The sequence below is a fragment of the Geotrypetes seraphini genome, chromosome 12, assembly GCF_902459505.1.
Source record: "Geotrypetes seraphini chromosome 12, aGeoSer1.1, whole genome shotgun sequence".
Classification (NCBI taxonomy): Eukaryota; Metazoa; Chordata; class Amphibia; order Gymnophiona; family Dermophiidae; genus Geotrypetes; species Geotrypetes seraphini.
This window is the reverse complement of record NC_047095.1, coordinates 118,710,617-118,771,564: the sequence shown is the minus strand read 5'-3', so window position 1 is coordinate 118,771,564 and position 60,948 is coordinate 118,710,617. Positions and strand designations below refer to the sequence as shown.

The 60,948-nt window shown below is 44.7% G+C and overlaps 2 protein-coding genes across 2 annotated transcripts in view; one reads left to right on the top strand and one right to left on the bottom strand.

Moving 5' to 3' along the window:
• Positions 1-2,522: 2,522 nt before the first annotated feature.
• On the top strand, positions 2,523-26,694 carry LOC117346935 (tumor necrosis factor ligand superfamily member 6-like). The gene is made up of 5 exons (XM_033917219.1): positions 2,523-2,781; positions 20,570-20,621; positions 20,835-20,903; positions 22,992-23,036; positions 25,197-26,694. The coding sequence occupies exons 1-5, from the start codon at positions 2,605-2,607 to the stop codon at positions 25,607-25,609; spliced, it is 756 nt and encodes a 251-aa protein (XP_033773110.1). The 5' UTR covers positions 2,523-2,604; the 3' UTR covers positions 25,610-26,694.
• A 32,088-nt stretch (positions 26,695-58,782) lies between these two features.
• The window catches only part of LOC117346693 (lymphotoxin-alpha-like), a 6,048-nt gene continuing 3,882 nt past the window's right edge, over positions 58,783-60,948 (bottom strand). Inside the window, exon 4 of the mRNA XM_033916675.1 lies at positions 58,783-60,728. Within this exon, the coding sequence (XP_033772566.1) occupies positions 60,316-60,728 (413 nt within the window). The 3' untranslated portion in view covers positions 58,783-60,315. The remainder of the gene's footprint in view (positions 60,729-60,948) is intronic.

The window sequence follows — 60,948 nt, the reverse complement described above, 5'->3', positions numbered from 1 at the left end:
GCTCCTTATACGAAGGTGGGCCGAGCGTTTTAGCGAACGCACCAGATTAGCGCACGCTAGCCACAAACCTACCGCCTGCTCAAAAGGAGGCAGTAGCGGCTAGTGTGCACAATTCCACGCATTAAGGCCCTAAACGCGCCTTCGTAAAAGCAGCCCTTAGGGATTTCGTTTCATCCCACATAAATGTTTTTAGCGCTGCATCTACATTTATTTACTGGTGACTCTCTATACTGCCTTTAACTATGTCCATAGAGCGAGGTGGTGCACACTCTGGCCCTGCTCTTTTACGAAGGCGCGGTAACCGATTTAGCGCCTACAAACTGTGGACGCGTTAGCAGTTAACTCGCGCTAACCGTTAGCACGCCTTAGTAAAAGGACCCCTAAATGTGAGAAAAAGGACCTTCGAGTTGATTCTATTAACTGGTGGAGTGGTTAGAACTACCGTCTCAGCACCCTGAGGTTGTGGGTTCAAATCCCGCCCTGTGACCTTAGGCAAGTCACTAAATTCCCCATTGCCCCAGGCACATTTGATAGAGTGTGAGCCCGCCAGGACAGATAGGGAAAATGCTTGAAGTACCTGTAGGTACACTAGAGCAGTGTTTTTCAACCACCGGTCCATGGACCAGTGCCGGTTCACAGAAATTTCCTGCCGGTCCACGGGGCCAGCACGTGTATCAGGCCCAAAACAGTGTTCTTCAACCGCCGGTCCACGGTGCGATCGATGCGGCATTATCTTTCCTCTTCCTCACTGATTCAGTGCACAAAGCCACGGGCAGTGGCTCCTACGGGCATCCTGCGCCTGAACCGGAAGCCTTCTCTGACATTGCAACATCAGAGGGAAGGCTTCCAGATGAGGCATAGGACGTGCAAGGTGCAATTAGTACTATTATGGGGGCGGGGTCTGGGGTGGAGATTGGGTAGAGATGGGCGGGGTCTGGCCCACGACTTAGCCTAGTGTTCTTCAATCACCAGTCCACGGACCGATGCCGGTCCACAGAATAATTCTTTTATTTCTGACGGTCCATAGGTGTAAAAAGGTTGAAAAACACTGCACTAGAGAATGACACGGTGACAAAATTCATCACCGTTCCCGTCCCCGCAGATAACCGCGGGAAATAATCCCATGTCATTTTTTTAGCGTCTATTTCAACCTCCAGCATTCTTCAAAGCAAAGCCTGAGGGTCAGTGGTTGAGGCCATTCATATTCTGATTCTTATTTGAGCCAAGTATAGGATAATGAAGCCATTGTGACATCACTGATGTGATTGGCTCTTAGGCACTGGTGGAATGAGGCATTATGACATCACAATATCTGCTCTGGATTCCAGAGACTGTCATTCTTCAGTGTCTATTTCAACCTCAGTCCTTCTACACCAGCATTCTTCAAAGCAAAGCTTGCGGGTCAGTGGTTGTGGCCATTCATACTCTGATTCTTCCCTCTCTCCTTAAAGAATGACATGAAGATGGTTTACCGCGTTTATCCGCGGGGACGGGAACTGTGATGAGTTTTGTCACCGTGCCATTCTCTAATGTACACTACTTTGTGTGTGTTTGTGTAGCTACAAAAAAGGCAGTATACAAGTCCCAGTCCCTTAACACTGTATCTACACAGTTATTTATTTATTCAGTTCTCTATACTGCTCTCCCTAGGGAACTCAGAACAGTTGACATAAATTTATTAATGTTTTTATGTATAACATATGGATCTGGAATGGCCAAGTTATCATCCCCTCACACCCCCCTCCAACCCATCACCAACCCCCTGATTACAAAACACCCCTCGCTGTACTCACGAACTTATATCCTCAGCAATAATGTCAACCGTAAATAAAACAGAGACACTTTATTGATGGTAAAAATCAGGCCGCAGCTTTGTTTATTGGGACAACCAAGAAGCAACGAACAATAGCTTCACCCCGAGTTACAAGACATTGCAATTTACAAAACTCATAATTGTATTCCCCTGACCCTGCCATATCAGCAAGGGCCTAGGGGTGACATGGATCTCCATGCCCCTATTCCGTGCCACGGGCCTCAAGACATATTCGCTCACTTAAGCTCCCTTCCCTTTAACTGCTCCTCCCCTGATGAGCCTAGGGGTGTAGGCATGGTCCGTCATGCCCCCCCTCCCCCTTTACAGGGTCACCTGACCCGCGATATCACCACTCCACTGAGCTGACTGCCAAATACCCGCTCTTCTTCCGATGAGCCAAAACTTTGTAGCTTGGGTTACCGCTGCTGCGACAACCCTAAACCCCGCAAATCACCGGAGCGAACCCTATTTCCACTGGGGATTAGGAGGAAGACACAGGAAGAGCGAGTGAGTTTGGAGAATGTTGAAATGTGTGTGTATGTCGGTGAGTGAAACACACATCTGGAACACCACATCACAAGCCATAGAAAACCCCTCCAAGCCCACGGACACTCTGACCTCCTCTCACTTATCATACGGTTTGTCCTTGGTGTGTATATATAGATGGCCTCAGAGCAGAGATTTTCCCCTTAGGGAAAAAACCTACAGCAGATGTGATAATGTGCTCGACTGAGGCAGAAAGCATGGGAGACTGTCTGTAGAGAGTCAGAGGCTGCCACTGCTGCATCCCCATGGAGGTGATCTCCCTTCCTCCCCGGTACTCCCTCTCCCCGGAAACACCTCAGGCAACGACACCCACGAAGCGTCCCCGGCTTCTGTACGTGCTGCTGTTTTGGTGTGCCACCCTGACGATATCTCTCATGGGGATGGCCGGATACATCATTACCAGGAGCAGAGAACAGCACCAGGTAAGGGACAAGATTTCATTCTTCTCTTTCTGCTTTGGGGGGGGGGGGGGTGGGACTCCAGACCTTCTCTTTTCGCTTTGGGGTGGGTGGTGGGCCTCCAGACATTTTCTGCAGAAACCAGAGAGAACGGGCAGAGTGTAAAGACAGCAGTAGCCTCTTAAAGTTGTCTAATTCTAAGGTTTCGACTCTTCTAATCATTGTGTCTTGTATAATTTTAAGGGCTAAGGGACCTGCAGTGAAGTTAAGAGCTATATAGTAGCCTCTGCAGTATACCTTCATCTCATTGCAGGGGAATATTGGGAGCAAGAATTTTAGATTCACCAAAGGGGAGGAAGGAATGGGGGTGGGTGGGAGGGGAAATGCTTCAGCTGAGGAAGAGTCAGTGACGGAATGAGGTGCGGTTTTTGAAAGAGCAAGAACAGTTTCAACAGGTGACCGCGGTGCTTCCCCCAGTGACTTGTGGCTGAGTGAGAGAGGAATTGGGAAAGAAACTGCAGAGAATATCATTTACACGAACAAGGGCTCATAAAAAAAGGGAGAATAGCCGCAAAGATACCCGATATTCTAGGTGAAACTTCAGTCTTGAGTCTCTCCCTGTGGGGTGGATTAAGGCCCTTGCCTCCCCTCCCCCTCCATAGTCCAGCATCTCCCCTTTTCTTTTCTACCCCACTAACTGAGGTGTCCTGCAACTTCTCTTTCCTTTCATACCCCACTGTCTACGATCACCAACATGTCCCCTTCCTCCCTTGCAGTCTTGACTCTACCTCCTACCTCTGTCCTCACCTTTTGCCCAAGTTGACTCCTGCAAACTACAACCACCATGTTTCAAATTGCCATCGGGATTAGTTAGGCGCCGTCGACTGGTGTTCGAGCCCTAGTGACTTTGATGAATGCCATCAAATTTTCATGGAAGAACGCAGAAGTAGATTGCCGGGCCTTTCTTCTACGCAGTATAAATTTCAATGTTGTCGGATCAAACGCGATCCTCCGCCTCCAACGCTGCCCAATTGGGTGGTACATCGTTAGTCTGGCATCTCCGCTGAAACCTGGCCGCCTTGGGAGGCTCTGCTGGTAGTGAAACTACCGATGGCATGGCGTTCAGCTTCTCAGATGCACACAAGCCCCAGTGACACGACAAGCCCATGTACCATGACTATTGGGATTACTCACTTTAAAAATGAATTTTTAGTGGACCGTCAGAAGGTGAGGCACTTAACTTTGCACAGTCACCTTCAAGTGTATTTATCAACGTAATTCCTCATAGATTTTGATTTTGAAGATTCCGATAGTCATTATATCAGCTTTAATCAAATTCAAATTTACCTGATTGTTTCAGTTGCTTGGGTCTCGCTATGTCTCGGTAGATAGAATCTACATTTCAGCTTTCTTCAGGGAGTGCTGTGAGGTCTGCAGTTTGTCTTTATATATAGTAGGCCCTCCAACCTGATTGGCTAGGGCTTGAGGTGATTGAGGCAGGAAAGTCTGTTGGTCCTGAATTTTGGCGGGAAAGTTTGTTGGTCACAAATTTGAATTGTGGAGGGGAAGAATATTGGTTACAATTTTAAATTCTGACATGAAAAAAACCTGGGGTTGAGGACAAACACCTTCTTTCCTCTCATAGTTTCCAGCTCTTTCCTGCTAAAAAAACAAAAATTGTGCCAACGGACTTTCCCTCCAGAATTTAAAATTGTGACCAATGTTCTACTCCCCTTAAGATCCCCCTCGTATCTGCTCCCAGAACTTGAGATACCCCCTCTTAATATCTTCCTCCCACTGAACTCCTCCCCCCAAAAAAATCTAGGATGGCTCCAAGCCCCAGCTCCCCCCCCCCCCATTTCAGTAGGTCCCCCTCCAGGTCTATGTTTTAGGGTCCCTGGTGGTCTAGGAGGAATTGGGCAGGAGAGATGTTCTTGTTCTCCTGCTCATTAAAATGGCTGCCACAACCTCTAGCTGCAGCATCACAATACCTCGATTTCTGTGGTATCTGAAGTACTCATGTTACTTCAAGTACCACAAGGTTGCTGCTAGAGGCTGTGGCAACCATTTTGATGAGCAGGCCACACCAGGCAGGAGTGATTAATCATTGCTCTTGCCCACTTTCCCCTAGACCACCAGGGACCCACAGAGGGAAGCCTAGGGGTCCTATGGAGATGGGGTTGGGGGCCTGGACATAGGGCCATCTTAGATTTTCTTTAAGGGGTGGGAGAGAGAGGATCTTAGGAGGTATCTCAGTTTGGCGGGGTGGAAAGGGAGATTGGAAGGGGGGTTGCTAGACCTTTTTGCTCACCACCTAGAGGTTAATTGGGCACCAGCTTAGAGCTTGGTTAATCTCACTGAATAAAGTTAGGACAGTCTTTTTTCTTTCCTAACTTTATAACATAACATAACTTTATGCAGTTTCCAAGTTGGGTAATGGACTGAATATTGCTTCTTATTGGCTAAGTCATTACTCTGCCCCAGCCTATCCCTAAGCTCACCATTTAGAGGATGGTTGGGTAGAAGAAGTATTCAACACTGTTCGGTTAGGTGCCACTCAGCCCTCACCGAGCAATTTAAACTTCAGTTAAATAAATACAGTAAAACCTTGGTTGGTGAGCATAATTCGTTCCAGAAGCGTGCTTGTAATCCAAAGCACTCGTATATCAAAGCAAATTTCCCCATAGGAAATAATGGAAACTCAGACAATTCGTTCCACAGCCCCAAAACTTGAATACAAAATACTATATGTACTCGTATTGCAAGACCTCGCTCGCTTAGAACAGTCACTTCGCTCCCGCAGCGTCGGAGCGAGAAGAACCATTGGCTCAGTTATGATATGTGTATACTGTATGTACTTGTATTGCAAGACCTTGCTTGTATATCAAGTTAAAATGTAATAAAATGTTTTGCTTGTCTTGCAAAACACTTGCAAGCCAAGTTACTTGCAATCCAAGGTTTTACTGTATCTCCCATAGGATCAGGAGCTCTAAGTGCAAGGGATTCATCGGTTCATAGACAATCCCGCGAAAGACAAAGGCGTGCGCCGACAACTGAGCGCAAGACGGAGGCGCGCGCCAAAGAAAATTAAAGTTTTTAGGGGCTCCGACAGGGGGTTTTGTTGGGGAGCCCCCCCCCCAGTTTACTTAATAGAGATCGCGCTGGCGTTGTGGGGGGTTTGGGGGGTTGTAACCCTCCACATTTTACTGTAAACTTAACTTTTTCCCTAAAAACAGGGAAAAAGTGAAGTTTTCAGTAAAATGTGGGGGGTTACAACCCCTCAAACCCCACACAACGCCCCCACAACGCGGCACGATCTCTATAAAGTAAAGTGGGGGGGTTCCCCCCCACGCCCCCCCCGTCAGAGCCCTAAAAACAGTAATTTTTTGTGGCGCGCGCCTCTGCGCTGCGCTCAATTGTCTGCGCGCGCCTTTGTCCCGGCGTGCTTTTGACCTGACACCGATTCATCACCCAGTAGATTCAAACCAACCAGGTGTTAGACTCCATCACCCAGTTGATAGAACAGAAACCTGATTGAGGAAGGGAAGAAGGAATAGAACCGTATGATCTCAAACAGGAAATACCCAGGGGCATTACTGAGTGGCGGCACATTGTACCTTATAGATCCTGAAATCTAAAGTTGGATGGGTCGGTGGTTGGTGGTAGGGAGAAGTTCCTTCTATACAAATTTCCAACTTTGGATTTATAAAAACAAACAAACAAAAAACCACCTCCTTAGGATTCAGGGTAGGGAGGGAGCAATGTAATCGCTGAAGAAGAACGATCTATTTATTAAATGCCAATGCCCAGGTGCCTCAGAGGGGCAGAGTGAGAGAAGATGGGGGAGGGCAGACACTGTTTTATTTTTGAATAAAAATATAGATATTCATTCCGGGGGAGAGTGGGAAAAGTGTAGTTACTTACCTGTAACGTAGGTTCTCCGTGGACAGCAGGATAGTCAGCCACATATGGGTGTTGTCCCAACAGCTCCCAATTTGCGGATAAGCTCTCCAATAGCTCAGACAGATATTTTTTTTCTCTCTCTCTCTCTCTCTCTCTGAGCACGTGCAGTGCCCGGGCCCCACTGGGCATGCCCGAGCCCTACCCATTTCCCCCTGCTTCCCCCTAATCTCCAGTCTTTAGTTTCCGTCCGTTCCCATCGGTCGGATTTTCTACAGCTCTCCATTACAACTTTTCTACTCATCAACTTGAAGATGCCTGAATCATCTAAAGAAACAACTGGGATGCAGGAGGAGGATGAACACACTGGATCCTCATGAAATGTGCGCCCACTGACTGGATCCGGCGCTCGAGGTTTCCATGTTGCTTGCATTGTGTGCACATGTCACCACATGCACGCAAGCTAAGAAAGAGGGCACTGAGAGACTTTTGGGAAAGAGGGTTTAGTGGGAGGATAGAAAGTCTCATTGTATAAACCAGAAAGGCTAGGTAACAAAATGCACCCCAAACTGAGTCATAACATTTTCTACATATATTTTCTTTAAAACCTTCCCCGTGGGTGTGAAGAGTCAGCAAAGATGCATGCTCACAGAAAACTCAATCTTAGATGGCAGGAAATGTGCCCTAACAGATAAAAGAGTCTTGGGAGATGCGTCCTCTCTCTTTACTGCTCAAAAGGGTCCAGAGAAGAGTGACTAAAATGGTTAAGGGGCTGGAGGAGCTGTCGTACAGCGAGAGGCTAGAGAAACTGGGCCTCTTCTCCCTTGAAAAGAGAAGACTGAGAGAGGACATGATTGAAATGTTCAAGATAATGAAGGGAATAGACTTAGTAGATAAAGACAGGTTGTTCACCCTCTCCAAGGTAGGGAGAACAAGAGGGCACGCTCTAAAGTTAAAAGGGGATAGATTCCAGACAAACGTAAGGAAGTTCTTCTTCACCCAGAGAGTGGTGGAAAACTGGAACGCTCTTCCGGAGGCTGTTATAGGGGGAAACACCCTCCAGGGATTTAAGACAAAGTAGATAAAGACAGGTTGTTCAGCCTCTCCGAGGAAGGGAGAACGAGAGGACACTCTTTAAAGTTAAAAGGGGATAGATTCCGGACAAACATAAGGAAGTTCTTCTTCACCCAGAGAGTGGTGGAAAACTGGAACGCTCTTCCGGAGGCTGTTATAGGGGGAAACACCCTCCAGGGATTCAAGACAAAGTAGATAAAGACAGGTTGTTCAGCCTCTCCGAGGAAGGGAGAACGAGAGGACACTCTTTAAAATTAAAAGGGGATAGATTCCGGACAAACATAAGGAAGTTCTTCTTCACCCAGAGAGTGGTGGAAAACTGGAACGCTCTTCCGGAGGCTGTTATAGGGGGAAACACCCTCCAGGGATTCAAGACAAAGTAGATAAAGACAGGTTGTTCAGCCTCTCCGAGGAAGGGAGAACGAGAGGACACTCTTTAAAGTTAAAAGGGGATAGATTCCGGACAAACATAAGGAAGTTCTTCTTCACCCAGAGAGTGGTGGAAAACTGGAACGCTCTTCCGGAGGCTGTTATAGGGGGAAACACCCTCCAGGGATTCAAGACAAAGTAGATAAAGACAGGTTGTTCAGCCTCTCCGAGGAAGGGAGAACGAGAGGACACTCTTTAAAGTTAAAAGGGGATAGATTCCGGACAAACATAAGGAAGTTCTTCTTCACCCAGAGAGTGTTGGAAAACTGGAACGCTCTTCCGGAGGCTGTTATAGGGGGAAACACCCTCCAGGGATTCAAGACAAAGTAGATAAAGACAGGTTGTTCAGCCTCTCCGAGGAAGGGAGAACGAGAGGACACTCTTTAAAGTTAAAAGGGGATAGATTCCGGACAAATATAAGGAAGTTCTTCTTCACCCAGAGAGTGTTGGAAAACTGGAACGCTCTTCCGGAGGCTGTTATAGGGGGAAACACCCTCCAGGGATTCAAGACAAAGTTGGACAAGTTCCTGCTGAACCGGAACGTACCCAGGTAAGGCTGGACTCAGGGCACTGCTCTTTGGCCTAAGGGCCGCCGTGAGAGTGGACTTTTGGGCACGAAGGACCACTGGTATGACCCAGCAGCGGCAATTCTTATGTTCTTATAATAAAATTAACACAGGAGGCAAGAAGAACCACACATGAGGCGCAGGAGTCACTCAACGAAAATCAATTTTATAAACGTATTGACCCAACACAGCCTCGTTTCATGTTTCAAGTTCAAGTTTCAAGTTTAATAGTTTTTTTGATTAATCGCTTAATCATACTTCTAAGCGATGAACAGTTTAAAATTACATTTGATGGGTAACAATACAATAAACAACAATATTTAAAAAATAATACGGGATTGCAATCAGATTTTAACATACTCATAACATTGGTTAAGGGGAATGAAATACAAATCTATAAAGTAAAAAAGAAACATTAAAGGAAAAATACAGAAGGTAAACAAAATAACAATAAAATATAATAAGATAAAATTTATTAGGGTTAAAGGATATTAAAATTAGTTTTCAAAGGCATCCTTGAAAAGAAATGTTTTTAAATTACTTTTAAAATTTTCCGAGTTCCTGTAACGTTCTTCCCTTAAAAACATTGGAAGGGCGTTCCAAGTCTGTGGTGCAGTAACCGAAAAAATAAATTGCCGTCTTGTATTAATAACTTCACTGCACAACAAAGTTTTTGCTTCCTGAACACTGCTGGGTGTTTCTTATAGAATTTTGGGTGCTGATCATGAATATTACATCAAAAATTACCCATCACGTACCATTTCAGAGAAATCTTCAATTTTGTCGTGATTTTTTCTTATATTTGGATGCAAACAATTTTTTCTCCCATAAGTGTCTTATCAACAACGGTTTGTGCCGCCTGGGTATGTCCATGCATAAAATCTAGCCAGGTTGGAAGCTGTTTTATGGAAGATGACATCCTGGGCATGTCTGGGCAGGTCTGAACGAGCTTGCGCTGTCTCACCATGCTATAATGGTGGCTTCCATACACCGATCCTGCTCATTTGGTTAATATAGATAGTCCGTGTGTGTATATAGTATCAGTATAGTAAAGTATAGTAGTATAGTAGCTGTAGCAATATAACAGTAAGTAAGCTTGATGCTATAGACGTTTTGGTGTCGGGCAATATGTCTCGTCGGTGTCGTAACAGCCGCGACACATTCTGCTATATCTGTGGGGAATATACACTTACGCCTCAGAGACGTTCGATGACTGCCCTTGTAAAGAAAGCCTATCATCTGTATTTTGGCTGCAAAATAGGTGATCAAGACAAGCAATGGGCGCCTCACATTTGCTGTGCGACATGTGCTGTTAGTCTGAGAGCCTGGCTCAGAGGTACTCGAAAGACGATGCCATTTGCTGTTCCGATGATATGGCGAGAACAGAAAGACCATGTGACGGACTGTTATTTCTGTTTGACTAATGTGTCTGGTTTCTCTGCCAAAAACAAGAAGTCAATTGAATATCCTAATCTGCCTTCAGCAATGAGACCCATGCCACATGATGACAGTCTTCCAGTTCCGAAACCACCAGAGGATTGGACCTTAGACGAACCAGATGAAGAAACTGCAGTGCAGGGTTCTAACAGTGACATTGACCCGGATTTTGAACCATCCTCATCAGGCGATCCACATCTGATAACACAGTCCGAATTGAACGATTTGGTCAGAGATTTGGGTCTGTCAAAAGCAAAAGCTGAGCTGCTAGGTTCGAGACTGCAGGAATGGTGTTTGCTATCACCAGGTACGAAAATTTCTGTGTTTCGAGACCGGCATCATGATATAACCAAATTTTTTGCACAAGTCGACAGTCTCTGTTTCTGTTGTGACATTGAAGAATTGTTCTCGGTCTTTGGTTGTGATCACAACCCGGAAGAGTGGCGTCTTTTCATTGATTCGTCAATGTTAAGCCTGAAAGCTGTTCTGTTGCACAATGGCAACGTTTATCCTTCAGTACCTGTTGGCTATGCAGCACATATGAAAGAAACATATGAGAATATGGAAATGTTACTAAAGTATGTCCAGTATACCAGGTATAACTGGAATATCTGTGGAGACCTCAAAGTCGTTGCTCTGTTACTAGGACTGCAGCTTGGCTATACAAAGTACTGCTGTTTCATCTGCGAATGGGACAGCCGAGACAGAGAGTCGCACTATTCTAGAAAGAACTGGCCACTCCGTAAAAAGTTAGTTCCAGGACAGAAAAATGTAGCACATGAATCGCTTGTTGACCCGACAAAGATATTTTTGCCTCCTCTTCACATTAAACTGGGACTCATGAAGAATTTTGTGAAAGCAATGAACAAGGAAGGGGAAGGTTTTCGTTATTTAAGACAGATGTTCCCAAGAATAACTGATGCCAAGATCAAAGAGGGTATTTTTGTTGGCCCCCAGATCAGACATGTTATGAGTGACAAGCGATTTGAAGATCTGTTAGTTGGGCCGGAAAAAATTGGCTGGAAAGCCTTGAAAGACGTTGTTGACAATTTTCTGGGCAATTACAGAGCCCCAAACTACATTCAGCTGGTAGACAAACTTCTCAAAGCATACAAGAGAATGAAGTGCAATATGTCACTCAAGATTCATTTCCTCCATTCACACTTGGACTTCTTCCCCGCAAATCTCGGTGCTGTGAGTGACGAGCACGGTGAAAGGTTTCATCAAGACATAGCTACGATGGAGAAACGATACCAGGGCAATTGGAATCCGTCAATGCTTGCCGACTATTGTTGGATGCTACAACGTGATGCACCAGACACTGAATATAAAAGAAACTCGGGAGCAAAACACTTTTAATTCTGTTTCATTTAGTCGCTTGTGCGAAACGTAAACTTGACTATATATTTTATTGTCAGTAAACATAAAAATGTCTATTTCTCATAGTTCTTACGTGATGCAGTAAAACCAAAACCATATTTGAGCATACCAAGTTGGTACCTGTCATAATCACCAAAAACTTTTCAGGAATCAAGACTTAACCAAAAAATTGTTGTGCAGTGCTTTCAGTGAAGGAATAGTCAATAAGTTCTGTTCATTAGATCTCAAAACTCTATTTGAGGAGTATGGAATTAATAATTTAAATAGAAATGCTGGAGTCTTATTACAAAGGGTTTTGAAAGTCAGTATACAAAGCTTATACGGAATTCGATGGATAACTGGAAGCCAGTGTGCATTTTTAAGAAGTGGTGTTACGTGGTCAAACTTTCTGGATTTGGTTATGAGCTTAATTGAGGCATTTTGAATGATTTGAAGACGTTTTATTTCGTTCAACGCAATTCCTTTGAAGAGAGAATTGCAATAGTCGATTTTAGAAATCACCAAAGAGTGAATAAGAATATTAAGTGATTTGGAACATAGAAATTTGGAAATAGATCGAATTTTACATAACCTGTAAAAGGTAGTTTTCATAATATTACTGATATGATCATGAATATTCACAACCTGGAAGACTGCTTTTTCTCTTTTTAATGAAATATTATTATGCACGGTTGACGATGCATCACTGAGGCTGCAATACAACCCTGTGCAAGGACAATTAAAAGCGGATCCTCGTACATAGGGCTCAGCTGCATTTTATTCCAAGACTCCTGATGCTGAAACTCCACCAGGTCAGGCCAACAAATGAACAAAATCGATCATTATTTTTAGTTATTTGAAAAAATTATCAACCACCTAGATCTAGGCGGCATTACAGCAAAAACCTGCGCAGCATATGGCAAACAGGACTTTTACAAACATGTTGGGTTGCCGGTGAATACTCGCATTTGAAATAGATCTTTATTGATTTTCATTTGCGATCCTTGCGGCATTCTTTGGCGGTCTCCGTTCCTTTTGTTTTCCATTAAGAACATTAAGGCCCCTTTTTATTACATAAGAACATAAGAAACGCCTTCACCGGATCAGACCGAGGTCCATCTAGTCCGGCGATCCGCACACGCGGAGGCCCATTTAGGTGCTCCTTGTTGGAGACCCGGATTTCCCGTATCCCTCAATATGATTTGCAAGAAGGTGTGCATCCAACTTGCGTTTGAAACCCAGCACTGTATTTTCTGCCACCACCTCCTCCGGGAGAGCATTCCAAGCGCCCACCACTCGTTGTGTGAAACAGAACTTCCTGACATTTGTCCTGAACCTGCTGCCGTTCAGTTTCAGGCTATGACCTCTTGTCCGCGCCACATCTGAAAATGTCAGTAATGCTGCTTCCTGGTCAATTTGATCAAATCCCTTTAATATTTTAAAAGTCTCTATCAGATCCCCACGCAGTCTTCTCTTTTCGAGGGTGAACAGTCGCAGTTTTCCGAGGCGTTCCTTGTAGCTTAAATTCTCCATGCCTTTGACTAGTTTCGTGGCTCGCCTCTGTATCCTCTCCAACAGAATTTTATCCCTCTTAAGGTATGGAGACCAGTGTTGGACACAGTATTCTAAGTGTGGTCTGACCATTGTTCTGTAAAGTGGCATTATAACATCTTCCGACCTACTCGTGATCCCCTTCTTAATCATGCCTAACATCCTATTTGCTTTCTTTGCCGCCGCCGCACATTGAGCCGATGGCTTTAGGGTTCTGTCTATCAGCACCACTAAATCCCTTTCTTGTTCGCATTTGGCTAATGTCACCCCCGACATCTTGTATTCATGTTCATTCATGTTTATTACGCCCCTGTAGAGCTTTTTTTTTTTCATCACAATCCGTAGAGGTAAAAGCTTCAACACTCATAGAATTCCTATCAGCGTCGGAGATTTTGTCGCCACAGCTGGCGATAAAAAAAACCCTACCGCTGCTGCTGCATGATAAAAAAAAAAAAGAGGCCTAAATCAGGTATGATACTATATATAATCATTAATTGTCGTCGGCCAGATTTCAGAGGATGGATTTTACCTACCATGGACACCATTCACTTCTTGTCTGAGCCCCTAGATAGGGTCTTACTTATCTTTCCGGTCGCCTACCAGGATCTTTGTTCATGGCTTTTTCTCACACACAACCTTTCCAGAAGTTACACAGAGGAAACTGTCCACCAACTTAGCCAATGGCACCTCAAAATCTCCTCTTTAGGAATAAGGGTTCATCACTAGGAGTTACAATCTCGCTGACTGTATTCCCCCACCCTGGCATCCGGATTGTCCGTCTTCTCTGTTTAGATTAGGGCTGCCCAAGTCCTGTCCTCGAGATCTACTGGCAGGGCCAGGTTTTCAGGATATCCACAATGAATATGCATGAGAGAGATTTGCATGCACTGCCTTCTTGGTATGCAAATCTCTCTCTCATGCATATTCATTGTGGATATCCTGAAAACCTGGCCCTGCCAGTAGATCTCGAGGACTGGACTTGGGCAGCCCAGGTTTAGATTGTAAGCTCTTTTGGGCAGGGACTGTCTCCTTCATAACTCTGTACAGCAGTGGTCCCCAACCCTGTCCTAGAGCCACTCAGGTTTTCAGGATAACCCTGGTAATGAATATGCATGAGGTAGATTTGCATGTCGGTCACCTCCATTATATGCACATGTCTCTCATGCTTATTCATTAGGGCTGTCCTGAAAACCTGACTAGCTGGTGGTCCTCCAGGTCAGGGTTGGGGACCAGTGCTGCGTACATCTGGTCACGTTCTAGAAATAATTTATTTTATTAATAATCGCCAGGGTCCACTATAAATGTGCCTCTTTAACTTTCAAAATCCTATATGGTATCCTCCCTCCCTTTATCCCTCTTTCTTGGAATTCCTCAAACCCTAATACCACCAGATCCTCCCACAAATTAAAACTATCCTTCCCCTAGCTAAAAGGCATTTCCCACAAAGGAAAGCTAGGGACCTCCCTCCACTTCAAAATCAATGAGCTCTGGAACAACCTTACCTCCCCTCTTCGGAACTTGAGCTCTTTCCAAGTTTTCCGCAAACATCTGAAAACCTGGCTTTTCTCAAAAAATGTAAGTCTCCCTCCAACTTAGGAATCAAGGAAACTCTTATATCTTGGCATCCCAAAGTCCTTTAAATTTTCTTCACACTTCTACCTCTAACCCTCTGTTGTAGTTCCTTCCTATTTCTCCTACTGTAAACCGCGTCGAGCTCTACGAACGTGGAGATGATGCGGTATACAAACCTAAGGATTAGATTAGATTAGATTATGAATTATATTGCAGATATCCTACAATTCTATGTGGACTACAAATTATTCAGTATGAGCTTGTATGATTTGTACTCTGTTTCCGACTGTTCTCTGCCTCAATAAACATATTACAAAAAACATATTATAAAAACATATTACAAAAAACATATTACATATTACAAAAAACATATAAACATATTACAAAAAAAAAACAAAAAAAACAACAACTAATTATTCAGGTACTCAAGCATTTTTCCCTATGTGTTCCAGTGGGCTCACACTCTCTCTAATGTGCCTGGGGCACTGGAGAATTAAGTGACTTGCCCAGGGTCACAAGGAACAGTGTAGGATTTGAACCCCGAGCCCCAGGGTGTTGAGAACTGTAGCTCTAACCAGTGTACCACAAACTCCCCCAATAGTAGTAATAATAATAATAGCTTTATTTATATCCCATCACACCTTATCAGTTCAAGACGGTGAACAACAAGAGGTGCTAAGGAGAACAGTGAGGTAACATCAATTAGATAGACAGTTATGTAGCGGGGCGACATAGGGTAGGAGGAAGGAACGTGAAAGGGGTTGAGCAAGTTTGAAGATCAGGCAAATTTGTCAAATAAGTGGGGTTCTAGTGCTTTTCTGAATGAATGGTGTGTTAGAGAGTTCAGGATTGGATCACTTAAGCCAAGGTGTTGTTCCAGGACCCCAGTAGTAGCAGTAGAGCCTAAACTCAGTAGTTATAACTCTTCTCCTCTGCAACCTGCAGCGATTAAAGCTGCCAGACCTCATAGTTTGCAATTTCGTTTTTTCCAGATTGCAGATGCCTTTCTCAGCCAGAAAGCGAGAAAATTAGACAAAAAAAAAGTAGAGAGAATAAGCAGGGTCTGCCTTTGCTAACTCTTTACCAGCCTGAAAATCCAGATGTTTTAAGATCTCACTCCTACCCTTATTGGGCGGGGTAGGAACCAACTAGGGCTATTGGCCGATTTAACATTTTAACTGCGATTGATCTCACAATGATCATTTTTCATCTTGAGTTAGCTGGTCTTGTATCGCCTACTTGCCTGGGTCGCGGACAGTGTCCGCAATGTAAGCAGGCATGCTCTACTGGCCCGAGGGCCTTCCTGCAGCTGTAGAAACAGGGCATTTCATCAAAGGAGGCAGGATGCAGCAGCAGAAAGGCTCTTGGGGCCGGGGGAAGAAGCCTACTTGCACTGGAGATGCTGCCTATGGCCAAGCACAGCAATGCCAGAAGAGAGGGGAGAGATTAGCCCAGCACAGTAATGCAGTTAACTCAAGATTAAAATGCAGTTAACTCAAGATTAATGCAGTTAACTCAAGATTTAAATTTGTAATTGTGCCAAAAAAAATGAATGGGTTAATAGCATTAGTTAATGCAATTAGTCCACAGCCTCAACTTTCCCTCAGTCTCCCCAATACATATACTAGCTTCCCTCTCTCTTTCTCATTTGTTTAGTCTCTCTCTTTCTCTCTCCCTCTCATAGGTTAGAGCAGTGGGCTGAAAACAAGGGATGTCTAATTCAAAGTCTAGTTCAAAGTCACTTAACCCTCTTTTGCCTTAGGTTAGGGTTACCAGACATCTGGGAAAACCTGGACACGTTCTCTTTTTAGAGGACAGTCCGGCTGCCCAGAGGGATTTCCAAAACCCGGCAGTTTGTCTGGGTTTTGGAAGTCCCCAACCTCAGGGCTGTGCCTGGAGGGCATCTGCCCAGGCGTGGACTGTCAGCATAGCTATCGCTAGCATTCAGCATTTTCAGTTGGCATTACTAATGTCAGGGAAGGCCTATGGGAAATTATATCAATCTGACTCTGGATGCAGAATTCTGTGCTCCTGCACAGAATTCACATACATTAATTATTCAGCCAGACTGGATTGTTTATCAAGAAGATAGGCTGCTTGAATGGGACAAAGAAGCCAGAGACTAATCCCATCTACCATGCCTGCAAGTATCACACCCTCCTTATCAATTAAATTAACCATTGTTTCAAACAGTTTACAAATTCTAAGCAGAAAGATACTGGGACATACAATAGTTTCTATACACAGTCGTCACAATGACATCAGATGCATGCATGTGATGTCATCGCATCGATGTCCATGCACGCGCAGATGCAGTCCTGAGGTCGGGTAGGCTTGTGTTGGGGAAGGGAATGGGGCATAATGGGGCAGAGCTGGAGACAGAATGGGGCATGGCTAGAGGCGGGACTAGGTAGCCTCTTTTTTTTCATAGAGGAAATCTGGCGACCCTACCTCAGGTCCAAACTCAGAAAATACCTAGTGGGCCTAGATTTTGAACTAGGTATGAACTAGGTATTGAAAAATTTATGAGTTTAAATCCCAAACTGTTATGGTTCACTGTATCAGTCTCTATGCTGCTGAAGCTGGAAATCCATCACCAAAATGGCATTGAGACATTTTTGAGGTGGGGGGGAGCTTAATCCTTTGGAACGTTTAGACTGATCAAGCTCGCTTTGCGCTTGACGTGTTTTTCCACTGTGTTTTCCCCCATGTCAAATTTGATTCTGTTCAGTTACATTTGCACAGGGTTATATTGTGTCAGACATTCTTAACCCCTTGTGTATAGTTCTTTTCGACACATTACATTGAAAGGAATAAAAATTCTAATTCAAAATTCATTAATGCGGGAGCTTGTTTCAGTGATTTATACAGTATACGGTATTTTATTTATTTATTTCTTCCATTTGTGTGGTATAATTTCAATGTGAAAAGAACAATTATACACAACTACTCTAAAAGTAATTCAGAATACGAAGTCAAAAAAAACCCCTCACATGCGTAAGTCTTCGCACTCTTTGTTTACAAAAATTACCTTTCTGAGGCCCGTAAGAAAAAAATGGAGCTCACTCGGGTCCAGTCACAATATGCAGCGTGAAGTGACTTTGAAGCAAAGGTCTAAACATTCCGACGGCGGAGCTGTCACAAAATCTCCAGGATAAAGTTATTCAGAGGTTGAGGGGAGGCTGTAAGGAAATTTCAGTGTAGTTGAATATCCCTTGAGGGATTGTTACATCAGACCATGGGTTACAGAAGGTCACTGCGAGACCTAAGATTAAATTTCAAAGAACTGCAGAGCTCTCTGGCTGAGACTGGAAAAAATGCTGACCGTTCAACAATTTGAAGATTATTAAATGGCCTATATTGAAGGATGTTTATATTTTATGGTGATGTGTATTGGAGGTTTAATGACTCGCCTTTCCTCTGGGGATAGAAAGGCGATGTACAACTGCTTTAAAATAAAATTAAACTTAAGGAGGACAAGAACAGTGGGGGAGAAAAAGGGAAGAGAGGAGGGAAAGGAATTGGGATTGCTTAGTAAATCCTCTGTTTGATGTTATGTGATTTCTGTTTCAAAAAACGATTTTAGTTTGTAAGTCGCCCAGATGGTTTTTGCCCTTGGTGCGGGATAGAAAGATTTTAATCAACTTGGAAACTCTGACTGTTGTCCGGTGCAAAGTCAGTAGTGTAAGCCTTCTGGAAGAGGTAGGTTTTGAGCAGATGACAAGATGAAAGCTACAGCTAAAGAAAAGTTGTAAGATGTGCCTTGTGGAGTTTGCAAATAAACGATTTCCCCCAGGTCCATCTTAATCATGGCTTATGGGCTTTTCTTTGAGGAAATTAATCCACACGGGTTTTTTTTTTTTTTTTTTTTGTATTTTTTAAACCCTGCTAAGCTAACTGCTTTCACCACATTCTCTGGCAATCAATTCCAGAGTCTAACTACACATTGAGTGAAGCAACATTTTCTCCAGTTTATTTTTGGAAAGAGTGAACAAGCAATTCACATCTACCCTTTCCACTCCACTCAGTATTTTATAGACTTCTATCATATCTCCCTTCAGCTGTATCTTCTCCAAACTGAAGAGCCTTAGCCGCTTTAGACTTTCCTCACAGGAGCGTCATCCCATCCCCTTTATCATTTTTGTCACCCTTCTATAGAGGATGCAAAAATTTGGGCATGGACCCCAGATCTGCGTGCAAACTACATAAGAACATATGAACATAATTAGTTAATAAGCCATTAACAAGAATTAGTGTTAATATCTGCCTTGCACCCTATTCTATAAAAAGCACACCTAAATATTATAGCAGAACTCAAAAGTGGGTGTGGCCATGGGAGGGAAATCAGACCCCATGTTTATAGAATAGGGTCATTTACATGCTCCACTGTCATTAGCTGCCCACCAGCACTTACACCAGCTTTCAGCATGTATAAGTGCGACAACCAAAGTTAGATGCAAATCTGCCTCATGCATATTCATTAGGGATATCTTGAAAACCCGACTGGCTGGGGGTCCCCCAGAAGAGGTTTAAGAACCACTGGTCTAGAACAGGGGTGCCCAACCTCGGCCCTCGCCAGGTCAGGTTTTCAGGATTTCCCCAATGAATATTCATGAGATCTATTTGCACACAATGGAAGCAGTGCATGAAAATAAATCTCATGCAAATTCATTGGGGAAATCCTGAAAACCCGACTGGCTTGCTGCCCTTGAGGACCATTGTTTTCAAATATCCCCAGTTGGGAGCTGTTGGACTTATCCCCACTCTCTTTGCTTGGCACTTTATCCATAGGGATTTGGTTCCCGTCTTTTTGCCTTTTGCAGAATAAGGGCTCTATAACCATGCAAACGCATGCCCAAGCTGCGTAAATTTGCAGTCCAGATTATAGAATGAAGGGGATCAGCCCGTTGGTCTGTCTTGCCTGCTTAGATTGTAAGCTCTTTCTTGTAGGTTTGTGACTCTGTACAGGGCTGCGTGCGTCTGGTAGCACTATAGAAATAATTCATAGTAGTAGTGTGAAGAGTTTCAGTCTTTGGGAAGCAGTGCTGAGATTGTGATGTCATACTGCTTCATTCCACCAATAAGAGCCAACCTCATCACTGATGTCACAATGGCTTCATTGTCCTGTACTCCCTCCCCTCTGCCCTCCGACCCAACCAGCAGATTAACCGTTCCCCTTAACTGGATCCATGGCATCCTGTTTGTCTGTCCTGTCTGTTTAGATTGTAAGCTCTTTGGAGCAGGGACTGTTTTCTTTGTGACTCTGTACAGCGCTGCGTGCATCTGTTAGCACTATAGAAATAATTCATAGTAGTAGTCTGAAGAGTTTCAGTCTTTGGGAAGCAGAGCTGAGCTTGTGATGTCATAATGCCTCATTCCACCAATAAGAGCCAACCTCCTCAGTGATGTCACAATGGCTTCATTGTCCTGTACTCCCCTCTGCCCTCCAACCCAGCCAGCAGATTAACCCTTCCCCTTAACTGGATCCATGACATCCTGTTTGTCTGTCCTGTCTGTTTAGATTATAAGCTCTTCGGAGCAGGGACTGTTTTCTTTGTGACTCTGTACAGCGCTGCATACGTCTGGTAGCGCTCTAGAAATAATTCATAGTAGTAGAAGTAGGATACGGTGCAGATCAACCCACTCATACTTTAATATACACTGAATTGCATTTTTCAGACAGCAGCCTATGAAAAATGTACAAAGGGTGTGAAGAATTTTACAAGGCGGTAGGTGCAGGAATCATCAAGGCCACATGCCTTTTCTGTACTCTCAGTGGGAAATGGCTCCTCAAAGCCCACTGCGTCCGCAGAGCGCCTTTTGTTAAACTCTACCCCAGTATATAAGACAGTGGCTTGGGAGGAGGCAGCTCAACCTGTCCCCAGGTGAATCCATCAGACTCTAACCTTTCTTTTTAATTCCAGGCGTCTCAAAGCATTCAACAAGAAACAAGCCCCAACCACACAGAGCTGGCAGGTATGGCGGTGTTCCCAAGCACCTACACTGGGTGTAATTCTTTCCATTTCTGTGTATGACAGGGACACGGTAAATTAATAACAGTGAGCCGTGTAGGAGAGAGAATACTGTAGGCGCTCCCTCCTTCTCCCAAGAGCTTACTTGGCAGAGTCTGAGTGCAGGGCTGAAGATTTATTTTTGAAAAGCCACATTCTTGAAATCTTGATTTTTCAGAGAACCGTGCAGACGTCAAACCGACAGCCTGGGCTCAGGGGCAGACGGAAAACAGCTGTCCCCCGACCCGTAAGTAACGAAAAAAGTGGATGACCTGGAGATACCCAGCTGGGATCTCAAGCTTGGAAAGATCCATGTTTCCAAGTTTGTTATCAGTCTTGATATATCGTCCAGAAGACTCTATCAGAGCAGTTTACACAATAGAAAATCAATAAATCAATAAAACAGAAAATAATTGCAATATACAGTATATATATATACTGATGTTACAGAAAAGATGGACTCTCCTGGTATCGATCCACAAACCAAATGTAATCAAGGCTTGATTTATATCTCTACAGGTTCAGCACCTTACCCTGTTCACCCCTCCACCGCTAGAGGGAAGGAGGTGAATATAAGAATAGCCTTACTGGGTCAGACCAATGGTCCTTCAAGCCCAGTAAAACATTCTCACAGGGCCAATCCATGTTACTAGTACCTGGCCAAAACCCAAAAAAGGTCTACACTGCATTGGCCAGGAATCAAACTCGGGTCTCCCGTGTGGCAGGCAAAAATTCTACCACTGAACCACCAATGCATTTCATGTGATACTGACGTGCATTTTTAAAATAAGGTGTTCAGACTCACTTTAAACCCACAGCAACCCTAGGTACTTGTCTCATGGACAATCTGGCCCAAGACAGGATTCATTCCATTGCGATCTTGGGCAGCCATGTTGGAAAATAGTAGTAACCAGTGACATCACTAATACATATCAGCAGGGTTACCATATGGCTCCAGAAAAAGGAGGGCAGATTGAGACATCTGGTTTTTACTTCTATTGCTTTCAATGGGAACGGGCGGACACTAAAGACTGGGGATTAGGGGGAAGCAGGGAGAAATAGGTAGTGCTCGGGCATGCCCAGTGGAGCCCAGGCACTGCATGTGCTCAGAGAGAGAGAGAGAGAGAGCAAAAAAAATCTCTCTGAGCTATTGGAGAGCTTATCCGCAAATTGGGAGCTGTTGGGACAACACCCATATGTGGCTGACTCATCCTGCTTGTCCTAGGAGAAACCCAGATGTTTCTATCTGTTCTCCTTACTTCCATTACATTCAAAGGAAGTAAAACACGGATATAATCTGTCCTCTTTTTTCTGGAGTCATATGATAACCCTATATATCAGACACACCTAGCCAGTCAGGTTTTGGAGATATCTACAATGAAAATGCATGAGATCAGTGGTGTTGCAGGGGGAACATGGCACCCAGGGTGGAGGGAGGAGGAGCATGGCATTCCCTCCCAGCAATGGGGGAGTCTCTTAAATGCACTCACTCCCCCGCCCCCAATATCTCTTCAAGTCTTCACTGGCAGTGAGCAGGAAGTGATGTGAGAGGGAGGGCTGGAGGCCAGCTTGAGCAGCGGGGATGAGTTTCTGCTCACTGCCGGTGAAGACATAGAAGCGTGGGTGAGGGGGGACTGCATCTAAGAGATCCACAATTGGGGGGGAGGAGTGATACCAGCATCCCTGCCAAGATGGCTCCTGGGGCGCTCTGCACCCCTACCCCCACTTACTATACTACTGCATGAGATTTTTATATAGTCATTATAGGTATCCTAAAAACCTGACTAGCTGGGTGTATCCCAAGAACTGGATTGAGAATTCCTGTAAGCCAAAGATGGCTGCCTTCGGAGCTGTAAAAATAAAGAGGGGAGGTAGGGGTTACTATGCGACATCTTCAAAGTCAACTAAAAAGTTACATCTGGTTTTCAGAGATGCCAAGTAACTCAATTCCAATCTGGAGATTTTGGGCAGTCCTAGATTTCGGACCACCATTATGGGACTTCAGTGTGGATCAGGAACTACAAATTCCTCAATGGTCAAATCTAGGACTGGGTAAAGAGTTTCTACCTTGGAACTTGGTAACCTGACATCTCTGTTGCACTGAGAAAGATGTAACTTTGATTCCTCTCTGGGAAAAAAAAATATTAGGAATTCTGCCTCTTTGCCTTCAGTGGGGGGGGGGGGGGGGGGGGGGGGGGATTTGCTATGGATCGCCTTTGGGTTAGCCTGGAGTAAGCATGAAATAGCTTTCCTTCTTTCAGGGTGATTACTAGATAAGATGAGCACAGAAATCCACTAACAAGGTTAATTTTTCCCTTTATTTTCCCTGCGTCAGATCGCTGCAGTGATCACCAGATGACAGCCATCATTCACTTAAAAGGTAAAAAAAAACCCAAAAGGATTGAGAAGGCAGAATTCACAGTCCCAGGGAAGGGGGTGGGTGGATTGGGTTGGCATTGGTGGAAAGATGGTGATTACGGTCATTGCTTAAGGGTGACATCTAGTGGCTAGTTTGAGACTACATGGTTGGTGAGTGGCAGAAAATTCACTACAGACTGGGGTTTTATTTATTGATTTATTTATTAAATGAACTTGATATACAACTACAGTAAAACCTTGGATTGCAAGTAACTTGGTTTGCAAGTGTTTTGCAAGACAAGCAAAACATTTTATTAAATTTTAACTTGATATACAAGCAATGTCTTGCAATACAAGTACATACAGTATACACACATCACAACTGAGCCGATGGTTCTTCTCTCTCCGACGCTCAGGGCAGGATTAACCAATAGGCCACGTAGACATGTGCCTAGGGCCCAAAATGGTAAGGGAGGCCCGATGAAAGAAGGCATCAACATTGTTTTTTCCAAATGGCGATGGGCCCCTCAAGCATCGATCGGCAACGCGGGCCCCACCCCAATCGGCAATGGGGGGCATTGATGGAAAGTAAGACAAGCAAGCAACGCGGGTAAGAAAGGCAACAGGAACTGTAATTGTGCAAGTGGTGCTGCTTACCCAAAGCTTCCCTCTGACACAGCTTCCTGTTTCCGCCTGGGCGCATGGTGGGATGGGGCGGGGCAGAGGGCCCAGTGTACTTGTGTGCCTAGGGGCCCTCGATGAATTAATCCTGCCCTGCTGACATTGTAGGAGGGTAGTGACTGTTCTAAACGAGCGAGGTCTTGCAATACAAGTATGTATGGTATTTTGTATTAAAGTTTTTGGGGCTGTGGACCGAATCATCTGTTTCCATTATTTCTTATGGGGAAATTCGCTTTGATATACGGGTGCTTTGGATTACAAGCATGCATCTGGAACGAATTATGCTCGCAAACCAAGGTTTTACTGTACAGTGTTCCCCCGGTCATTCGCGATCGGCGGTTCACGGTCCCGGTCATTCACGGTATTTTCCAACCGCGAACCACCGACCAGGAGAGGACAGCTGGAGAGGCAGGAGAGAGCAGCCGGAGCGCCGGCGAGTGAAGGAAATCACTCGCTATATGCTCCGACCGCCTCTTCCTGCACTAAAGTCGGGCCTTACCAATCAGGAGCTGCTTTGGAAAACACATTGGGTCGATCAGTTCTACAAGTTTGTACATGCAGTGGAGTAAAACCAGGACTGGATTAATCTGTTCTTTAGGAAGTAGAACTAGATTCAATCCTACTGCCGGTTTTGGGCTTTTAACACAGCCAGGGCTTAATAAGATGGTCAGAATGGTGGGATACAGTTCCTGCAGAGATGTCAAGTTAACCAGGTCTAGGCTGGAGATTTTGGGAAAAATTTGGATTACTGACCACCCTATCCAGATGCCTTGCAGCACTGGGCAGGATCAGGCACTACAAATCCCACGCTGCTTTGGGATGTAAGTCCAAACACCAGGACTGGTCAACAGGTCCAGCCTGGAACTGGACAACTTGGCATCTATGTTCCTAGTCTCTCAGAAGGAAGTGTGACAAGAATATTCAACACAGTCCCCATTAGCAGAGCAAGTTGTGTTAGACCAGGGGTCTCAAAGTCCCTCCTCGAGAGCCGCAATCCAGTCGGGTTTTCAGGATTTCCCCAATGAATATGCATTGAAAGCAGTGCATGCACATAGATCTCATGCATATTCATTGGGGAAATCCTGAAAACCTGACTGGATTGCGGCCCTCAAGGAGGGACTTTGAGACCCCTGTGTTAGACGGACATGTGGCCCTACTGCATGGTCCCTGTTATGAAAACATTTCATTTCTTTTTTTTAATTTCCGGGTTGAACATGTAATTAAACTCTGGAATTTGTTGCCAGAGAATGTGATGAAAGCTGTTAGCTTAGCAGGGTTTAAAAAAGGGATTTGGCTAATTTCCTATAACAAAAGTCTAGGAGCCATTGTTGAGATGGCTTGGGGAAGTCCTCTGCTTGTTCCTAGGATAAGCTGCATAAAATCTGTTGTACTCTTCTGGGATCTTGCCAGGTGCTTGTGATTTGGGTTGGCCACTATTGGAAACAAGATACTGTCCCAGTATGGCAACTCTTATGTTCTTATGTTCTTATGTAATCTCCAGCCAGTGACACGCAGATGGAGGAGACACTGCAGTGGGACATCGACAATGCTGCCACCTTGTACAATTTTCACTACTCTCAGGACAGCATCATCATCTCCAGTGTGGGGTATTACTATATCTATTCCCAGGTGACCTTCGACAACCTGAAGCCTGAGAACTTTGAGCACCACCTGCTCCAGAAAACATTCCATTACCCTCACCCCACCAGCCTGCTGGAAGCATCTATCACCACAGGAGGCCACTCCCAGATCCTCAGCCTGGGCGGGGCTTTCTGCTTCGACAAAGGGACCAAAATCTATGTCAACGTCTCCCACCCTGGCAAAGTGGACACCGAGCACACCAGAACCTTCTTCGGGGCCTTCCTGCTGGCCAAAACCCCAAGCTGCAGAAAGAAGGAGGCATCATATCACTGACTGACTTACTGAGTGCTATCGAAGAGTGCTACACCCTAAGATTTATGAATGAGTACGTCAAATTATTATTATTAAATACCAGTTAGTAATCTCTATATGAAGAGTGAACAGAAAAGGAAAAACTAGATTTAGCAAAATTACAATGATCTGACCCTTCACATCTCAGGCAGACACTTCTAGAAGCTTCTGAAATGGAAATAATGAAGGAATTCTAGAACTTACCTCAAGTCAGGTGCCCTGATACCCCCATGCTGAGCGGAATTTCTACTCTAGGGTTCAAAAAACCCGTACAAGCTCATTTTCTGCGTAACTGTCAAAACTTGACCAATTTCAATAAACTTTGAGATATATTGCCCTGCATAAATCTGCAATATGCCTACGCTCGCTCACGCCAGCCACTTTACCTAAACACCATCGCCATCACCTAGCGGTCGTCATCGCGCAGGCGCCATCTTGCGTGAAATATAAACAGCCACCGTGGCTTTCCGTCAGGAGGATCTGATCCATATTAAATGTTTGCATCTGGAGAAAAGGTTACGGTTCTCGGAGACTGGCGCGAGAGTTTCCAGAAAAGAGGCGAGAGAGCATTAGCGCCGACAAGGTTTCGAAGAAATTGCGAGAAACGGGCTCGGGACGTGGCGGGGCCTGAGAAGTTTACGCCGAAGAAAACAATTTGATAGTGAAAGAAACAAATGGTTGAAGTGATATCGTTCAGGTGAGGTGGCCGGCACGAGCGTAGACTTATTGCAAATTTATTTGAGATGATAAAGCTCCATAAAGGGTCCTTTAACAAAGCTGCAGGAAGCAGTAACACACAGAAATGGGCAGATCAGGGACATGCCTCGGATTTCCCCTATAGACGCTCCTACCAACTATAGACCTATCGCTTCAATCCCATTATATGTCAAACTGATTGAAGGACTTGTGGCTCGATACCTCACCAACTACCTAGTTGACCATAATATGCTTCATTCCTCTCAATCAGGATTTAGATCTCACCACAGCACGGAAACACTACTAGCAACACTACTAGACATAGCCCGACAATACCTCAGTAAAGGACACAGGATCCTAATTATCTAACTAGATCTTTCTGCCGCCTTCGATCTAGTTGATCACACCATATTACTCCAGATACTTGATGCAATCGGGATCTCAGGGGTGGTTTACAACTGGTTCCAAGGATTCCTTAAAACAAGAACGTACAGAGTTAAGACAAAAAACACGAAATCTAACCCATGGTCAAATCCATGCGGAGTCCCGCAGGGGTCTCCACTATCGCCCATTCTATTCAATCTCTTCATCTCCTCCCTCGGTACCACTTTAGACAACCTAAATGTAACATCATTCAGCTACGCAGACGACATAACTATTCTCCTCCCCTTCGAAACCCAAGACCACACCTCAACAGGACACCTGGAAATAATTCTGGACGAAGTAGAAAAATGGATGACAAACCACAAACTGAAACTAAACTCGGACAAACCCAAAGTCCTAATGCTTGAAACGGATAAAAACCCATCCATAGCAGACCTAGAAATTAAAGCAACCAAATACCCAATCCAGACCTCACTCAGAATCCTGGGAGTGCTGATAGACAGATGCTGCACTATGCAGACTCAAATCAACAAAACTACCCAAAAAGCATTCTTCACAATGCGCAACTTAAGAAAAATAAGGAAATTCTTTGACAAAGAACACTACAGGATCATTGTACAATCCCTGGTACTAGGTCTTGTGGACTACTGCAATATCCTATATCTACCATGCCCTACAAACATGATCAAAAAACTTCAAACCGTTCAGAACACAGCTCTTAGACTAATCTACTCACTCGGAAAATTTGACCACATCACCAACGCCTACCTAGACTCACATTGGCTACCGATTCGAGCCAGAATTCAATTCAAACTATACTGTCTACTCTTCAAAGTAATTAACGGTACTGCACCTACCTATCTAAACGATCGCCTAAACCGTAACCTTCCACCCAGAACAAGAAGAACACTGACATCATTCTCATACCCACCACTCAAGGGGACTCATCGCAAAAAGCTTTATGATAGCCTCCTGGCAACACATACAGCAAAACTCGAACCTTCCATCACCAGATCGTTAACCACAACATCCGACCTTCCGTAAAGAAATCAAAACACTGCTGTTCAAAAAGTATATACAATCTACCTAATCTCCCTCACCTCATCCCCCCCAAAATCATAACACTGCTGTTCAAAACATCTTCCGATGTTATTAAGTCTTTACCATCATTCTGTTATTAAGTCTATATCCTCAATCTGTATTCTCCAATGTCATGTACCCTCCTGGAAATGTCCAGTTCTCTTCTTATGTAATCCGCTTTGAACCGCAAGGTACAAGCGGAATAAAAATCACTAATGTAATGTAATGTAATGCAGTTAATTGAATATGGCGGATCCGTGCCTAATTTAGGTGCTATGAAACAAACAACACCTAACGTTCCCCTCTTTTGCAAAACCGTAATAGCGTTTTTTAGCGCAGGCCAGTGCGCTGCTTCCGACGCTCAAAGGGTTCCTATGAGCGTTGGGAGCAGCACAGAGCGTTCAGCGCACCAGCCTGCGCTAAAATCACTATCGTGGTTTTGCAAAAGGAGGAGGGTTTGAGTGTGGTTTGTAAAGTAGCGGCAAAACGTTATTTTTTTGGGTTGTTGTGCCAAATTTGAGGTTCCGTTTCTAGTATTACGTCCTTAACTACTGCGGAGCAGCAATAGAATGCTAAGTTCAGGATGTGGCGTTTTTGCCCCAAACTCAGGCCACAGCCTAAGCTCAGCAAACCAGCCCTGGCCAAAAGCTTTGCGAACGCAGGGAGTGGCTCTGCTTTCAAATATGTAATCGGTTTATACCATGATGTGAAAGTGTTGTTGCTGAAATTTTTTAATTTTTTTTTTAATTGATTAAAGTTTTTGCTCTTTCTGTCCAAGCATGTTTGCAGGAAAGACGAGGAGGCAATAATAACAGATCCATTATGATCCTAATCTAAGATTATAATGTGCAACCAACCTTCCTAGTGTGACAGCCTAGTTTTGGAAGCATAGAGCTATTACTAGCCCCTCCCCTTCCCATGCATAGAGGCTAGAGTTACCAGCTGTCAGGATTTACCCGGGCACGATGGATTTTGCAGACCCGGACTTTGTCCGGGTTTTACACAGACCTGGCTCAGCCAGAGCTCATGGCTGTGCCTGGAGGACATCCGAGTAAGGTTACCAGACATCCAGGAAAACCCGGAGGACTCTCTGGGTGTCCGGATGGATTTTGCAAACACGGACACTGCGCAGCGGCTGCTGAAGATTTAAAACTAAAGCGCCAGGAGGAGGTGGGTGGGGGACTCGGGAGCTATTGATATGTCATGCACCAGGGCAGAGCTCCTGGGCCCCCCCCCCCCCCAAACAAAGCTGCGTGCTGCTGCCTATAACTACAGCTAATACACAAACATACGGGAAGGGGTAAAACGCGGACCTGACGGACCTTGCGGATCTAAAGCTGCACGGCCTTAAAAATCTGAGGTCCGTGTCCGTGCCACTTGTAGTTTCTGTCTCTGACAGACCTCGATGAGATTTTAGCGCTGACGGATCCTAATACTTTTCCCTCCCTATGCTGACACGGATCCGTCAGCGCTAAAATCTCATCGAGGTCTGTCAGAGACAGAAACTACAAGTGGCACGGGCACGGACCTCAGATTTTTAAGGCCATGCGGGTTTAGATCCGCGAGGTCCGTCAGGTCCGTGTTTTACCCCTTCCCCAAACATACTCTTCTGCAATTAAAAACACACAAACCTGTTATATATTACAATTCAGGTCATAATAACATCAGAACCCAACATCACTTCTGCAAATCGAGAGACTGACTAACGACCAATATCCCTTCTCAACTAACAAAAGCGCGTTCAAACAAGACTGTTTTCAACCTCTTTCTAAACTGTAAAATAGTCGAGGCCTGTCTTAGCTCCAAAGGATATTGCATTCCAACAAACCGGACCCTGTACAGACAGCATTGCTTTACAAGTCCCTGATAACCTCACTACACTCAAAGGTGGTACATCCAGGCACATCCTATCCGTGGGTCATAACTAGGGTGACCAGATTTTAGATAAATAAAATCTGGACCCATAGGCCCGCCCCCCAGGCCTGTCCAGTTCCGTCCACATCACGCCCCAGCCCTGCTCCCTCAACCTGCCCCAAAGAAGAAGCTTTTCAAAACCCAGACAACGTGTCGGGTTTTGAAAAGCCATCTGGACACCAAAAGAGGACATTAGAGAATGACACGGTGGTTGTTACCCGCCAAAACGGTGACCAAACAAAAAGGTCCCCGCGAGTTCGGGGACAAGGCCATTCACCGCCCCGTGGAGCGATGAATGGTAGCACGGGGCGGTGAACAAGTAGTGAATGCGCGGTGAACGAGCGTTCGATCCGGCAGCCCACTCTCTCCCAACGGCCGTCCATGCATCTCCCTCCCTCCTTTTCCCTTACCTTTTCTTCTAGAAACTGGCGATTTCTAGAATAAGGCTACGAGCTGTATTACAGCTGGAGTGTTGAAGTCGCGTCGTGTCGCGTTGCTGGAAAAAGTCTCCTTCTTGTTTCCGGTTACATCGGAGGAGACTTTTCTAGCAGGCAACCCGACGCGACTTCAAGGCTCCGGCTGTAATACAGCTCGTAGCCTTATAGAAATCGCCAGTTTCAAGAAGAAAAGGTAAGGGAAAAGGAGGGAGGGAGGGAGGGAGAGAGGAAATTGCACGGCTGGCCGGCGGGAGGGAGCTGCTGGACCGTGTGAAGGGTGCTGGGGATGGGGGGATGGAGAGGAGAAGACGCTGAAGACAGTGACGGTGACGGAGCAGTGCAAGAGACAGTGGGGACGGTGACGGGGCGGTGAAGAGGACTGCAGAGACAGGGACGGGGCGGTGAAAGGACCAGCGTGGACGGGGCGGTGCAGAGGATGGTGGTCCGGGGACGGGACAGTGACGGGGACAGAATTTTCCCCCGTGTCATTCTCTAGAGGACATGTCCAGGTAAATCCGGACTTCTGGTAACCTCTAATCGTAACGCACGTACTGACTGATGAGTGTGCGATAATGAGCCTAAAACGAGGGGACAATTATCCTTCAACAGTCTGAAAATTACGCACCGGGACCTTGAATTCAATGTGGACACTGACAGGCAACCAATATAAATCCCTTAAGGATCGGTGTACACTTCTCCCTCCGTATTCGCGGTTTCAGCATTCGCAGTTTCGATTATTCACGGTTTCTAGCTTGCTGGCTCCTCCCCCCAAATTACATCAGCTTGCATAGAGAAATCGCCGATTCCAAGCGTTTACGGAGAAAACCGCCGATTCCCGGCACTTTCTTCACCGTGTTTTGCCTCTCCTTCAGGAACAGGCCAGGTCGCCCACCATGTTATTCGCGGTTTCACCCTATTCACGATGGTTTTTTAATAGAAAACAGCGAATAACATATGAAAAATTTATGTGTGGTTTTTCTGCATCAGCGGTTCTCTTAATCCCCTATCACAGCAAATACGGCGGGAGAAGTGTGATATGTTCATAGTTCGAAGCCGGCACGATAATACATGCAGCGGCATCGTGAGTTTGCATCGCCAAGTGAAGAGCATTAAAGTAATCAAATACTGGCGTCAGCTCCCATCAATTTTTGAATATTATGTTTTACTAAGAACATAAGAAGTTGCCTCCGCTGAGGCAGACCAGAGGTCCATCTCGCCCAGCGGTCCACCCCCTCGGCGGCCCATCAGGCCCATTTCCTGAGCAGTGGTCCCAGACTATCCCTATGATCTACCTCTACTCCTATCTGTACCCCTCAATCCCTTTGTCTTCCAGGTACCTATCCAAACCTTCTTTGAAGCCCTGTAGCGTGCTCCTGCTTATCACATCCTCCGGGAGCGCGTTCCATGTATCCATCACCCTCTGGGTGAAAAAGAACTTCCTAGCGTTTGTTCTAAACCTTCCCCCTTTCAATTTCTCCGAGTGCCCCCTTGTACTTGTGGTTCCCCGTAATTTGAAAAATCTGTCCCTGTCTACTCTTTCTATGCCCTTCATGATCTTGAAGGTTTCTATCATGTCTCCTCTAAGTCTCCGCTTTTCCAGGGAGAAAAGCCCCAGCTTCTTCAGTCTGTCAGTATATGAGAGGTCTTCCATACCCTTTATTAGCTTAGTTGCTCTTCTCTGGACTCTCTCAAGTATCGCCATGTCCTTCTTGAGGTACGGCAACCAGTACTGGACACAGTACTCCAGGTGCGGGCGCACCATTGCACGATACAGTGGCAGGATGACTTCCTTCGTCCTGGTCGTGATACCCTTCTTAATGATGCCCAACATTCTGTTCGCCTTCCTTGAGGCTGTGGCGCACTGCGCCGACGCCTTCAATGTCGTGTCTACCATCACTCCCAGGTCTCTTTCAAGGTTACTCACCCCTAGCGGTGATCCCCCCCATCTTGTAAGTGAACATCGGGTTCTTTTTCCCTACATGCATGACCTTGCATTTCCCTATGTTGAAGCTCATTTGCCACTTTTTGGCCCACTCTTCCAGCGCTGTCAGATCTTTTTAGAGATTTTTGCAGTCCTCCATGTTTTCAACCCTGCTAAGGCTGCGTTACGCTGTAGAAAGTGTAATTCTTGTATGCAGCCTGCACTGCCATCTAGGGGTAAGTCTTTAAACACTTTTTAAGTAAAAGGTTCCAAAACCTCAAAGGTTGCACCAAGCAATCGACAGGTCTGAGGTTTTAAGTGAGCACGGAATTCTGCAAACGCGCCTCATTCTTGCCTTGCAACGTGCCCTGCTGTTCTAATACAGAGGCATGCAGAGCAGAAAATGACACGGAGGAAAATTTTCCCCCGTCCCCGCAGGAATTCATTTTCCCGTCCCGACCCCGCAAGTTCTTTTCCTGTCCCTGCTCCATTCCTGCAAGCTCTGTTCTCATCTGCAGAATCCTCAAACACTTTAAAATCATAAGTGTCCGAGGCTTGTACGGTTAAGGCAGAGCTTACTAGAATGGGGCAGGGACAGGAAAAGAACTCGCGGGGACAGGGAATTTGAGTTCCTGTAGGGAAGGGGGAAATGTGTCCCCCATGTCATTCTTTACACTGCACCACTCTAGAAATCAAAATGTAGTAAAAGTGAGCTGAGTATAGGACAATCAAGCCGTTGTGACATCACTGCTGAGGTTGGCTCTTATTGGTGGAATGAGGCATTATGATGTCACAATGCCAGCTCTGGTTATCAGAGACTGAAACTTTTCACACTATTTATTTATTCAATTTTCTATACTTTTCTCCCAAGTAGAGAATGACATTGAGTCAGCTTTTTCCCTATCCCTGCGGGAACTCATTTTTCCGTCCCTGCCCCATTCCTGCAAGCTCCGTCCTCATCTGCCCAAGCCTCAAACACTTTCAAATCCTAAGTAGCAACATTCTAGAGCTCAGATTGTGATGTCATAATGTCTCGTTTCACCAATGCCTAAGCTCCGTCCTCATCTGCACAAGCCTCAAACACTTTAAAATCCTAAGTAGCAGCATTGTAGAGCTCAGATTGTGATGTCATAATGCCTCATTCCACCAATGCCTAAGCTCTGTCCTCATCTGCACAAGCCTCAAACACTTTAAAATCCTAAGTAGCAGCATTCTAGAGCTCAGATTGTGATGTCATAATGCCTCATTCCACCAATGCCTAAGCTCCGTCCTCATCTGCACAAGCCTCAAACACTTTAAAATCCTAAGTAGCAGCATTGTAGAGCTCAGATTGTGATGTCATAATGCCTCATTCCACCAATGCCTAAGCTCTGTCCTCATCTGCACAAGCCTCAAACACTTTAAAATCCTAAGTAGCAGCATTCTAGAGCTCAGATTGTGATGTCATAATGCCTCATTCCACCAATGCCTAAGCTCCGTCCTCATCTGCACAAGCCTCAAACACTTTAAAATCATAAGTGTCCGAGGCTTGTGCAGTTAAAGCAGAGCTTACGGGAATGGGGCAGGGAAACTGAGTTCCTTCGGGGACGGGGGAGAACTTGTCCCTGTGTCATTCTCTAACACAGAGCTCTGCCATGGCACCTTACATAAGCCTAGGCTCATTAGATCTTCATGATAATGACAGGGTATACAGATGTCTGGCTGCATTTCCCATTCCTCATACACTGTGCAAAGTTCCTCCCTGCTTCCAAGGCACTGATAGGAGCTCACAGAATGGTGGGGCCCAGGAGATGGATATCGCAAAATAGAGAAGTGGAGTGTGTGTGTGGGGGGGGGGGGAGTTTAGGAGGTGCTGTGACTCAACCTGAAACCAAAGCTCTAAGTGTCATCATCTGCCCACTGAAACCTCACTAGCTTTGCTCTTTTCTTGTGGAAATCTTGGGGTAGGTTTGGGTAGTTTTTGTAGCGGGATCTTGTTGAATATTTGTTCCGTCTTTCTTGACTCGCAGAAAAGAGCCTGCGTGCTTTCATCAAAATTTAAGTCTGCACTTTTCCCTCGTAAGGAGGATTCATTGTTATCCCTGCTCCTCTTACTTCCCCACGGCTTTCTGCTGAGTACTGCAGAGCGGCAACAGATTGCAAAGCCCGGCATGTGTTTTTTGTGCATATTCGCCGACAGCTGCATTAGCAATAACAATCCAATAATTTTTTTTTTTTAAAGGTCTTATTGCGGCATGCCACAAATCTTGAGAGCGTCATCAAGGAACGTTTTACTGGAAAACTGGATAGCGTTCACCAGGAAGTCACAGAGCGAGGACACTTATATGTATATGGAACCTAAAAGTCTCTCATTTTCACATAACTTTGGTGATGGTTGAGTCATAGACGCTTTACAAGAAGTTAGTAAGCATTAAAGGTGATGCCTCTTATGAGGGGCCGTTGAAAAGTTGTCAGCCCAACCAAGAAGAGAATGATGTGGAGCCATGAAACTTGCACGTTATTCAACACTTTTATTGACACTTTGTTTCAGTGAGACAAATGCATCTAGTTAATGGGCTGAAGTACAGGGAAACCAAGCCATTGTGACATCACCGATGAGGTTGGCTCTTAGGCATTGGTGGAATGAGGCATTATGACATCACAATATGAGGGCAGCACAACAAAGAAAAACGGGGAGACCCAATGATCCACAGTGAAAACAATCCACCGATAAAAACAAAACCAAAAACTGTGGATACAGATGTTCTGGAGCTAATTTATTAAACACTGACATATAAAACCATGAAAATTCAATTTAAAAAGTACAATGATAAAAAATACAGTGATAAAAATCCAACCGGACCCTACACGGTCCGTGTTTCGGCAAACACGCCTTCCTCAGGGGTCCAATGGTTTGCAAACTCACATATAAAGAATTGGACTGAAAACATTCTATTGTCTTTAAACGTGAGCAAAGAACACCGCAGACAAGCTGAAGTAGCAAAAACAATGCTAAGCTATTATCTCCAGAACATCTGTATCCATAGTGTTTGTTTTTTTTCACAATATGAGGGCCCAATGAAAAGTTCCCAGCCCAAACAAGAAGAGAATGATGTGGAGCCATGAAACTTGCAAGTTATTCCACACTTTTATTGACGCTTTGTTTCAATGAGACAAATGCATCTAGCAAATGGGCTGAAGTATAGGGAAGCCAAGCCATTGTGACATCAACGATGAGGTTGGCTCTTAGGCATTGGTGGAATGAGGCATTAGAGGTCGCTGAAAAGTTGTCAGCCCAACCAAGAAGAGAATGATGTGGAGCCAGGAAACTTACAAGTTATTCCACACTTCTCTTGACACTTTTCATTTCATTTCATATCATTGAAACGAAAAGTGTGGAATAACTTGTTTCATGGCTCCACATCATTCTCTTCTTGGTTGGGCTGACAACTTTTCAGTGGCCCCTCACATGGCATAAGAGATGGAATTAAACACTGTCCCACTTTATACATGCCCTCTCTTATGGAATAAGACATACCTAGGCTACCTCAATGCGTGTAAGAGTTTTCTAGACTTTTAGACAATGCGGGATATACATTTTGTAAATTAGATAAATCTATAGCTGAATTAGGGCAAGTCTGAGCCTTAAGCAGCGCGTCACGGAAAACCATTCATTCGGTCTTGACCTACATATACCTGTGACGCTCACAGGAAGTGGAGCGGGGGGGGGGGGGGGAAGAATCATAAATGGAGATAGAGTGTCATCGAAGATGTTGTGAAATAGCCCCTCACCTCACCATCCATCTTCCCGGTTCTGGTGTCATCAAACTGCTCCATTCATCCAGCTCTGATAAGGGAGACACCAGGATCATTAGGTTAAAGAAATCTCTCTCAAAACTAGGGACACATTTTTACCAGAAGTGTTTCCTGAGTCCGCAGGGTTATTTTAAAGCCGCAGCTCTGGAGGGGAGATGGCTCTGACTATCCTGAAATGGTATGAGTGAATGCCAAACAAATAATAAGTTCTAAGAACATAAGAGTTGCTATACTGAGACAAACCGGTCAATCAAGCCCCATATCCTGTTTCCAACCCAGGTCACAAGTACCTGGCAAGATCCCAATGAGTAAGACAGATTTTATAAGAACATAAGCGCCATCTCCGGATCAGATCTTCGGTCCATCAAGTCCGGCGATCCGCACACGCGGAGGCCCTGCCAGGCGTACACCTGGCGTAATTTTTAGTCACCCATATCCTTCTATGCCTCTCGTAAGGAGATGTGCATCTAGTTTGCTTTTGAATCCTAGGACGGTCGATTCCGCAATAACCTCCTCTGGGAGAGCATTCCAGGTGCTGTTTATCCTAGTGCATTTTACAATCTTAATAATGGCTTATGAACTTCTCTTTTGGAAAATTATCCATACCTTTTTTTTTTTTTTTCAACCCTGCTAAGCTAACTTCTTTCACCACATTCTCTGTCCACGAATTCCAGAGTTTAATTACATGTTGAGTGAAGAAATATTTTCTCTGGTTTGTTAAAAATCTGCTTCGCATGTCCCCTAGTCCTAGTATTTTTGTAAAGGGTAAATAAGCGATTCACACTCCTTTCACTCTACTCAGTATTTTATAGACCTCTATCATATCTCCTCTGAGCTATTTCTTCTCCAGGCTGAAGAGCCCTAGCTTAATCCTACCATAAAGCTGCAGAGGAAACATAAAGAAACAGAGAAAATTATGGCAGATAAAACCATATGGCCCATCCAATCTATACATCCATGCCATCTACTGTCCCTTCCTCTCCCCTAGAGATCTTATGTGCTTGTCCCAAGGTTTCTTGAATTCAGATACAGTCTTCATGCCCACCACCTCCAACCACCATTATCTTCAGCCCCTTCACTTTCTCTCCATTTTTCCAGAGTCTTCCTAACCTCATACAAAGACCACTGGACAAAGACCACTGGACCTCTCCATCCTGTTTGTATTTCTTTGAAGGTGTGGTCTCCAGAATTGTGCATAATATTCTAAAAGAGATTTCACCAGAGTCATACAGGGGCATCAATACCTCCATTTCCTACTGGCCATACCTCTCCCTATGCACCTTAGCATCCTTCTATCTATCGCTGTCGCCTTTTCAACCGGTTTGACCACTGTAAGAGCCTCACATATGACCACACCCAAGTCCCGCTTCTCTATCATACACAGAAGTGCTTCATTCTCTAAACTGTACTGCTTTCTAAGATTTAAGAAGCCAAATAGAGAACCCTGCCTTTCACTCTTTGTCTGTCTGTCAAGAGGCAAACTAACTCTCCAAAAACTTAACAGATTGTGTCCAAATTTGATATGGAAATAAACTGGTGAAAGACACATTGAGTTTGAAAATGGGCCAGAATATACTGGTGGTTGGGTTCCAGAAGCCCTCCCCCCCCCTAAAAAAGTCAGATTTTGCAGCTTAGCAGTTAGGGACATAAGAGTTGACCCATTGGGTCAGACCATCTAGCTCAGTATTACAAGTACCTGGCGGAGTCCCAAAAAGCAGCAAGATTCCAAAATTCCAAAGAGTAACAAGATTTCAGAATCCCAAAGAGTAAGAAGATTCTAGAATCCCAAAGAGTAGCGAGATTCCAGAATCCCAATTCAGTTCCAGAGAAGCCCCTTGCCAGTCAGGTTTTCAGGATATCCATGATAAATAGGCATGAACTTGATTTGCATACATGGGCTCTATTATATGCAAATCGCTTTCATGCATATTCATTGTGGATATCCTGAAAACCTGACTGGCTAAGGGGCTCCTCCAGGACTGACTTAGGAAAGACTGTGATAGGAAACCTACTTCTTTATTAAGTCTTGTCTAGCGGATTTCAAAATATTTAGGCCTTCTTACTTCAAAGCTCTTTTGTTCCTGGATTGTTTTAAAATGCCCTTTTAATAGTCCGACCATAAGGTTATTGGTGCAGTGAGCAGGTGTGAAAATGTCACCTCGATTTGCTTTCTAGGATCTGACGTGGTGTCTGTGTGAGCTGATTCACGGCTTTAACTTAAATGTAACCAGCTCCATGCAGGTGCGGTGTGCATGTCTTCTGTTTGCTCATGGACAGCTCATCTGCTCAGTGTACTTGCTCCTGATGGAGGAATTTCAGCCGTTGAGCTGTGTGTAATTTCCCAAGCCTGGTCCTGGCTTGCCAAGAACTTTCCTAGATTTCAACAGTGGGATTTCCCAGAGAAGCAAACACCCCTCAGGGAAGCAGAGAAAATCACCTGAGCAGAAGCAGGGAGGGAGAGTGGAGAGGGGGGGGACCAAGAAGAACCATTCTTCTGCAGTGTTTTCATAAAGTGATAATCCCATGGACAGGGGGGGGGGGACCCAAAAACACAGCCTGACCTTCCCACTCTACTGCTGTTCTGCAGTAGCCTAAGGTCTGAAAGTACCATTTGCTATTTGACTTTGTTGAGCAAGTGCAGAAAGAGTCTCAGAATCACTATTTTTAACAGAATGACTTACTCGGGGCTCACGAGGCTGATGTTCTCACATTCAAAGCACAGGAATGGAAAAGACTTGTGTTTATTGAAAGAGCAAGAAGAAGCTGATCTTGAGCAACGGCTCTCTCCATCCTGCATCTGCCCATTGTGGGAAGGCTTCCTTTTTTTTTTTTTTAAAGGAGAATCTTGATGCCCTCATGAGTTGACCCTGGGAAAGCCCTACTTTTGGCCAGGCTCTTGTCAAACACATCCCGAGCATTGGCTGCCATTGCCACCTTGCAGTAACAACATATAATAATAATAATAATTTTATTTCTTGTATACCGCTATACCGTAAGGTTCAAAGCGGTTTACAGTATAGATACCATAAATATGCAATAAAAATTGAAATAAATGAAAAAGGTACTTAGAAATTCCCTAACTGTCCCTATCAGTAACAAAGCCTATCCAACATCCGACTGTTCTCCCCTCAGCCCATCCCGGCTGTGTGCTTCCTTTTTATCAGATGCCCCACTGCGGTGCAATCTCCCGGATTCTACATGGGTTGCCCAGGGTTGGGTGTCGAGGGCGGATGGGCAGATAATTAATCAACAACTTGAATTAACTAGTGACCGACTTGAAGTTATGCATGCATCTGCTCTAGGCGCCAATCTATAACATCCACGCCTATATTTTAACGCACAGAACTCCAAAGCTGGCCCGGCATTGACCGAATCCCCTCTATATGCGATTGGAATTCTCCCATGAGGACATAGGAGCCAGTGTTTCAGAATTATTAGGGGTGTTAAACCTATGGAAAATTACCTCCCCTTTGACACGGTCAAGGAGTTTATTCGATACTGGGGTTGCTCGAGCGCCTACAGCACCCGCATAGCTGGCTCCTATGCATGATGATATATGTTAACTCATCGAGGGCTGGTCCAAGAATACAATACGGGTTTGATATTTAATGTTCAATAATTTTTACTGAGTTTTAAAAATAAAATATACATAACAAAAATCTTACAAAGAATATCATCTCAACTCAGTTAATACATTGTAGATATATAAATTCAAAGAAATCAACAATCATCACAATACAAACACGATAAAGCACCTCCCAACACACCCTCCCTCACCCCTTCCTCCCTCCACCCATCCCATTTCCAAATATTACTAATAAATAGTGCTTCACTTTCTGATTACAAATGTAATGAGTTCACTACAAAACTGCCTGCTCTGACTGATAATTGCTGTATATAAGGTTCCCAGGTCATCCCAAATTTACTCTGGGGGTTCGCCCTAGCTTCCATAATCATAAGAGCATGAAACGCTGCCCTCCAATGCCAAAATGAGGGTGGACTTTCTTCCAACCAATGTGGTAAAATACATTTTTGACCTATAACAAAGGATTTACGAAATAATTCCCTAACCCCTTTCTTAAAAATCCTGTCCCTTTGAAGAAATAATACCATCTGGGGGGAAGGAACCACAATTCTAGAAATAATTGATCCAAGAAAAACACAATCAGCATTCCAAAATTTCGGGTTTGATATTTAAATCGATTTATCTAGGCAGGAGAGGCTCCTGGCCTAGTTAAATCGCTTGTGTAGGGCTTTCTGCTGACCAATTCACTGGCACTTAACCAGAGAGCGACACTGAATACCTTCACTAACCACCAGAGGCATAGCCAGACCTCAAATTTTGGATGGGCCACTAGGCAAACTGGGTGGGCATACGCGTCATGGTTTTTAGGAAGCTTTTAAAAACATTTTTATTTCAGAAATTTCTATCTTGAAATCAATTATGATTTGTGCTTATTGTATTTTAAGGTATTTGGTATCTGTAACTGGCCCTGTTGAATTTATTGTGATCTGCCTTGAACTCATAAGGGCTTTGGCGGAGTGCAAATGGTAATGCCATGTAATTCCCTCCCCACCATTAAAGATACCTGAGCTGGTGGATATCCCCCAGCCCCGCTATCTGCAAGTATCCTCTGGTGGCAAGAACTCCTCCCTCTCCCACTGGGTTCAGCCTATAGCTCTATCCCTGTACTGCCGCCACCCTGCGCATGTTCAGTTTTGGCGTACATGTGAAACTGAGCGTGTGCAGCAGGGCGTAGGGCAGTGCGATGCCCGCGCTTGGACACCACTGCTGCTGCCTGGAGCAAGTGGGAGAGGGAGGAGTTCTTGCCGCCAGAGAACCCTTGCAGCTGGGGTGCGAATCCAGAGGGGGAAGTATACTGTACTGCTGAAAGATACCCTATTAGAGCCTAACTTCAAACTGGCTGTTTTGTGGGCATTCCAGGGTGAAGCTGGCATGCACCCGGTTAAATCTGCAGATGACACTAAACTGTTCAAAGTTGTTAAAACGCATGCGGATTATGAAAAAAATTGCAGGCAGACCTTAGGAAATTGGAAGACTGGCCGTCCAAGTGGCAGATGAAATTTAATGTGGACCAATGGCAAAGTGACGCCCGTTGGGTAGAATAACCCGAATCACAGTTACCGGACGCTAGGGGTCCATCTTGGGGGTTAGTGCCCAAGAAAAGGATCTGGGTGTCATGGTAGACAATGAAACCTGGCGCCCAATTTATGGGACCCCTGAAGAAGACGTGCTGATCGAAACGCGGATCGCGTTGGGCCTTATATTCTGTAAAAAGTGGTCTACTTGCATGCAACAATCTGTTAATTTGAAAATAAACTTTGCCTGCATCTTATACATCTGTCTGCGGTCTCCTTCTTTGTCTTTGGTTAACAGTTTGAGAGCTTTTCTGAAAACGGATTGTTCACCCTCTCCAAGGTAGGGAGAACGAGAGGGCACTCTCTAAAGATAAAAGGGGATAGATTCCGTACAAACGTAAGGGGATAGATTCCGTACAAACTCTCTTCTTCACCCAGAGAGTGGTGGAAAAACTGGAACGCTCTTCCGGAGGCTGTTATAGGGGGAAACACCCTCAAGGGATTCAAGACAAAGTAGATAAAGACAGGTTGTTCACCCTCTCCGAGGTAGGGAGAAAGAGAGGACACTCTTTAAAGTTAAAAGGGGATAGATTCCATACAAACGTAAGGAAGTTCTTCACCCAGAGAGTGGTGGAAAAACTGGAACGCTCTTCCGGAGGCTGTTATAGGGGGAAACACCCTCAAGGGATTCAAGACAAAGTATATAAAGACAGGTTGTTCACCCTCTCCGAGGTAGGGAGAACGAGAGGACACTCTTTAAAGTTAAAAGGGGATAGATTCCATACAAACGTAAGGAAGTTCTTCACCCAGAGAGTGGTGGAAAAACTGGAACGCTCTTCCGGAGGCTGTTATAGGGGGAAACACCCTCAAGGGATTCAAGACAAAGTAGATAAAGACAGGTTGTTCACCCTCTCCGAGGTAGGGAGAACGAGAGGACACTCTCTAAAGTTAAAAGGGGATAGATTCCGTACAAACGTAAGGAAGTTCTTCTTCACCCAGAGAGTGGTAGAAATCTGGATCGCTCTTCTGGAGGCCGTTATAGGAGAAAACACCCTCCAAGGATTCAAGACAAAGTTGGACAAGTTCCTGCTGAACCAGAACGTACACAGGTAAGGCTAGTCTCAGTTAGGGTGTTGGTCTTTGAACTAAGGGCCGCCGCGTGAGCAGACTGCTGGGCACGATGGACCACCGGTCTGACCCAGCAGCGGCAATTCTTATGTTCTTAATGTATGCATTCTTATCTTCTAAAGACTTCTACTTCCAGTTGGTAACTCTTTACCCAATGTTTTTTTTTGGGGGGGGGGGGTTTATTACCTTAAAAATTTTATATCATCGCTTATTCTATTCTTTCAAATTTTGAATGTAATTCTTGTTTTAAGTTTGAATGTAATCCGCCTTGAACCGCAAGGTAATGGCGGAATAGAAATCACAAATGTAATGTATGCTATGGGCTGAATTTAGTAAATGGTCCTGAAAATGTAGCACCGGAAAAATTATATAGATGGTCGTAGCAGAACGAATCCAGGTACTGACAGTTTAGGTCATTATTTTTATTGATTTTTTTTGTTTTTTTGCATGTTTTGTGAGTTTTATATGGTATCACTGGAAATATATAAAGTATTTGTTCACAAGAAAACCAAAATTTGTGGACAGCCGATGTCCAAGATGGATGACGGATGACTTGTTTGTCTCAATGAAGCCATCATCTTGGACATCGACAGTCCACAATTTTGGGGGTTTTTTGGGTGTTCTCCTTGTGGAATGAATAGGGTCAATTTCTTTTGCTGTTATGAAGTATTTGTTCACCGCATTTATGCTTTTTTTTTTGCCTTCACTCAAACTCTCAACACCATTCGGGATATTTACGACAGCGAACAAGTTTGAGTAGCTCTACGAAAATGTTGAAGAAACGCCTCTTCTGTGAGACGAAATATGGGACTTGATCTATATTTTTTTGATGCGAGGCGCCGGCAGCCTCTTTGCAATTTTAGGAGGCTTTACATTAGAGAATGACACGGTGACAAAATTCTTCACCGTTCCCATCCCCGCGGATAACCGCGGGAAATAAACCCATGTCATTTTCTAGTGTCTATTTCATCCTCTGTCCTTCTACACCAGCATTCTTCAAAGCAAAGCTTGTGGGTCAGTGGTTGTGGCCATTCATACTCTGATTCTTATCTGAGCCAAGTATATAACAATGAAGCCATTGTGACATCACTGATAAGCTTGGCTTTTATTGGTGGAATGAGACATGGCATCACAATATCTGCTCTGGATACCAGAGACTGTCATTCTGTAGTGTCTGTTTCAACCTCAGTCCTTCTACACCAGCATTCTTCAAAGCAAAGCTTGCGGGTCAGTGGTTGTGGCCATTCATACTCTGCTTCTTCCCTCTCTCCTTAAAGAATGACATGAAGATGGCTTCCCGCGGTTATCCGCGGGGACGGGAATGGTGATGAATTTTGTCAACGTGTCATTCTCTACTTTACATCATCACTGTCTTATTCATGTTCGATTTGTTGTACTGTATGTGATTCTGTTTGTGACCCGCCTTGGGAAAGGAGGGGGGGTATAATCGAAATATTCCGGATGCCCTATTTCTCCAGATTTCTTCAGCTGGTGACACTTGGGGGGGGGGGGTCCCTGTAGGCCATGTAACTGGTGTCCTTGTCTACTGGGTAAGCAATGATGCATGGAGATACTGTGCGGCTCGTGGGCAGGGGACATTGAGAAAGAGGGAGATTATTTGGTATTTATTTTAAACTCAGATCCCTCCTCTCTGCAGTATCCTCGATCCTATGTACCGCCTGCAATTAATTGTTTACCTCCTGTCCTTTCTTGTCCTGTCTTGTCCGCCGCCTCTTCCTTACCTTTCTTAACTAGGCACTTTTTTCCCCTCCGGCTTGATGTATGCCGACAAAAGATACTCACAATCCAAATATAGTAACTCCCTTTTCATCAGGGCGAGATTTCTATAAACAGAGGCATCCAGGGTGTCTTACACAACAGAGGCAAGGCCCTGAATGTCCCGTGTGAACCAGGCTGTGAAGTAGGAAGAGCTTCATTGCAATATTTGCTCTTTCTTTCTTAAAATAAAACAGAAATCACTAGCTTTTGTAATCAGATGTGTAATATTGACTCCTGTTAGATTAAACATGAAAATTAGCTCAGAATATTCTCTATGTTGGTCTTGTGGTCAAACAAGCGTGGAATCCCATGCAAATATTATTACATATAAATGTTCCCTTGACATATGCTGGAGTGATCTTTAACCTCTTTGATTCTGTTAGATATCACTAATATTCATAAAAGATTGGCGGCCATATTTACTGCTGAAAACCTGGAACAATGCGTCCTTGTTGTCTTTCCAATTTTGGTGGAATTCAGTGCGTTGAGTTGGGACATATAAGGCGGTCATAATGGAGAAGAGAGGCAAAGGGGCCAAATTTGGATTATTCTGGGCCCCCCATACAAGGGTTTGCAGACAATAGTTGAATTATAGTGAAAGAACGACGATGTATGCATGTAGATGTGGATGGATGTTGGTTTTTCACCCTCTGCAAATGGGATGGGAGGTTGGGGGCAGGGAGTTTCATTTCAAGGATTTCATCTTTTAAATCCTAAGCTTTGTGTTAATAGTGTTATGATCAATCTGTGTAATATGTTTGTCCTGCTTTATTGTATGTTACTATATAAAATTTCAATAACATTTTGGAACTGAAAAAAAATGAATAAATAAAACAGAAAGATCTTTGGTCTCATTACACATGTAAGTACAAAATATTTGCTCTGTAGTAGAGAATGACACGGTGACAAAATTCATCACCCGTCCCCGCGGATAACCGTGGGAAACCATCTTCATGTCATTCTTTAAGGAGAGAGGGAAGAATCAGAGTATGAATGGCCACAACCACTGACCCGCAAGCTTTACTTTGAAGAATGCTGGTGTAGAAGGACCGAAGTTGAAATAGACACTAGAGAATGACAGTCTCTGGTATCCAGAGCAGATATTGTGATGTCATAATGCCTCATTCCATCAGTGCCTAAGAGCCAATCACATCAGTGATGTCACAATGGCTTCATTATCCTTGGCTCCCATAAGAATCAGAGTATGAATGGCCACAACCACTGACCCGCAAGCTTTGCTTTGAAGAATGCTGAGATTGAGCAGCAACATTCCAGAGCAGATATTGTGATGTCATAATGCCTCATTCCACCAGTGCCTAAGAGCCAATCACATCAGTGATGTCACAATGGCTTCATTATCCTTGGCTCCCATAAGAATCAGAGTATGAATGGCCACAACCACTGATCCACAAGCTTTGCTTTGAAAAATGCTGGAGTAGAAGGACTGAGGTTGAAATAGACACTAGAAAATGACATGGGATTATTTCCCGAGGTTATCCGCAGGGACGGGAACAGTGATGAATTTTGTCACCGTGTCATTCTCTATTCTATAGCTAAATGGACTGGGGATAGTCCATGTGTAGTTATGGCTGCCGAAATTAGGGCTGGACTTCAATGTACCTCACGCATTACATTACAAGTCATTTTAATTGAAACAAATTACTAATTTTTGCTGCGCCTTTATAGATCCCCGGCCTACATGTATCGTGCAAAACTGTGTACCACCGATCAATGCCTTAAATTCCTTCAACCTCTAGCTACTCTAGGACATAAATTTTGGTCTTGTCCCTTGGTGCAAAACTTTTGGAAGCAGGTTCATCACCTTATTACCAACATGTGGAATTATGGGTATACTCTTTGTCCTGCCATGTATGACTCCGAAGGGGTTTCGGGGCTTTTTGGAAAGAGCTATCTTATTGGGAAAGAAAACCATATTACATTGCTGGATAACGTCAGACCTACCGACATTAGCTCATTGGTGTACTCTTATGATTCAGCATGCATCCATGGAGCGTCTCTTCTGCACACCCATGTATGCTGATCTGGAACGTAAGTTTTGTACCATTTGGGAGCCTTTTTGGGCTAATATTGACGGCTAAGGCTCGCAGTCACCTGTTGAACCCTTGATTTGGTGCCCACTTTGGACTCTGGACTACTGAGTTTGTTGTTACTTGACTTGGGATGGGAGGGGAAGGTTGGAAGGGAAGGTAGGCATTTGCTCTTGTTCGCTGGTTGATTGTAAATGGTATAAGTGTTGCTTTTGCCTATGTTATTGTTTGAAAATTCAATAAAATATATTTACAAAAATTATATACATATATTTGCTCTATACGTTGATTGATTGAATTTGTTTTCTATACCGTTTTTCCCAAAGAGCTCAGAATGGGTTACACAGTGACGGCGCCTGAGGCAGACTGGCCCCTTGATACCCCCCACCTCCACCGCCTACTATACCACTGGGGTTACAGAAATGGAATGAAAATCATTTTCACGGTCAAAAGAATAACATATCGCCGAGAAATTTAGAGGTGAATCGCTAACTCTCAGTGCTACAACCAAAACTTGAATTGCGTAAGCTTGCTTCCAACACCAGAGCTTTTTGGCCAAGAAAAAGCAGAATTTTCATGTTTGTGTTATGGACGGGGGAGTGGGACTGGTATCTCCTGTCCTGCAGATAAGGCTTCAAGTTTCATAGCAATTTGACGTATATCGCTTATCGCAATACTAAGCGATTATACAAAATACAATAAAATCATAGGATGCATATCATTAAAAACGCATAATGACAAGGACAAGACAGACTAACATGGCACAAAAGGGTAAAAGTGAACTACAATAAGATAAAGTGAAAGAACATAAAAGGGGTTAAAAACAATGGGAAGGGTAAAGTTCGTACCGTCTATTTCAGTTCAAAGCATAAAAACTAATATTAATAAGAGAAGTATCAATGTTCAAAGGCATCCTTACATAGAAAACTTTTTATCAATCCTTTAAATTTATCTACGTTAATTTCTTCCCTAATGTATTCCAATTATGAGTGGCGATAATAATAATAATAACTTTATTTTTCTATACCGCCATAGTCAGGCGACTTCTAGGCAGTTTACATTGTAAGAAGGCTGGACATTCAGCGAATAACAAAGGTCTTAATACAATACAATACATTAAATCCACATACAATACCATACAATAAGTCTAAATACAATACCATACAAAGAGTCTAAATGCAATACAATAGTCTAAATGGGAAACTTACATAATTAATTGGTGATCTAAGGATAATGAGTGTCTGAAAGATTTAGAACATCCATGAGAGGAGTCTTAGTGGGGGAGGGAACCATTTTAGTCAATGAATTTTGCGAATAGGGCGGTTTTGATCGATTTGCGGAATGCATTATAAGTCATGTTTGGTTCGTTTATGTGGTTTTTCAGCCAGATTTGCTGTATGTTCGCTTGGAACTTAAAGGTTCTGTCCATGAAGGATTTGTATCTGCAGCCGTACGGTGAGTGTCAAATGTCCTGAGAGTAGGCACGGACAGAAGTTTTCAGGAGGAAGATCTAAGAATTCTGGTTGGATTGTGAGGCATGAGTTACTCATCAATGAAAGCTGGTTGTCTAGTTTTAAGAGTTTTAAATGTAGGTTTGGCCTTAGAGGGCCTGCTGCCATCTTTCTTGTAACAAATTTCCCCGGCCTTTCTCATTGGGTGGGCGTTATAGTTCACTGTGCTTTGCAAGGTCATTAGTCAAGCATGTGTGTGAGAAGAAGTTCTCATTGTTACAGCAATTTAAATCAAAGCAGCTTGTAAGGCTGAAGTTCAAACAGGCAGAGGAAGGCCCAGAAGATTCTAGCATCTCCTTGGAAACTCTAAACCTAACAATAAAATTAAAAATGCTCTCCAAGTGAAAATTATTCTCTTAAATATGAAACTATTACTTTTAAAGAAGTTAGGCTTGTTCTGATTTTTCTCCGAGACAGTTGATTTTCAAGGTAACTGCTAAGTATCAATAACATACATTTGGTTGAGTTTTTAATGGACGTCATGTACAGAAGGTATAGTGTAAACCTCAAGAGATCATCTAGAGCCACAGAAAGATGAGACTGGTAGAGATCTGAGGCATTATGAAGTCACAGGAAGTTGAGGCCAGAAGGGATATCAAGAGGTCATCTAGAATCACAGAAAGATGAGACTGGAAGAGATCTGAGGCATCATGAAGTCACAGGAAGATGAGGCCAGAAGGAATCTCAAGAGGTCATCTAGAGCCACAGAAATATGAGGCCAGAAGGAACATTTGGAGTCATCTAGAGTCACAGAAAGTTGAGACTGGAAGAGATTTCAGGTGTTATCTAGAATCACAGGAAGATGAGGCCAGAAGGGATCTCAAGAGGTCATCTAGAGTCACAGGAAGATGATGCCAGAAGGGACATCTGGAGTCATCTAGAGCCACAGAAATTTGAGACTGGAAGAGATCTCAGGTGTTATCTAGAATCACAGGAAGATGAGGCCAGAAGGGATCTCAAGAGGTCATCTAGAGCCACAAAAATATGAGGCCAGAAGGGACATTTGGAGTCATCTACAGTCACATAAAGTTGAGACTGGAAGAGATCTCAGGTGTTATCTAGAATCACAGGAAGATGAGGCCAGAAGGGATCTCAAGAGGTCATCTAGAATCACAGAAAGATGAGACTGGAAGAGATCTGAGGCACTGTGAAGTCACAGGAAGATGAGGCCAGAAGGAATCTCAAGAGGTCATCTAGAGCCACAGAAATATGAGGCCAGAAGGGACATTTGGAGTCATCTAGAGTGACAGAAATTTGAGACTGGAAGAGATCTCAGGTATTATCTAGAATCACAGGAAGATGAGGCCAGAAGGGATCTCAAGAGGTCATCTAGAGTCACAGGAAGATGAGGCCAGAAGGGACATCTAGAGTCATCTAAAGCCACAGAAATTTGAGACTGGAAGAGATCTCAGGTGTTATCTAGAATCACAGGAAGATGAGGCCAGAAGGGATCTCAAGAGATCATCTAGAATCACAGAAAGATGAGACTGGAAGAGATCTGAGGCACTATGAAGTCACAGGAAGATGAGGCCAGAAGGGATCTCAAGAGGTCATCTAGAGCCACAAAAATATGAGGCCAGAAGGGACATTTGGAGTCATCTAGAGTCACAGAAAGTTGAGACTGGAAGAGATCTCAGGTGTTATCTAGAATCACAGGAAGATGAGGCCAGAAGGGATCTCAAGAGGTCATCTAGAATCACAGAAAGATGAGACTGGAAGAGATCTGAGGCACTATGAAGTCAGAAGGAATCTCAAGAGGTCATCTAGAGTCACAGGAAGATGATGCCAGAAGGGACATCTGGAGTCATCTAGAGCCACAGAAATTTGAGAATGGAAGAGATCTCAGGTGTTATCTAGAATCACAGGAAGATGAGGCCAGAAGGGATCTCAAGAGGTCATCTAGAGCCACAGAAATATGAGGCCAGAAGGGACATTTGGAGTCATCTAGAGCCACAGAAATATGAGGCCAGAAGGGACATTTGGAGTCATCTAGAGTCACAGAAAGTTGAGACTGGAAGAGATCTCAGGTGTTATCTAGAATCACAGGAAGATGAGGCCAGAAGGGACATCTCCCTTCCAATTACTAAGCAGGCCCAACCTTGCTTAATTTCTGAGATCAGCCGGGCGCACTCAGGGTGGCCGTAGGCACAGAAGGCACATCTGAAGTCATCTAGAGCCACAGAAAGATGATAATGGAAAAAAAATCTCAGGCATTATCTAGAGTCACAGGAAAATGAGTCTGGAAGGGATCTCAAGAGATACGGTAGACCATCTTCTGCCTCCAGCCAGGATCCCTTGTACCCAAACCATCACAAAGGGGTGCATGTCTCACAGAGAAGTACATATGTAACCTGCTCTTCAAGCCTTCCAGTAATGGAGACCCCACGGTCTCCTTGAGTGACACTCAGCGCTTGACTATCCTCACAATTTGAAAATTCTTCCTAACGACTCATCTCAATCTCTCTGTTACAGTTCTTTAGGCACAGCTGACGGCCATCATAACTATTCTCATTATAACCTGAGCTGAGAGAAGGGGTCTCTGGGTTTAGGGTGGGAGTCCTGACTTCTCCAGCTCATAACCCCCTCCCCACCATCACCATCTGATTTCACTTCCTCTGCTGTAGGGATAATGCAGAGGAACATCTGACCACCACACATCCTCCTCCTCCTCGCTATCTCTTACTCACAGGAAGGTGGTGGTTTTGTAGGAACATGCGAGCTAAAAATACTCGTGACGATCAGCAACACTGCAACAAATGTCTCGGATTTTTCTACTGCCCCATAGAATCCGAGAAAACAACAGGGCAGGCAGAGACCACAACAAAACCCACCTCATCGTTACCAAATCTGCATCCTGGTGCTGCGCTGTAGGTCCCAGTTAAGGATACCATGTGGTAGTTAACCCTCTGGTCATTTGGATTTAGCTCGTACCTTCCTAGCACTGGCTTGGATGTCGTTCTTTGCCTCTACTACCCCTTTCTTGAAGAAATAGTTTACAGTTTATTATTTAAAGCTGATTGCAATATTACACACATAATAAATACAACAAACAGCAAATATAAAAATATTACAGACAATTATCCATTATAAAAAACATAATTGACCATATTTCATCATATGAGGCTTCCATAATCTTTTAAAAATACATAAGTCCTTCTGCTGCCTGATGTAGACTGGGAGTTTATTCCATTCTGTGGGACCAGTGGCATAGTGAGGGTGGGAGGCACCCTCCTCTCCGCCCCCGCTGCTTCCGCACCCTTCCCCCCGCACCCTCCTCTCCGTCCCCGCTCCTTCACCGCCCTGCACCCCGTGCCCTCCTCTCTGCTTCTCACTCACATTGTCCCTTCCCAGCCGCATACCTCAAAATCTTCACCAGCGTCAGCCAGCTTCTCCGCCTGCTGCTTGCGCTGGCTTTCCCTCCGATGCTGCTTCCTGGCCCCGTGACCCGGAAGTGATTTCAGAGAGAGCCAGGCTGACGTAGTTGCTCACGCTGGTGAAGATTTTAAAGAGGGGGCGGGGAAGGGAGGGCACGAGCGTGGCATGGGGGGGGCAGAGAGCTGCCAGTGCTCCCAGTGAGACAGCACCTGGGGTGATCCGCCCCGCCCTTCCCCCTTTACTACACCACTGTGTGGGGCCTGTACAAAGGAACGGTACACCGATGTTTGAGCGCAGGACAAAAGCACTCTGACAAAGCCGTGTTGACAATTACACGCAGGGACAAAGCTGCCACCTGACGCTATTATTACCATTTCCATCAGCACTGTGAGGGAGGGCTTGGGGGGAACCCCCAGTACACTGAGAAATACTCATGCTCACGTTGAGGGGGTGTGTGGGGGTGGGGTGGGCTGGGGTGGGATGCCCCTCACCACCCGTCAGAGTGGAAGAGCCGGTGTTCGGGAGAAGAGTGGGACTTTTCGGCGTATTGGAAGGGGCTCTCCCCCACGCCTCCCTTAAACTGAGCGCGAGCATTTCTCAAAGTAGTGGGGGTTTTCCTACACACACACACACACCCTCACTGCTAATGGGAATGGTAATAACGGCTTCAGGCGGCTGCGCGCATTCATCCCTGCGTGCAATTGTCAGCGCAGCTTTGTCAGCGCGCCAATGTCTGGTGCGCTTTTGACAGGTCACCCAGGGAAACACACTAGACCGTATTGCTTCCAGCCTGCCTCCCTTGAAGATTCATTTTACCATCTTTTTCCACAGCTTTGTTTACAATGGAAAGTCCATCTTGGACATTATTTATATCGTTGAGGCATTTCAATGTCTCCTTCATATCACCCCCTCTTTCCTTTTCTTTGGGGTCTACAGATGTAGACCCTTAAGCCTCACTTCAGATGGCTTTTAATATAGGTTTTGCAAATAGTTTAGACCAGTGTTTTTCAACCTTTTTACACCTATGGACCGGCAGAAATAAAAGAATTATTCTGTGGACTGGCATCGGTCCGTGGACCGGCGGTTGAAGAACACTGGGCTAAGTCGTGGGCCAGACCCCGCCCATCTCTATACAATCTCCACCCCAGACCCCGTCCCCATAATAGTACTAATTGCACCTTGCACGTCCCGTGCTTCATCTAGAAGCTTTCCCTCTGACATTGCGATGTCAGAGAGAAGGTTTCCGGTTCAGGCGCAGGATGCCCGTAGGAGCCACTGCCCATGGCTTTGTGCACTGAATCAGTTAGGAAGAGGGAGCTGGCTCGAAGATAACGCCGCATCGATTTCACCATGGACCGGCGGTTGAAGAACACTGTTTTGGGCCTGATGCACGTGCTGGCCCTGTGGACCGGCAGGAAATTTCTGTGGACCAGCACTGGTCCATGGACCGGTGGTTGAAGAACACTGGTTTAGACAGAATCTGACCTGTCTATCTCCTTTCAGAGGGATGACCTCCAGAACTGGATACAATAGGTCACCCTAATGTCAGCGGTTTTGTTAAAATGCAGTTGCCCACCCTTACAATATGTCTTGCCTTATCTGCCATTTCAACCTCTCTTCAACTGACATGAAGCAGAGAGAAGGAAAGCAATGGCAGAGCTGGTGGTGCTTCTGCTCTAAAAGGGTTTGGGCAATTGAGACAGACATGGGGGAAGTCACTGCTTGCTCTGGATCGGTAGCATGGAATATTGCTACCCTTTGGGATTCCAGAACTTTGTTACTCTTTGGGTTTCTGCCAGGTACGTGTGACCTGGATTGGCCACTGCTGGATGCACTAGATGGACCATTGGTTTGATCCAGTATGGCTGTTCTTATGTTAACCGTCTAAGTTGTCTCTCCAGTCTAACTTCACCCCTGGCCCTTTAACTAAGCAGCGCTAAAATGTGGCCAGCGCTATTACTAGCGTGGGTCTTTCCCGCTTGCTGAAACCACTTTTAACGTGGCTATAAAATGCCACATTTCCTATTCCCTCTATTAATGGCCATGCGCTCATTTCCACATTAGCCTGTGACCATTAGAGCGGGAGCAGGAAGTGACATCAGAGGGAGAGCCAAGGCCAGCACGGGCAGCAGGTTGGAGAGGCTACTCATGCCAATCAAGAGTTAAAGAGGTATGGGGGAAGGGAAGGTGCGCCCATGGCAGGAGGTGGCGAAGAGGGTGGGGGAGCCACCGCCCTGGGCACCTTGAGTGGCGTTGCGGGTGGTTCTCTAACCTTCTAAGGACAGTCTAAAATTTGGCTGTCAGGGTGTTTGAGATGGACCTATGTAAGTTAGGTTACCCTATGGCTCCAGAAAAAAGAAACGGATTGAGATATCCAGGTTTTACTTCCATTGAAAGCAATGGAGGTAAAACCTGGATGTCTCAATCCGTCCTCTTTTACCCTACATGTAACCCCATTATTGCATATTATTATATTTATTTTCCATCAATACCTGTGTAAATAGTAACAAGGCAAACAGTTTACAAGATGCAATGTTGATGGCAAAGAGAAAAATAGACCGTGTAGAATTGCAGACTTTCTACTTTATTCACTACTAAAAGCTCCCGGGTCCTTATATACACTTGTTTGATGTTGCCATGTTTTTGCCCAGAAAGGCTCCTTCAGGGCTGTAAGTTACCAGTGGTCTATATGTGCACGATGGAAGAGCGGGACTTGGGTGGGATCGTATGTGATGATCTTAAGGTGGCCAAACAGGTTGAAAAGGTGACGGCGAAAGCTAGAAGGATGCTAGGGTGCATAGGGAGAGGTATGGCCAGTAGGAAAAAGGAGGTATTGATGACTCTGGTGAGACCTCATTTAGAATATTGTGCACAATTCTGGAGGCCACACCTTCAAAAAGATCTAAAAAGGATAGAGTCGGTCCTGAGGAAGGCTACTAAAATGGTGTGTGGTCTTCATCATAAAGTGTATGGGGACAGACTTAAAGATCTCAATCTGTATACTTTGGAGGAAAGGCAGGAGAGGGGAGATATGATAGAGACATTTAAATACCTACGTAATGTAAATACGCACAAGTCAAGTTTCTTTTATTTGAAAGGAAGCTTTGGAATGAGAGGGCATAGGATGAAGTTAAGAGGTGATAGGCTCAGGAGTAATCAGTCTCCCGGAATAAGTGGTGGAGACAGAGACTGTGTCTGAATTCAAGAAAGCCTGGGATAGGCATGTGGGATCTCATAGAGAGAGGAAGAGAATGGTTACTGTGGATGGGCAGTCTGGACGGGCCATTTGGCCTTTATCTGCCATCATGTTTCTTTATCTTCAAACTTCTGGTAAAAGTTACACCATAGACCCCATATAATGCTGATGTTGGGGTCCAAAATATTTGACTGCGTTATAAGTGAATCCATTTTATATGGGGGATCCACAAATAAAAAATAATAGCAAAAAGAACATAAGGAGTCCACCCCTTGACTGTGTTTTGAGATACTACACTGCATATGTCTAGCAGCGCTAGAGAAATGATTAGTAATGGTAGTAGTTTGGGTAAACTACAGGTCTCAGAATACACTGGGTTGTGCATTTCAGAGCTGAGACAGCCTTAGGGAGGGGCTGAGTGAACAGCAGTCCACCCTAGCTGGTTCCGATTAGCAGCAATGCAAACAGTCAGAGAGGCAGAAAGGGGAAAAGGTTCCCAGAGGCAGTGAAAGCCTGGAAAGGTCCACAGGGCTTGATGTGTTATTGAAATGGTATGAAACCAAAGGTGGTAGGAGTTAAGGAAGGAGGAATTAACTGCATGTTTATTTCACAAGAGCTAAGGATCTCCAGAAGCTTTGTCTAGTAGAAGTTGGATACAAGTATAAGGTTGTCTTCATGTTTCACAATAATTAAAGTGTTTAGCCTTCTAAACCATTGGTTTCAGTGTTTGGCTTCCTGTTTGAGAAGCTAGCTAGGGATTGGCTGGTAGTTTAAACTTTAGAAGTCAGAGAAGCTTCTACTTCTTGTAACCAGCAGATGGCGCTTCAGAGAGCTGGAAGACCCAAATAGGGTGGTGATAGTGCCCCCTACTGGTCACAGACCCCTATTACCAAACTGCGGTAAAAAGAGACCTTAGTGTGTGCTTACTCAGGTCATTCCTGCGTGCTAAGGCCATTTTCCCACAGCGCAAAAATGACGGATTTTGACATTTTCTGTAATAATGGCCACATGCTAATTTTCCCATTAACGCGTGACTATTAGTACATGCTAATCATGCACCAATCCATTAATGTGTGCCAATGTAGCCCCATCTCTGCCCCAGCACTAAAAAATAAATGAAATTTTTTAGCGTGTGGGTAGCATGTCTATGTGTAAAAATTACCACGACACGCTTGAACACGCCTGGCGGTAAGGCCAGAAGCGTAGCCAGGTTTTCATGTCAGAGGGGAGCGGATCTTTTGAATAACAGGTGCTGTTGTGATGCTGAAAGGCTGAGCCACGTGAAGGGCCATTTTCAATAGGACGTCTAAGTCCCAAATTTGGATGTTTCCCACAAAACTTTCAAAGTCAGGGGTGGAGAAACGCCCATTTTTTTTGAAACCAGCAAAACCGCTAGATGTCCAAATCTTTGGTGGGGGGGGTTAAAATCGCATACTTAGACATCTTAGCCACCAGAACATCTGTACCGCAAGAACATCTAACTTTATTTGCCATTTTCCACCACAAAAACGTCCAACGCAGCACCATTTAGATGTGGGAGGGGCCACCATTCTAATGAACTGGCCAGATAGACACCCCAACAGAGCGGTGGGGCACTTTAGAGAGCACTGCTGTGAACTTCACGTAAAGGGTGCCAGATGAACATCTCGCCATAACTAATCTAATCTGAAATATGTAATGTAATGTAATGTAATTTATTTCTTATATACCGCTACATCCGTTAGGTTCTAAGCGGTTTACAGAAAATATACATTAAGATTAGAAATAAGAAAGGTACTTGAAAAATTCCCTTACTGTCCCGAAGGCTCACAATCTAACTAAAGTACCTGGAGGGTAATAGAGAAGTGAAAAGTAGAGTTAGAGAAAAAATAAAAATAAAATAAACATTTTAACAAGACAGCATTGATCTAAATACTTTGGAAGGTAGAAGAGAGGAGAGAAAGGAATAGAAGCAGAAGGGGGAGCCGTTGAACAGTAGAATTCTGGAGAAATTTAAATGATAGAAATAGAACAAAACAAAGACAAAAGGCAAAACAATAGATAAGATTAAAGATAAATCATAAGCTGGAAAGAAAAATAAAATAAAACTTTGTCTTCAATCCACGGTTTCAGCGTCAGTGATGAAGTGGAGCAAGTAAGTTTAGGAGGAGCGATTGACGTTTCCAGAAAGGGCTTCTTCAGGGAAGAGACTTGGCAGACAGTCCCAGGATGCCTATGTCTCCTCCCCTGCGATGTTCTCCCATCCATGCATTCCCTCCCAGACACACTGCCCGTGCCCCAGCCGCTCCAAGGAGGCTGCCCCAGATGAGGCCCACGGTGAATGCAGGATTCTCTCCTCTGCGGGAAAGCCGCCCGGAGCCGACAGTCGATCTTCTTAGCGGATTGCATGGGGGGAAGAGTTCACACTCTTGGTAGCATCATGCACTACAAATACAGGCTCAGGGCAACTTGAAGGGGAAAGGGTACCTAGGGGCAAAGGGGACGGAGAGAAAAGGGAGAAAAAGGGGAAGATTGGCCTAGTCATATTAAGCAAAATATTTTGAAGATTCCTGTAGGGATCAATTGTCAAAGAGAAGGGTTTTCAGTTTTTTCCGGAACAGGGCGTGGTTGGGTTCTGTTCTAATTGTCTCTGCGAGGTCATTCCATGCTACCAATCCAGGGCAAGCAGTGGCTTCCCCCATGTCTTTCTTAGGAAATTGTTCAAACCCTTCTTAAAACCAACCGCGCTAACCGCTCTTACCACAACCTCTGGCAATGCGTTCCAAAACTCCCCCCAAACCCCTCCCTCGCTAGCGGCGCACAGGTCAGGAGCGCGGAAAGTCAGGAGCATGCTTTCCTCGCTCCCGCCTGGCCCCCGTGGTGCTATCTGAATGGATGCTGTCAGTTCTCGCAAGGCCTACGACAGCCATTGAGATAGCGGCGCGGGACCAAGCAGGACCGCGGAAAACTTGCTCCTGACTTCCGCGCTCCTGCCTGCGCGCCGCTAGTGAGGGAGGGAAATACACTGGACCACCAGGTACTACAGCGGCGGCGGGCGGAAGGGTGTTTTAAAAGGGGGCGGCGGGGAGGGGAGTTTTATAAAAGTACTGGAGGGGTACAGGAGATGATTTAAAAGTATTGTGGGGGGTACGAGAGGGCTGATTAAAAAAGGTACTGGGGGTGTTTTAAAAGTACTGGGGGTACAGGGACGCTTAGCAGAATGTAAATTTCTATATAGAATGATGAGGCATGGAAAATGTCAAACACACTTCTTTTAAATCTTTGAAACGAACACACAAAAGTCTATAGCTATTAAAAACTTGGTCAAGAGAGTAACATTCCCTGTCCTCTGGTCCAAACAGAATGATGGCCCTGCAGAAAAATCCAGTGAAGTGGGATTTGAACAACGGACTTCCAAAGAGCAGCCAGGATAATGAACAAATAAGTGAATATATTGTATTAATCCATAAGAGATGCAGACCGGACACGGCACCACATTTTAGTGTGCGATGCACTTGCCTCATGGGTCAAAAAACAGACAAGTTGATCTCATAAAAAAATCAACACAAACAGTACAATAAACAGGGGTGTTTTAAAAGAGTGTGGGGGTGGCGGGTGTTTTAAAAGTACTGGGGGATAAGGGGACGCTGGGTTGGATCTTCTTTGAGGGCAATGCTTGAGTCGCTGCAAGGGGGGATGGGTTATCATGCTGTTTCGTTTTCTTTTTCTTTATCATCAATAAAAAATTGTTTACCATAAAAGTGCTGGGGGGATGGCGGATGATTTAAAAGTACTGGACGGGTACAAGGGGATGATTTAAAAAGGTACTGGGGGGTGTAAAATTGTTAGTCGGCAGGGATGGATCCCTCCTGTCTTGGCCTACCACTAGAACACCAGAGGGGAGACAGGGTACAGAGCCTGGCAGGGAGGGGTGACAGGGTGCAGAACTTGCAAGGAGTGTGGAGTTGGGTGAAGAACCTGGCAGGGAAAAATTGGTTCAGAATGGGGTTTTTTCTTGTTTTCCTCCTCTAAATCTAGGGTGCGTCTTATGGTCAGGTGCGTCTTATGGAGCGAAAAATATGGTAGTGGCACTAGAAAAGGTTCAAAGAAGAGCAACCAAGATGATAAAGGGGATGGAGCTCCTCTCGTATGAGGAAAGACTAAAACGGTTAGGGTTCAGCATGGGAAAAAGACAGCTGAGGGGAGATATGATTGACATCTACAAAATCCTGAGTGGAGTAGAATGGGTACAAGTGGATCGATTTTTCACGCCATCAAAAATGTCAAAGACTAGGGGACTTTTAAAACTAATAGGAGGAAACATTTTTTCACTCAGAGAATTGTTAAGCTCTGGAACGTGTTGCCAGAGGTTGTGGTAAGAGCAGATAGTGTAGCTGGTTTTAAGAAAGGTTTGGACAATTTCCTGAAGGAAAAGTCCATAGTCTGTTATTGAGAAAGGCATGGTGGGGGAAGTCACTGCTTGCCTTGGATCGGTAGCATGGAATGTTGCTACTCCTTGAGTTTTGGCCAGGTACTAGTGACCTGGATTGGCCATCGTGAGGATGGACTACTGGGCTTGATAGACTATTGGTAACAACATATAGAATTGACTCATAGCCTATGACACTTGCAGACCCAGGCTCTAATCCCACTTCCCACACCATCTGGCATTGTAACAGTTTATTACTCATAGCACAGAACTACAACGGCTGCAGACCTAGATTTCAATTCTACATCCACCAGCCTAATGTTGAGGGTACAGAAACTCCTCCATAATCAATTAAGTCCACAAAAGCGCAAGGGTGATCACATTTAATTTTGTTTTATTTGGCTCAACACTGTTTCATTGTACATCTGCAGAAATGATGCGGGAAACTTTATACAGACTTTTCCTGAGGAGGAAACCCCACCCAGAGGAACTAGCTTCACGCTGTTGCAAAAGCTTACATTCAACCTCTGAAGCCACATTACAAAACAGAATAATCATTTTGAACAGTTTTTGAGGTAAAATGTTTAAAACACTTGGAATGTGTCAGCCAAATGCACTTGTCCTCCTCACCTCCCTCCCTCCTTCTAAAGACATTCCATTCTCATCCCTCTCTGTCTCCCCCTACCTGTTGTTAGCAGAACTAATGTATACATTTCTACCTTTCCTCTTCTATCCCCCCACCCCCCTGGACACAGGTTTTCTCCATCCCAACACTGTAATATCGCTGTGTCAAAACACAGACCATGGAAAGTACAAACACTGGGGAGGGAAAACAGTTGCCCAACTTTTAAAAAAGGGGGATGAATCTGGTCTCTGTCGCTCTGTCAGTATCCATCTCTCTCTGCATGGAGCAAACTACAGACTCCAGGGTAGGCTTACCATATGGCTCCAGAAAAAGGAGAACAAATGGAGACATCTGGGTTTTACTTCTATTGCTTTCAGTGGAAGTAAAACCCAGATATCTCAAGATGCCCTCTTTTTCTGGAGCCTTTTGGTAAACCTACCCCAGGGTCCTGCACTTCTGCCCTCTCAGAGGGCACCCAGCACCTAGAAAGTAAGTCCTCTGATTGAATCAATCAGACATCTCATTCAAAATGATTCCAAATATACATATACCTATGTATAGCTGGAGATATACATACACACACATGTTACACACATGTTACTATATTATAGTTTTTTAAAAAAACCAACTCAGTCACATGATTACAGCACATTGCACTGTGATTATTTCACCAGTGACTCTTTAGGATGGGGGGGGCCGGCAGTCTCTAGAGCCTCCAGGACCCGGTAACCTCTGCCCCCCCCAACCCTGATGCCAGCACCTTTAGTCACAGCTGTAAAAATAATGTTACAAATAAATAATTTATAAATATATATATATAAAAAACAAATACTGTATTCATAAATAAATATAGATAATGAACCCCTGAGCACAGTCTATTTTTTTTTGGGGGGGAGGGGGCCACAAAAACGCACCTTTTTCCATTGCCACTGGTAAAAAAAATCCTCATGGGAAAGTGACCCCTCCCGCGGGTCCCCCAGCCACATATTATCTTGATCGATGCTTGGCTAATGCAGAGCAGCAGTGGATCCTGAAGCCGAGAATGTGTTTCTCGTTCCTTTTAAATTCTGCACTAGCTGATGAGCTCAGTGACAGAAACACATCTTGACCTTACAATTCCAGGTTCGCTCTGCATGAGCCACATTTTTTTTTTTTTTAAAGGAAAAAGAAGAGCAAATAAATAATATAAATATTAAATAAATAAACAAATATATATATATGATATTTTAGAAGAAATGAATGCATAGCATCCGAACTCCAAAGGCCCTGTCGCCATGTTTCTGCAGTTCGATCACAAGGCCACTGCCCCGAAGTAGATTTGGCCAGGGGCGTCATAAAGGCGGGAGGTTTCCAGAGTCTCTGTGGAGAGCCGGTCGCCCTTATTCAGCCGGAAGACCGCTCCCTCGTAGAGGGTGTGGAACCAGGCTTCTTTGAAAGCCCGATTCTCGCAGGCCGTCTTTGAGGCACTTAGAATGGGATTCTTCCTCTCGAGCTCGGTGGAAATGTGGTTCACGGTGTGCGCGAGGTGGATCGGGCCCTTCTGGCAAACGCTGCCCGTGTAGACCACCTGGGTGTAGACAAAATAGAGGCCCCCGGCGGGAATGATCAGCTCATTATTCCGGACCTCCATTTTCGGCGAATGGTCATCATCCTGGTTTTCCAGCTCATTCTCGGACCAAACCAGCCCGTTGTTCTCCTTGTTTCCTGCAAGAATCCGGAAGAAGGAGAGGGGTAGGGGGTTAGTAAAACTATCTCGGCGTCGTAGAAGACCACATGGACAGCAGAGCGGGATCCTAGATCAGCAGAGATAAGAGAAGCTGAGCATGGTTTCTCTTATGAGCACCCGTGGACTTTAGTTTCCAAGAAGAAGCAGAAACTACAATACCCAGCAGGCACACTAGAGAGTGGCCTAGTGGACAGAGCA

Excerpts from the sequence above, each read along its gene's own strand:
- LOC117346935 (XM_033917219.1), top strand. The coding sequence starts at position 2,605 with ATGGAGGTGATCTCCCTTCCTCCCCGGTACTCCCTCTCCCCGGAAACA. Across the intron at positions 20,622-20,834 it reads CAACCACACAGAGCTGGCAG|AGAACCGTGCAGACGTCAAA; the intron begins GTATGGCGGTGT and ends TTGATTTTTCAG. Across the intron at positions 20,904-22,991 it reads AAACAGCTGTCCCCCGACCC|ATCGCTGCAGTGATCACCAG; the intron begins GTAAGTAACGAA and ends TCCCTGCGTCAG.